At 38.2% G+C, this 72089-nt stretch overlaps 1 protein-coding gene and 1 pseudogene across 4 annotated transcripts; one reads left to right on the top strand and one right to left on the bottom strand.

The window, feature by feature from the left end:
* Window positions 1–19009: 19009 nt before the first annotated feature.
* On the bottom strand, window positions 19010–56061 carry ZNF326 (zinc finger protein 326). 4 transcript variants are annotated; one of them, XM_034653855.1, is made up of 12 exons: window positions 55892–56061; window positions 53512–53556; window positions 45811–45846; window positions 45604–45715; window positions 43060–43465; window positions 40496–40694; window positions 36988–37099; window positions 31707–31854; window positions 29956–30055; window positions 27745–27875; window positions 25137–25232; window positions 19010–19868 (listed from the first exon to the last, which is right to left on the bottom strand). In XM_034653855.1, the coding sequence occupies exons 1-12, from the start codon at window positions 55905–55907 to the stop codon at window positions 19533–19535; spliced, it is 1737 nt and encodes a 578-aa protein (XP_034509746.1). In that variant the 5' UTR covers window positions 55908–56061; the 3' UTR covers window positions 19010–19532. The 4 variants fall into 4 exon arrangements, with proteins under 4 accessions (XP_034509746.1, XP_034509747.1, XP_034509748.1 ...); XM_034653856.1 differs by having other exon boundaries at window positions 43060–43201; XM_034653857.1 differs by lacking the exons at window positions 43060–43465; window positions 45604–45715 and having other exon boundaries at window positions 45757–45846; window positions 55892–56055.
* Window positions 56062–56244: 183 nt separating this feature from the next.
* On the top strand, window positions 56245–68318 carry LOC100475896 (annotated as a pseudogene).
* The last annotated feature ends 3771 nt before the right edge of the window (window positions 68319–72089 follow it).

The following is a 72089-nucleotide window of genomic DNA, read 5'->3' as shown; positions in this document are numbered from 1 at the left end:
ATGGCATCAAGGTGAAAAGGCTTTGGTGCCTATTCAGCAACAACAACAAATGGTCAAGCACCTGTTCCATCGCGGGCACGGGCTGGTGCTGCAGCCGCGGCGGCAGACGGTAGACCCGGTGCTTGCCCGTGTCACAACGCAGAGCACAGAGAAGCAGCCCTGCAGCTCAGCACGGTGCCGGCGGGACTGGCACACGGGAGGTCCGCGGTAGGACCCACTGTTCCGGGATCAGCGGTCCACCTGCTGGAAGACAGCAGAGCCCAGCACTAGAAACAGAAAGGAGAAGCTTCTGTGCCCCTGCTTCACGGTTGAGACAGAAGGTGGAGGCTGAGAGGTACATGACAGAGATTGGAAAGCGCTCAGGGGTACAGCAGTCGTGCAATAGGCCAAAAACCAAAGAAGCATGAGTTATGTTTGTGAATGGGGCTCCACTTCCCACCCTTATCCCAAGGCAACCTGGCTTGAGAAAACTAGCCAACAGCAGCAACCAGGGCTGGGGACTATATTTACCATGACTCTAATAGTAAATGGATCTTAAAGAATGCTGCTGGGACAGGCCTAATTTCTTTTCTTTAAAGACAAACCGTAGTCTCCAGGGTCGAGTTAGATGACAGGCTAAAAATTCCCCGTTACAAGTCCAACACCAAGCCTTCCACTGAAATAGCATCAGGCCATCACTAGCAAAGAAGTTCTTAACTCCTTTATTTAAAAGGAGTTGATAAAATCAGCTTGGAGGCACACTCCCCCGAAGTCGGGCTTCAGATCCATATGCTGTACACAAAGACAGCAATTTTGGAATCAAATTATGTTCTCCAACTTCTAAAAAGGGGATATGGTTTCATTAACAAAAAAGATACAAGTTGCGGGGGGGGGGAGGGAGGAGGGACAACCTTTCTTCTGAAGTTGTGGCCAGACTCTCTTTTGAAAAGTGGGACTCTGCTGCCCCCTGCCTTCCACTATAAGAATTGCTTAGGATAAGATTGGAAGTCACTCAATCATGGAAGGACGTATCTGTGTGTGTGTGTGTGTGTCTCTCTCTCTCTCTCTCTCTCACACACACACACACACCAAAACTTAAGGGTTCCAAAAACATCTTCTGTCATTTCGCCCCCACTATTATCTAAACACTGATCACCTAGACACAGTGACAAACACAGTGAGGCCCTGTGTGAACTTGCCCGTCTGTGCTCTTCTGGAATAATCCTGACTCCAGCCATCACGTCCATGCTAAAGGGGAATCACCAACTCTTCCCATCCAAGCTTTATTCACACCTGGATATCCCACAATGCCTCCCAACTCAAAATGACTGAAGTCAAACGGCATTTTTCCCTCAAAAACCAGCTGATATGAGGATTTCCTCCAGCAACCTTGATTTCTTTTAACGGCACCACTATTCTCCAGTCACCCAGGTCAAAAAATTTTATCCCGTCCTTGATTCCCCCCTCCCAGGACCCGCACACCAAATGAACTGCAGGTACTGTCCTCCCCTAGTAACACCTTTCAAACCCACTGCCTCTTGCCCATTGTCACCCTGGGTTAGGCGCTCGTTGGGCCCCGGCTATTTCTATCTGGAATGTTACACTAACCTAACTGCAGGCTTTTCCGCATGCTAATACAACTTTAAATTGCTGGCAGATTTGTCTTCCCGAAGTCCAGCTCTGCTCATGTCACTCTACCACCTCCCGCTTGCCTCGAAATAACACCCAACCCCCTCACTCCGGCATGGTCTGTCCATCTGCCACCAATGGCTTCTGCTACCATGTTCCAGTGCCTGACACTGCAGCCACACGGACACACGAGCTGCTCCCTGGAGACGGCTGCGGGTTTCCTCTGCCTTGCTCCCGATACGTCTTCCCTCAGCTTTTCCTCCACCACTTCCACTATCCTAGTTCTTCCCATCCACACCATTTGCATCTCTCAAGTCCTAGGTCAAATGCCACTTTTCCCACAGAGCTTTCCCTAATTCCTTTAACTGGAGCACATCTCTGTCTGAAGTCCAATCATATTCCATCTGTTCCTTTCTTCAGTTCATATGAGCAAATATTTATAGTGTTCCTCTTGTGTACAGGAACATACTAGGTCTTGGCACATTGAGGCAAACAAAAACAGACATGACACGCCCCTGGGTATCTTACAGTCTAATATTTTCCACTTTCCAACTTGTGTTCTCTTTCTGTGCATCTTATTTTCCCTCCTAGACTGAAAATTTTATAAGTACAGCGTCAATGTTTCCATATTCCATTCACTTTTTTTTTTTTAAGATTTTATATATTCATTTGAGTGAGAGAGAAAGCACAAGAAAGGGGAGGGTCAGAGGGAGACGCAGACTCCCCGCTGAGCAGACAGCCTGATGTGGGACACAATCCAGGGACTCCAGGATCATGATCTGAGCTGAAGGCAGACGCTCAACTGACTGAGCCACCCAGGTGCCTGTTCCATCACTCTTTCTGCCTCTCTCACACATAGTATATAACAGAGTGTATTGTATGTGTTTTATTAGTCAATAAGTATTTGGATAAGTTAATAAAAGTATTAAATGTTCCTAGATGGCTGAATTTCAGGGTCATCACTCACTCCCCAAGTTCAAGAAATGGATTAACTCAAACTCTAAGAGTCTAACAACTTCTATGGATTCCCTGATTTAAAAAATATTCATTTACACTGTACTCAGAACAGATTTAAGTTATAAGCTTTGGAATCCAAGAGAACTAGACATGAATTACAGCTCTGCTCTTTACCTGTTTAGCTGTGTGAACTGGGGTGAGACGGGTCCAGGGGCTTTACTTAACTGCTCTGAGTCTCAGAACCCTTCTCTGGGGATCGGTGAGGATGAAGTAATAAAATAAAGGCAAGGCAACTAGCACAATCTCTGACATGTCAATATGTCATTGTCAGTATGTTGACAAATTGAGATTATCATTATTTATCACACCTACTTTCTTCTAAATCATAGTATATCAAAACTATTCCCCAGAGTTTGTTGGAGAACTGACTCAGCAGTCTTTGCCAACACTCTTCTTCCTTGCTATCTTCCACTACAGACAATTAGGGATGGCCAAGTGACCCAGTTCTGACCAAAGAGAGATAAGCAGAAGACTGTTGGAGAATTTCCAGGAAAATACTCGCTTTCCCAATAACAGAGACAGATATGCCTGGGGACTGCCTGCCCCTCCATCCCCCTTGCAGCTTAAAATGTAGATACATTGGAGCTGCAACAACATCTTGAGATAATGAGGGAAAGGCCAAAAGGACCAAGACACTAACTCGGATGACACTGAGCAGCTGAACCAATATCAGCAGTTATCAAACTCCAGAATCCTTGTTATATGAGAAAAGTAAACCTATTTGTTTAAGCCAGCATAAATTGGTTTTTGTTACTTGTAGCCAAATGTCTAACACCTAGTCAATCTCCTAAAGCAGTTTAGGGTATACGTAAGAGAACATTATAAAAGGTAAATTAATAATAGTTACGTTCTTCAAAGAATCTTCAATGCATAAAAGGCTAATAATTTACCAAAACTTTGTATAGGAGGGGGTCTACCTTAAAGTCTACAAGGGATTCAAACTAAACTAAGCATCATCCTGAAACAAACTCATCCTGAGGGAAGAAGCTATGAGGACCCAGTAAGAAAATCGTAATTGTCAAGGAAGATTTCTGAATGTTTATCACTCAGCTATGTCTCCTGCTCTAGTCTCTATTGGTTCTATCTAAATAGAGAACTGTGAGTGAAAATGGAAAGATCTGTATAATCATTTGGATTACCATTCAGCAAATATTCAATCCCCTTCACCTCCACCGTAGGTGGTATATTTCCTTGCCCTTTGACTTTGGTCTTGACCACGTATCGTGCCTCAGTCAATATGTCTGAAAACACAACAGAGCAGAAGTTTGAAATATGGTGGCATGATTGGGCTGGCCTATTTTGCACATCTGCTTTTCACGGTGAACATGATGCAGGCAGCCACTGATCCAAAGAGAATGAGAATTTGAAGCAAGCCTGATCATATCTGCAGCTTGACATCAAACCTAACTGAGCCCAGCCAAGATAGGCTCAATCCCAGCCAAACTGCAGGCACAGGAGAAGAAACAATGAATATATGTATATAGCTATATGCCACTGAGTTTCAGAGTACGCAGCATTAAGATGAAAATGACCAAAAATGTATCTCTAATAAAGCTCCGTAAAAAACAGGTGCACAAGTTTCCCTGCTTTGGATCCCAAAAAGTCGTTTTCAACTGGAAGCGATGTTGCCCTTCAGAAAACATTTGGCAACATCTAGAGACATTTTGGTTGTCTTAAATTGGGGAGGGGTGTTACTGGCACCTGGTGGGCAGAGGCCAGGGCTGCTGCTAACAGCCTACAATTCGCAGGACAGCCCCCACAACGAGTTATCCCACCCAAAATGCCAATGGTGTCAAAGTTAAGTGTGCCCTAATACAATATGATACAAATAAGGATGAGACATCTTTTCCCATTTTGCCACATACCTCTGCTCAGCCATTTGTGGCATCACTGATTGATTAACTAGGTTAATAAGTATTTACTGAGTGCCCACCACTATTCTATTTGCCAAGGATCCAGGGCTGAATTAAAAGAAAATATTCCTGTTCTCACGAGGCTTACATTCTAATAAAGGAGACAAGTAAGTGATAAATAGACAAATACAATGATTTTTGATAGGGGTGGGTAGTCGAAGGGTAATGAAATAAAGAATGACTGCATGGGAAGTCATGTCTGAGAAAGCTGCAGTTTAACATACCTGAAGGATGGAAGAGACTCAGTCATGCAGTGGTTTGCGAAAAGAACATTCTGGGCAGAGAAAGCAACAAACACAATGGCCATGAGACAGAAGCAAGTGTGCTGTACCAGAGGAGCAGAAAAAAGGCCAGTGTACCTGCGGCGTAAGGAGTAATGCAGAAGATGAGGTCGAAAGACATTTGCAGGATCACCTACAGTATTGCTGGCATGGTACCAACTGTGGGTTCAAATGAAGTTTTTAGTGATGTCATGCAGAGGGGGACCTCGCTGTCTGGCAGGGACTGTATGCAATGTGAGCAAATATTCATGAACATATGTGGGGCACTCTTTGGTGCATGTGGAAAGCTGGAGTGGGGAGGGTGGGAACTTTACAGGGAAACAAAAAAGAGTAAGTTAGCGAGCAGATAGGGGTCAGAGCAGAAGAATCCAAACTATTTTTGTTACTATATCCCATCAGCATCCATAGAGAGCTGATGGACCCTAATCAAACTCAGGGATACATTTGTAACTAGGGGAGAAAGAAAGCTATTCAACACTTTTTTCCCATGCAAAATCTTGTGCTTTCTTGGAATGCTGCCTCTCTAGGTTCCTGCAGGCCCTTTGTTATTAAGAGACCTTTAAAAGCAGCACTGCCTCCTCATTACTTCCTAATGATAATGCCATACTATTGACCCCAAATTTCCTCCTCTGGTGTTTTAGAGCATGGCAAAAGCTGTAAGAAAGAATTCAGGTTCTCTGAAGCAGAAGGCAAAGCCTGAGAATCTACAGGCCATGATTCTACTGTGCCATGTATCTATAGGAGGTTTCTAGACCCTACATCATTTTGATTTACTTGGAAACCATTGATGTCAGACATGAGTGCACAGGCCATTCCTGGATCATAATGGTCTCTTAATCATCTGTAAAAATTCCTAAGGACAAGGATTATGCCTGTTTTGTTCATAACTGTGTCCTCAGCTCCCACCAATAAATATTGGGTGAATAATGATTCATGAATAAAGTCACAGGCTTATAACAATTAGACAGATAACACAAAGCAAAATAAAATAGCTGCACACATCTATTTTTTAAAAGGCCTGTCATTTTATAGATATATACTGCCAAGAGAAAAATAACTGTAACATCCATTCATACATCCAGTTCAAAAGTGCATCTACCATGTGCCATCCATCCACTGTTCCAGATGCTGAAGGTAGAAAAAAAGAGGAGGATACAGAACTTTCTGGGAAGCAGAGGCCTCTGGCATAGAATGGAGAAAGAAACATCTACAGCATGGTTACTGATGAAGAGAGGGAGAAAAGGTCAAGAAAGCCCAGGAATAATTCCTAGAAGAATGAAGCTGAATCTAAGGTGGCTTTTTTTTTTTTAATCCTAGTATTATCAAGCAGATCCTTTAGAGTTCAATTTCACACCCAACTGCCTTTAACTGTAATATATCTCGATCAGTGGTTCTCAACTGGGTGAGATTTTGCCTCCAAGGGACATTTGCTAATGTCTAGAAACATTCTGAGAGAATTAGTAAGTGCCATGCAAATAAAAACATGAGTACAGTTGACCTTTGAACAACACAGGGGTTAGGACTGCCAATCCCCCATGCAGTCAAAAATCTATGTGTAAATTTGCTTCCCTCAAAAGTTAACTACGATAGCCTATGGCTGACCAGAAGTCTTACTGGTAACACAATTAACACATATTTTGTATGCTATATTATATATTCTTACAATAAAGTAAGCTGGAGAAAAGAAAATGTTAACAAAGTCATAGGGAAAATACATTTACAATATTGTACTGTATTTATTTTTAAAATCTGCATGTAAGTGGACCTGCACAATTCAAACATATTGCTAAAGAGTCAATCGTGTATCATTTATTCAAGGTTTTTCTAATGCAATTAATATGATAATAGGAATCATTTAATAGCTAACTCAACTGTAAGTCAATACAGTACAAATAGTAAAATAGTCAATTAAGGGCGCCTGGGTGGCTCAGTCAGTTGAGTGTCCAACTCTTTTTTTTTTTTTTTTTTTAAAGATTTTATTTATTTATTCAACAGAGATAGAGACAGCCAGCGAGAGAGGGAACACAAGCAGGGGGAGTGGGAGAGGAAGAAGCAGGCTCATAGCAGAAGAGCCTGATGTGGGGCTCGATCCCGTAACGCCGGGATCACGCCCTGAGCCGAAGGCAGACGCTTAACCGCTGTGCCACCCAGGCGCCCCTGAGTGTCCAACTCTTGATTTTGGCTCAGATCATGATCTCAGGGTCCTGGGATCCAGTCAGCTCCTCGGTCAGCGTGGAGTTCCTTGAGGATTCTCCCCTCCCCCTCTCCCTCTGTCACTCCCCGTTTGCGTGCTCTCTCAAATAAAAATCTTTAATGAAAAAAATCAATTAAATTTTTGTGATGACTATCAATAAAACACTTAAGTCTCATGTACAATTCAAATATTTATATTAATCAGTCATATTCTTAGCATTACACATCAAATGCAGGGTCTCAGGAACACACTGCCTCATTAGAATTCCAAATTGAAGAATGTCATACTTACATAGAAATTTGGATTCTTTTACAGTTTTTAGCTCTAGGATAGAAAAGGCTTAGCCCATTCCTTTTGAGTTTAAAATTACAGGCGTATGTTCAGCCTCCTTTAGCTGGATTCATCTGTTCCCTGTAGGAAGTTTATAACTAGTAAAAGGAGTTTTATGCAGAATACAAATTGGGAGTATTACATGACGACCTCTTGAGGGCACTGAGTTGTGCAAACAACATCACTTTATCTGACGTAGTAGCTTTAGATTGGTCTATGTGTTCACCCTAGGGTTGTCTAGAATTATAGATCAGGGACATCACTGTCATACCCCAGCTGCTGCAGAAAGCTACTGGAAGAAAAGGAGATTTATGAGTATTTTGGATGTACTGAACCAAGGATACAGGAGCTATACAACTGGGAGCCTGGTGGCTCTAAATTGTAGGCATTATGCAAAAAGAAAATGCAGAGTTGGGTGTCAAGGGAGTCTTCCAGGAGCAACAGGACATCTTTGTAAAATCTTTAAAGAATGAATTTAACAGTTATTAAAGCCCACCACCCTGTTGTTGCAGGCACTGAACTTTATATTACAAGAAGAGATGCACGGGATTTTCAGAAAACATATGTCATTTAACAGTGATAGTGACCTCAGCACCAACAAGCAATCCAAATCCCGGTTGAGGAGAGTTATTTACCTCTTTGTGGTGGCTGAGTGTGCAGCTCTAACATTAGCAGGTTATTTAATATCCTGGTCAGGTGAGCAGCTCTGACGCTGAAGGAAAGAGTTGTTTGGAATAACTGATTAATTAGTTCTGTTATATGAGACGCTCATGAATTATCTCCCTTTCATTGTTTTAAATTACCAGGTTGTGATTTTGTTAATTTTGACCAAAGGCCTGTGCAAACCTTACGGAGAAGAGTAAATGTAATCTTTAAAACACATCGTGAAAGATCAAGACTTATGTTGAAATGAATGTGAAAAAAAAAACACCTATATTTCTGTATTAATTTTACCAAAGACATACCAGGTCAGTACTCCCATTTCTCTTTTATTTCTACTTAAAAATAAACAAATAAATGTGCAGTGATATATTTAGGTAACAGTAAAAAAACTAAAATTTAAATGTTGAGAGCTAATTAAGCACTCCAGGGCAGTGCTACGTATTTAATTTTTGCAACAATCGTGCAAGGAAGGTAACATTACTTTCATTTTGTAGATAAGAAAACTGAGGCTTTTCTTCATTTAAATGTTTTCCCCAAGATAGACAGATGGAAGAACTAGAAAATGATACAGCAAGGGTAGGGGGTGGGCAACAGCAGGGAAGGAAGAGCTGTTGAATTCCAGGGCTAATAAGTCATGTTACACTATGCTGCCACAAGAAATGACATTTTTATTTGTCAGACACATGAATATTAAAATCCATCACTTGAAAGGGAAAGCATTAATACTGTAAGTTGATCATGAGCTCCTCCTATGCTCCATGCCCATATATCCAATTGCTTACTTGATAGCACCATTTCAGTACCCCACAGGCAATGCCAATTTAACACACCCCAAACTGATTTATCCTCTTCCTCACCTACACCTGCTATTCCTGTTTAACCTACCTCAAAGAACAGTGTCACCATCTACCCAGTTGCAAAGAAAAATGGATTAGAAAGAAATACACAAAAACTGTTAATGGTGCTATTATCTGGGCAACTGTACTCTAGGTGTTTTTATTTTATTCTTTATATTTCTGTGTATTTTCCAGATTCTTTTAAAACATTTACATTATAAACATGACACATGATTATATCCTTAGTATTTAAAAAACAAAAGAGAAAAACAGAAATAAGCAGTTAAAAAAACACTTTCACAATGAAACTTCCCTCCTCACATATAAACACTATGTATCGTTTCCTACTTTTCTATCATGTAAATACATTACTTTCATTTTTATGCATTTCTATACAAATATATAGTTTGGAGTTTATCCATATATGTTTCTTCCAAGTAAAATTCTAATACATACATTATAACTCCTTTTTTCCTCTGAACAGTATGTCTTGGAGATTTTCCCACGTCAAAACATACAGATCTCTCTTATTGTCTCCAATGGCTATACAGTATTGGGAGTATTGTAATGACTTCACATTTTAATCATTCCTTTGTTGCTGAATATTTAGGTTCCCAGTTTCTCATTATTACAAATGCTCAAAGACTGTTCTTCTATAGTCTTGTTTAAGCATTTCTTAGGCACACTTTTCCCCCACCCCGTTTTATCATCTGTCAGGCCGGACTGCTTCTAACAATTGATGGTATCTTACTGTTGCTATCAGCCAGGTGGTATTTGTTGTGTTAAAAACCTTTGACACATTCTGGTAAAAGTAAAGAAGTACTAGCCTCAATACATTTTAGATAAGGTGAAGTAAGTTATCTTTGTACTCATGCACATTTCAGGCATTTGTGACCTCAAGCAAATGAATGGCTATTTATAGGTGGAATGGCTGGATCAAACAGTCTGTGCATTTTAAATTTTGCTAGTTACTTCCAAATTGCCCTCCAAATAAGGTGAAACAATTTATTCAGCCATCAACCATGCGGAAGAGGGACTTTTTCACCAGCAGTGGCTATTACAAGTCTTTGAATGTTTATTAACATAATGGCTGATAAATGGAAGCTCTTTATTGACTTAATCTTTGGTCTCTTGTACATATTGCAAATATTCTTCCCTTTTACTACTCTTCTTTCAACTTTGCTTAAGAGAGTCTTTCACCCTGCAGCCATTTCTTTTATGTTCCATATTTGTCAATATTTTTCCCTATGTCTGCTGGAGCTTATATCTTACTGAGAAAAAACCAAAACTGTAAGTTTCTTACATTTTAATACTTGTGTAAGAGTTTTTAATACATGTTAATACTTGTGTAGGGTTTTTACCTTTATCACTTTAATCTACTTGAAATTTATTTTTGTGCATAGTATGACATAGGTAGGTCTTTTCCCAGTGTGACTATTCTGTCTCTAAACAATTTTTAGGCTACTTTATATTTTATCCATGAATCAAAATTACACCTTCATTATGTACTATATATTTATATAATATTGACTTTTTTTATGTTTCACTTATCTGTTTATCTACTTACTTTTGATATATTGGTGTTTTACATTTCTAGTAAGAAGCAAACTGAATTTTCATTGTTTTTAATTTGTTTTTATTTGCATATGAACTTCTGAACCAACTTAAATGGCATACACTGCTATGTATACCCATTTTCCCCTTTCCTAAAATAGAACCCCTGCTTTTTAGCTGGAAAGATGTCCTACCGAATAAACACAACTCCCCGCCTTCTTGGCAGGTGCATTCATGTGGCTGTTGTAAGCAATGGAAATAATGTACAAACACAGGTGCAATTTCTGGGACCTGTTCCTACTGTGAAGGTGTGTGACTTTCTTCTTTTCTTCCTCTCCACTGATGAAAATAGAGACAGGATTACTGGAGATTAGGGGTTTTGAAGATGGCAGAACAATATAGAGGGAGCCTCAGTTTACAACACCTGGAAAGGCACCACCACCCTGCACTGCCTACTTGAACTTTCATATGAAGGACTTCAATCTTAAGCCACTGTTATTTTTAACCTCCTCTTACAGACAACACTAATTCTAAGTAACAAAATCATATTGGAAATGTAACTAATTTATAAATTCATTTGAGGATAATTAACATCTGGACAATATTAAGTTTTTACACAAACAGGAACATAGAATGTTTACTATTCATTCAGGCGTTTTATACCCTTTATTAAAATGTGTAGTTTTCAGGGAGCCTGCGTGGCTCAATTAAGTATCTGCCTTCAGCTCAGGTCAGGATCTCCGGGTCCTGGGATCGAGCCTGTATAGGGCTTTCTGCTCAGCAGGGAGTCTGCTTCTCTCTCTCTCTCTCTCTCCCTCTGCCCCTCCCCACTGCTCATTCACTCTCTCAAATAAATAAAATCTTTTTTAAAAAAATGTGTAGTTTTCCTCATATGGATCTTGCGCTTTTCCCATAAAGTTTGTACCTAAATAATATACAGTTTACATTTTTATTGCAAATAAGTTTTAAAGTTACATTTCTAATTGGCCATACTAGTCTATAGAAAGCTACAGATTTTCTTATGTTGAATTATTAAACAAAAGTACTTTTTATTATTTCTAATCGTTTTTCTTTTTCTTTTTTTGAGAAAGAGTGCACACAAGTGCATGCACGCCCCGTGGGGGCAGGGGGGAGTGGCAGGCAGAGGCAGAGGGAGAGAATCTTAAGCAGGCTCCATATCCAGTACAGAACCCCCCCGAACCAGGGCTCCATCTCACGATCCTGAGATCATGACCTGAGTGGAAATCAAGAGTCAGATGCTTAACCCACTGAGCCACCCAGGTGCCCCTATCTCTCACAGTTTTTCAATTAATTCTCTTGGATGCACTATCTCCACATCACACTGCCTGAAATAAAGACTCTTCTCTCCCCTAATATACCTATTTCTTGTCATTAAGTGATTGTAGAGACAACAGGCCTGTTCCTGTCTCAAATGTGGATGTTTGCTAAAGGTTTCTGGTAGACATTCTCAGCCAAGTTAAACAGCTTTCTTTCTATTCCGAGCCTGGATTTAAATCTGGATTGTGTTAAATTTTAGGAAATGTTTTTCCAGCATCTGTTGAGATTATGTGATTTTTTTTTCATTTCATCTGCCTTTTTTTTAAATTACAGTAATAGATTTCCTAATGTATTGAGTTACATTAATAGATTATGCTCTATGCTCTGGATAAACCCTACCTTGTCATGACACATACACTCCTGGATTTAATTTGCTAATGTTTTTTCAGTGATTACATCTGCTCCTGAGTGAGATGGGTCTATAGTTATCTTTCATTATGGAATAAGGGTTCTGCTACCCTCAGAGACCAAACTGAAGAGGTATTTCAGATTTCTGTATAATCTGGAGGAGCTTAAATAAAATAGGAATTCTTCCTTAAATTTTCCTAAATTGCTGTTTCATTTTAAATGTAAGCATTACAAGGACCATGTTTACTTTTATATCTGATTAGATTTTATTAATTGATTGCTATCTACTTGTTAATTTCAAACTTATTGCACTGTGATAACAGGACACAACCTATATGTAATTTCTTTGTGGCTTGCTTCATGGTCATTTTTCATGGTATTTGAAAAGAAATACTCTAATTATTAAGTTTTTTAATTACTTGGTTCAAAAACCAATGTCCTCCTATTTGAACTCTTCAGCCAATAATTTCTGAAAGAGCTGTGTTCAAATACTAAGCTCTGATTGCAAATTTGCCAGTTTCTCCTCGTCTTTCATTATAATTTGATACCATGTTGTTGTGCATAGCTTTGTGACAGTTAATTTCTGAATCCTTCCATGTTCTTGATTTTCTAAAATGTTTTTATTGTGCCCTCTTTCTTAAAACGACAGTTTGACTCAAGATAGAATTCTAAATTCAAAATAATTTTCCCACACAACTTTAAAAATAACAGTATCTTCTAGCATCCCAATGTACAGATGACGTATCTGAGACCAATGTGATTCTTTTCCCTTACAGGTAAATTGTTTCTCTTTAAGGAATTTTGAGATTGTTTTCATTATCCTGGGATTACAGAAATTTTATCAGGATATATTTTAAGTGCTTGTCTCTCTCTTCATTTTCCTCAGTACTTCAGACTTTTAGTATGTGGTCAGTCTTTCATCAGAAAAAATTTTTCTCCTATTATTTACTTCTTTTCTTCACTTTTTCTTAACTTCTGGACCTCCTATGCATAGACACATATATTCATTGATTCAAAAATATTTACTGAGCATTTACAAAGCACCCAGCATTGTGACAGATAAAGGACTTTCAATGCTAAATTCTCTATAGGTATGGCTCCTAACCTCATGAAGTTTCATTTTAAATGGATGGTGTTTACCTGGATCTTCAGTCTCAACTTTTCTCATGATTTCCATCTTCTGACCTTTTCTTATAAGATTCTGGAAGTACCCATGAGCTTAAAATTCTAGCTCAATAATAACTGTTTATTTCCAAGATATTTCTTTCTCACTACAGCTTGCATTTTTTAAAATTAGTGCAATAACCTTTAAAATTCTTTGGAGATTACAATGATATATAATGATATATCTAAGCATTACATATATAAAATACTTAGTATAATTACTGCTAATTACATAAAATATGAAATTTAGTATTTACTAAAATATTTTAAAGTTTAAAGGTTTTTTTTTTTTAACCTGCATTATATCCCCAGGATTATTTCTGCTTGTTAAGTATACTGTTTACCTTTCATGTTGCTCTCTTCCTTAAATGTCTGTTGCTTCTGCGTTGATTATTATGGGTAAATGAGAACTGAACCTAGGGGTCAGCAAACGTTTTCTGTAAAGGGCCAGTTAGTAAGTATTTTAGGTTTTGGAAGCCACATTAGGTATCTGTCACGTATTCTTTATTTTTTTTTGTTTTCTACAACCCTTTAAAAATGTAAAATCCATACGAAAACAGGCAGTGGGAGGCTTGCAGATGGTGGTCTGCAAAACTACTAGATCTTTTGGTGTTGCTACCTGGAGTTTATTTTCTCAATTTGATGAAATTCCCTGGCAGATTTTGATTACAAGAAACCTGGCATTTTAATTGTGTGAGGGAGGAGGAGGGTGGAATCAGTTGGAAAAATGGAAAATGGACAGCTACCAGGTTTTTCTCATGGCCCGTTTTCTAATTATGAGGAATCAAAGCCCCTTGTGATATCCACAAAACACCTAAGGCATTACCACACTTTGACGGCTGCTATATATATGCTCTGGGAGTCTACCACGTCAGAAGTTTCACTCTAATTGGCAAACAGCAAGCTGTGTTATGGCTTTAGATTGGAGGAGTATCATGGACCATGATTCCTAAGCCAGGGACTAGCATAACTAGTCAGTCCTTCAATAACATGGCTTACCACACTACAGCCACCCACTCTGACAGCTGCCTCTAAAAATGGAGGTATGGGCACCTGGGTGGCTCAGTCACAGTCAGTTAAACGTCTAAGTCTTGATTTCAGCTCAGGTCATGATCTCACGGTTGTTGGGTCCAGCCCCGCATCAAGCTCCATGACCAAGTTCCCTCTCTCCCTCTCCCTATGCCCCTCCCTTCTCTGCTCTAAAAGAAAAAGAAAAAGAAAAAGAAAAAGAAAAAAAAGGAAAGGAAAGGAAAGGAAAGGAAAGGAAAGGAAAGGAAAGGAAAGGAAAGGAAAGGAAAGGAAAGGAAAGGAAAGGAAAGGAAAGGAAAGGAAAGGAAAGGAAAGGAAAGGAAAGGAAAGGAAAGGAAAGGAAAGGAAAGGAAAGGAAAGGAAGAAGGAAGGAAGGAAGGAAGGAAGGAAGGAAGGAAGGAAGGAAGGAAGGAAAAGAAAGAAAGAAAGAAAGAAAAGAAAGAAAGAAAGAAAGAAGGAAAGAAAGAAAGAAAGAAAGAAAGAAAGAAAGAAAGAAAGAAAGAAAGAAAGAAAGAAAGAAAAAGAAAGAAAGAAAGAATGGGGGCGCTTCCTTAACTTTCATCTCTATGTGGACTGTGGCTCTCTGTTTCACCAAGATCTGGTTCCTTATTTTGTATCTTCTGGAAATGCTTCACAGCAACCTTGGTATCTTTCCTGTGGTTATTAATTTATTTTTATTACTGTAATTTTTTATCATTGTATAGTTTCTGTAATTTTAATAGGACTTTAGAAGATAATGACTGGAATCCAGTATGTCATTTGGATCTGGACCTCTCCCAAAATTCATAATTTCTATTTATCTAATAACTCTAATAACTAAGCTGCTTACAGTTGTTCCCTTCTACATTCTCGGTCACCAAGAAGGCCATCTCTTTTTTTTTTTTTTTAAAGATTTTATTTACTTATTTGACAGAGACAGCCAGCGAGAGAGGGAACACAAGCAAGGGGAGTGGGAGAGGAAGAAGCAGGCTCCTAGTGGAGGAGCCTGATGTGGGGCTCGATCCCAGAACGCCGGGATCACACCCTGAGCCGAAGGCAGACGCTTAATGACTGTGCCACCCAGGTGCCCCAAGAAGGCCATCTCTTATCACCAGCAATCCTGCCTCACCCCTACCTCAAACACAGTCTTTTAAAAAAATTTTAAACAAAAACTAGGAAAATCAGGAGAAGGAGAAGGGGGAAGGCAGGAAGAGATTAGCATGAACGCTTCTGAGGAGGCCCAATCTGGTGGCAGCATGGACTGAATTTACCACACCCAAGGGTCCACCCCCAGGCTTGCATGCTCCCTGATTTTGTCTTGACTAAAGGGCATACCAAATAGAGAACCAGCCATCTGGGTAGGAACTATGAAATAAAGTCACACTGCTAATTTAAAATACAAACCGTAATAGTCACATGGACTAAAACACTTCTGCCTACATGACTACTCCATTTTCTGTCCATCAGAACTACTGTATTCAAAAGTCTGTCATTAACGTCTCTGAAATGTATGCTCAAAAATGGTGAAAGTGGTAAATTTTATGATATGTGTATTTTACATATACATGAAGTTTGTATTCACAGCAAGGACAACTTGGTAGGCAAAGTAAATGTCAAATAATATAAGTCTGATAATAAGATAATCTAATACCAACTACTTCTAAATAACAACAATCTTGCCAATAAAAAGGGAATTCTCAAACACATGCTAACATGCATTACCAACATTTGCCTTTGTAGTTCTTTTTTTCTATATGTCCATGACTTTTGGGATACAAATTGCTGCAGAAATTTTGTCATTTTCACCTCATTCTTAGAAAGGATTAACAGTTTTTTAGATATGTTACATAATACTATACCATTATAAAATATAGTATATTATAAAATACAAGTATATTTTATAATATGCTATAGTATAGCAATATAAAATATAATATCTAGATTTTGTAACACAGATTATAGTTAAATCTTGGCAACTCTAGGAACCATTCTGCCTCCTGAAGCATATCATAAATTCAAATGTTTACGGGCACAGGCAGTTAATATAAATATATTAAAGACTGAGATACAAGGCTGGAGAAGCAGGCAAGGAACAGAGAACTTACAGAACCACAGAGGCCACATGTAAAGAATCTGGAAGTTACACTGACATGTATAAAAAGCCGATAAAGGATTTCACTTCAAGTAGGGGAATGATATAAGAGACCTTGTTATATGGGAAAACTGTTAGTTCTATTATTAGAACTTCAACTTGTAAGAATTACATAACTTAATGGGAGAAAAACAACAAAAACAAGAATAAGGTCCAGTTTTCTGACTCCCAGAAATTTGTAACAGGTCATCCCCATGCTTTCGTAAAACACCACGAGAATTCCCCAAACCTGTGCCTGTAGAAGCCCCTGCTTTGATACAGAAGTTGCAGACACCAGAAATTTGAGGCCACTCTAAGTGTTCTTGAAATGCAATCACTGACCACTACCATCAGAATCACTTGGGTATCTATTAAAATACATCATCTGCAAAGAATATGGTCTAGTAAATCGGGGGTACATGGGCCCCAAATCCTTACTTTTACAAAAATCTAAGAACTACTGCCCTTATGTCTCCTTAGAAGAGCCTCATCTTAACATTTAAGGTGACCTAAAGGATAAAGAGTCCAAAAAAAGCTAACAGGTACAGATTACAGAAAGTGCAAAGGTCTGGACATAGGGAAGAGCTTCATTTAAAAACTAACAGAAGGCCACCATGGTCAGTGAGAAGAACAGCATGATATAAAGCAGGAATGCTAGTCCAGGCCTGATTACCATGAGTAAGCGCACAGATACAAAAGAAGCAGAAGGCTAGTATTATCTTAATTATATTTTTAGAAGATTATACTTCTGTGTGGAAAACTGAATCTAGCAGGGTAAAACTAGAAACAAGATTAGTCAATAATAGTCTAGGAAAGAGATGATGGGGACTTGAACTAGGATTGGTAGCAGGAGACACGGAAGAGGGGGCAGATAAATTTTGGAAGTAGAAAACACAGACTTTCTGATAGACTGGAGGTGGGAGGTAATTAAAAGGAAAGAATATAGGATGGTCCCTAGGTATCTGGCTTAAACAACTGTGTAAGTTTTAAATAAATTTCTTTGGTTATTATTAATTACATGTTTAGATTTTTAATAAACAATAGTTGGATAACAAGTTGAAAGGTTATTAAAGACATCATATAAATTCTTATCACAAAAGTACTGAAAATATAAACTCTAAGGATCACAAAAATTAATCTGCCTGCAAATTAAACTGCCTATCTACAAATTATCTAAACAGGATATACATAAATTTGAACTTCTGAAGTAAGTACAATAACAAAATACACTTTATTAATAATACCTTACAAATAAGCTAGTCTGAATAAAGGTTTTTATATGTTTCCCACAAAAACTTACTACTTAGATGTTCTTTATCTCTTATTCTAAAACATTTATGGGGCACCTGGCTGGCTCAGTAAAGCATCAAATTCTTGATCTTGGGGTTTTGAGTTTGAGCCCCATGCTGGGTATAGAGATTACTTAAAATCTTTTTTAAATTAAATAAATAAATAGTTTACTTATGTTATACAGACTCTTGTTACAGGATTCTTTCCAGAAGTTTCAAATCTCAAATTACTAGGGACATTCTTTAAAAAAAAAAAAACAACACTCTAATTATAGTACCAAAAGAACTCACTAATTATAATCCAAAGGGATCTGTTCTCCTTTTACCTTACCCTTACACAAATATTTTTAAATAAAGGAGAAATTAAATAAATGAGAAACAAGACCATTGATCAAGTCCTATTATTCTTAAAATTTTAAGTCCTGAGCACAAAGGCTTTCTGAAGCCTATTTAAGTAAATACAGACTCAGCTAGGATCCAAATTTCTCCAGTTCTCAACTAACCTTCTCTTATTTGTCCCTGAACCCTGTAAGTGGATACAAAGGATTTAAAGCTTAAAGATAAGCAAATCTAGCCCACAACAATGAACCCACACTGCACCCACCCCCCGAAATGTATTTATAAAAGCTTTGTTGTATGCAAGAAGAAATTACCTGTGAAATTCTACAAATGCCTATACATTCAGGCATTTAATACTTTAAAATTACTTAATATTCCCATATACGCATCCATTCAATGTGTCAAAATTTTGGGAAGCTAATTTATTTGACTGAAAGTCCCCCTCTCAAAAGAGGCCAGAGTAAAGATTCAAAGAAATAAGAGCACTACTTTTCAGTAACATAGATGGTCATTTGAAAATAGACTGTCAATCTCATCTTCTCTTTTTCAGTATGTGAGCCTACAAACTACAAAAAGCTTAAAAAAAAAAAAAAAAGAAATATTCAAGAGAAAAATCCTTCTTTTTTAGAAAAGTGATAGTTTGCTTCTTGGTTCTTCAGCTAAAAACAGACATGACAAAAGAACTAACACAACTATAAAAAATTATTTGTATCCAAATGTATTTTCAAGAAGGTTTCAAGATCTGACAGAGACACAAAGAAAAGGAAGGAACTGAAACAAGTATAAACAAGTCAGTTATAGACTGACCTCAACTTGAAATATGTTAAAAAATATTTTAGTACTTTTAAAAATGACTGAATTTTTTCTTTAATTCAACTCTTGTCAATCATCTTGATATACTGTGAGCTAAACTACATTAAGACAAAAGCCTTAAATACTCATTTAATTGATGAATTGTTTCATTTAAAATTGCTAATCCAGGGAAAGAGTTTTTGTAAAAATTGTTTTATTGCTACAAAGGGAAACATGGTCACAAAAAGCCTTTAAGCGTATCTTAACGCAAATTACTATTCAATGTCCAATGCCGTAAAAAAATACACAGTCAGAGCACAAAATACTTGCCCAATTTATCTCTTCTAGGGTAAGTATTCAAAACATTAATGCACACTTGAATATATACTCCCAACAGCAGCATTTAAGTTCAAATGATTAGATATACTAACAATACACATCTGTTATCCTTAACACCAATAAAGTAATAAAAATTAAGCTTAAAAATTATACAAACAATTTATCTAATCTAAGTTTGGTAGCTATAAAAACTGAACTAAAATAGTCTTACCTTCATTTTATTAAACAAATGCCAAACATTTAGAAATTATATAAAACAAATTTGAACGTGTGGAATGCATGCAACATGGGTGTTAATTCTCATATTTTAAACTATTAAAATTCTTACCCTTTTCCATATTAGGAGAGAAATTTAAAGCTTCTTTTCAATCTGACTAATACCTTATATTTAATTTTCTTCAGGTTGGTCAACAGGGAAGTCGACAGGCTCTTCCTTTGCTGCTTCTTCCTCTACTGCCTCTCCTTCCCCCACTGCCTCTCCGTCCCCCACTGCCTCTCCGTCCCCTGCTTCCGCTGTGTCTCCCACTCCCTCTACTCCTCCTCCTCCTCCCGCTTCCTCTGCTTCCTCCACTTCTTCTACTTCCTCTATCTCCCCCACTTCCTCCTCTTCTTCCTCCTCCTCCTCCTCTTCTTCAATAGGTTCATCAATCTTTTCTTCCTCTTCCTCATCTCCTTCTATCTGTTGATCTTGAGAATGATCTTGAATTTCAAAAGGATTCTCACCCTAAAAAGCCATGAGGAAAAATAGCTTTTAAAATCAGTACATTCATTTTTGTTATCAGTGAAATTTGTATTTGCTGTAACATTAAAAATAAATACAATTTGAAGCTTTTTATTTTAACTCACGAAAAATCCACTACATATTTGCTCAGCACCTATTTCATACCAAGGTGATAAATTACTTAAGTACTACTTTACATTCCATAAACTGCAACACTTAAAGGCCAAGTTTTCCTAACTGAATTTCTAAAATCATATACATATGACAAAAGCAAATATGTGAGTTTTGGTAGAAACAAAGTAGATAAAACAAAGATTTATGTTCTCCTAAATTACACCAAGATTCAATGTACTACTGTGGTAGGATCCCTTTAAAAAACACTCAAATGGGGTGCCTGGGTGGCTCAGTCATTAAGTGTCTGCCTTTGGCTCAGGGCGTGATCCCGGCATTCTGGGATCGAGCCCCACATCAGGCTCCTCTGCTGGGAGCCTGCTTCTTCCTCTCCCATCCCCCCTGCTTGTGTTCCCTCTCTTGCTGGCTGTCTCTTTGTCAAATAAATAAATAAAAATCTTAAAAAATAAATACATAAATAAATTAAAAACACTCAAATGAAAATCAAGTCTTTTTAAAAATGCAAATGAATGAAAATCAGGTACCTATTAGCTATGCCTTACTTTTACTTTTAAAAAGTAGCTAAGTCTTTAATTCACTATGGGCACCGGGGTGGCTCAGTCAGTTAAGCATCTGCCTTGGGCTCAGGTCATGATCTCAGGGTCCTGGGATCAATTCCCTGCTCAGCGGGGAGTCTGCTTCTCCCTCTCCCACTGCCTCTACCCCTGCTCGTGCTCTCTTTCTCTCTCAAATAAATAAAATCTTTAAAAAAAAAACCGTAATTCACTAACATTCACAGATACAACTTTTTTATATTAATTTATATAGATACTTGAATTATGTGTTTGGATTAAGTCTCATACACTAGACCATACCAGAAGGCTATATTAATATAGTAAGAAATGAAGAGGCAATGAAGGTTATTAACCAACAAAGTATAACCCTGGTGCTATATTTCAGGACCCATCAGGTAGGAATCCACATGATAAACTGAAGTCCTAAGAGAAGAAATACTAGTGACGGGGTTACTCTACTAATCCAGGAAAGGAAAGTGTAAAAGATGTAGCAGCACCATTAACAGAATATGTAAATTAGGATAGGGAAAGTGGAAGAAGCAGATGTATGTTGTATATAATTAGAATTTAAGATGTCTAAATGTCTAAGAGGCAGCTTGAAATTCACAACTCAAAAGAGAAGAGAGTTCAGAGTAAGACACTGAGATTTGTGAACTAAACACAGTGAATAGTGAGGCCAGGGAAATAAGTAGAATAAAAGGGCTGATGATCAAAACCCACTGAAAACGCCTATACATAGGGACAGAAGTTAGGGGGGAAAATACTCAGTGCAGGAGGAAACCCAGGATAGTAAAATATTATCTGGCAAAACAAAGTTTCAAGAATATAAGTGACAGATTAACAGTGTCAAATGATGCCAACAGGTAATACTAGAAAAGAACTGAAAAAGGTCACTAGAGTTGATAATTATCAAAGTTGAGTGCGGGTACTTGAGGGATTTATTACACTATCCACTTCCATATGTTTAAAATAGTAAATAATAAAATGTTTAAAAAAATGTATTTGAAAATTAAGTCACCAGTTATTTTAGGGCAGTTCCCAAAGTACGATGTAAGTGGAAGCTAGACAGCAAGGACTGGCCAAGAACAAGTCTTCATAATGTCCTCTAAGCTCTCAAAACCCACAGGCCTAAGTCCCACAATCTGAGACTTTAATTTAGTCAAGTGCTAGAGCTCTTGCTAAAAACACAAGTTCCTGAATCAATTTCAGACCTCTTGAATGAAAATTTTCCAGGGGAGAGATCTGGTAACCTGCACATTTAAGAAGCATTTCACTAGATACTAATCAGAGAAGTTTGGGAAACTCTAATTCAGAAGGCCTAAAAGAGGGCCTAGGCAGCTTTCTGTTTGACTTAAGCTTCACAAGGAATTCTAATTACATAATTCCAATTGAGAACTACCAGGTTAAAGAGTGGAAATGAAGAGCACAACTCAAGGTAAACTACCTTTCTAAGCACGGTGCTAAGAGAAAAGATAAGATGGGAAGGGGCAGAGTAGGGAAAGTCATTTTTAGCTTAGGGAACTTATAAGCATGTCTGTTTGTAGAAAAATAAAATAAAAAACAGAGAACAAGTAAGATACAGGCAAGGAGAGAGAAAACTAATGAAGCAAGAATACAGGTGAAAGGCAAAAAGGGGCTATCTTTCTTCACAGATAACAATAAAGGTGAGAGTAAGGCACATAAATCTAATGCAGGAAGGAGAAAACACAGTTCACATCTAATGTTCTCAATCTTCCTAAAGCAAAAGAAGTGGTAACAACATGGTAAGTAAAGAGAGTAGGGATGAAATCTAGATATGTTAAGAGCGGAAAAGCTTTGAAACAGCCACTGTAGGAAGCAGATTAAACTGATTGGTAATAGACAAAATTACTGCGAACTGCAGTGAAAATCTAGAACAGACAGTACTGGTATAATTCCATGACATTTGTAGCAAGACAGTTAATAAAGCTAACCATAGGGGCAACTGGGTGGCTCAGTGGGTTAAGTGTCTGCCTTCGGCTCAGGTCATGATCTCCAGGTCCTGGGATGGAGCCCTGCGTCGGGCTTCCTGCTCAGTGGGGAGTCTGCTTCTCCCTCTGCCTCCCCCCGCCCACCTTGTGCACACTCTCTCTCTCTCAAATAAATAAAATCTTTAACAACAAAAAGCTAACCATAGATGGCATAGTGCTGTGAACTGCTAAGTGGTAGGTAAGTGAGGAATTTTAGAAGGGCAGCACTGCATTGTTATAAGGCCTGACGATGAGTATCCACACCAGGGCGTGAAGGTAGAACAAGGTGATACAGTTGGAAAAACAGGGGAAATTGATGAACTGATTATTTTCATGGGACAATGATTAAAAAAGATATTTTGTCAGACTGGGAACACTTAAAGATGAAAGAGTTTTAAGTGATGACCAGAGCTGACCACGGGCAGAGAATGTTCTGGGGGAATAACAGCAGGGAACAGAGCAGATAGGAAAGCCGAACAAAGGGTATCACTGAGTTACGTGACACCAGTGCTTCTTGAATTTTAACATATTTATGAATCAACTGGGATCTTATTCAAATGAAACTGCATTTCTAATGAACTCCCAGGAGATGCTAATATTGTTGGTCTGTGGATCCCATTCACAGTAAAAAAAAATTCTAGAAGAGTTCCCAGTTCAGGTACTCTCTTCACAATATGCACATGAGCAAGACATTCCCACCAGTGATGTCTTTCACTCCATGAAGTGACTGTCAAGTGTAGCTTGGAAAGTCTACATAGATACTCACAATTGTATTCATCTCTCATTAAATATTACTTTCATACATCAATAGAAACTATTGGGGCGCCTGGGTGGCTCAGTCGTTAAGTGTCTGCCTTCAGCTGAGGGCGTGATCCCAGAGTCCTGGGATCGAGCCCCACATTGGGCTCCTCCGCTGGGAGCCTGCTTCATCCTCTCCCACTCCCCCCGCCTGTGTTCCCTCTCTCACTGGCTATCTCTCTCTCTCTGTCAAATAAATAAAATCTTTAAAAAAAAAAAAAAAGGAACTATTATTAACTTTTCAAAAGTTTGTGATATAGCAAGGATAAAAATCTAATTTTTCCTAATTTAGCAATGATGCTCTTACCTTTTTGATGCCATATCTCCCAAAAAATTGAATTTCAATTAGGGCTGCAGTCACTATTTTTTTTTGTTGTTGTTGTTGGACTGCATTACTCTGTTACAATTTCTGCATTCACCTTTTAAAAATGGTGCCAAGAAATGTAGTAAAAGTGACAAATATGACAAACCAGAAAATAGGACCCTCAGAAACAAGCTGAAAGAACTGAGATTTATTCAGCTTGTAAGTCACTTGGTTGAGATATAATAAGTTAATGGTCGTTAAATATATATATCAGGCTTCTTCACTGAGTACCTGTTAATCGCTACAATAGCCAAAATAAACAAAAATTCTCTAATCCATTTATAAAATCAAGATTAAGTTATAAATATAAATAATAGACTTACAAATTTTCAACATAACAGCTCTCTTCAGTGTAGAATGATTTCAAATGAGGTTTTACAAAGACTCATTAAGCTAACCTCTAAAATGTATTTCTGTTAATTTCCTAAATAATACTAAATTCTTATTTGTACAGTAAGTATATATATTATGCAAATAATTTTATGTAAAGAAGGATTACCTATAATAGCATATGGCTAAAAATTCTTAGAAGCAGCGTGCCAGGTGTACCTAATTGTTCACATCTGCGTTTACTAACATTCAGGGTAAACCTCTTCTGGCCTCTTGATTCCATGAGGGAGCTTTTTCTGAAGCAGCCTATCTGACCTCCTGCTTCCCCTCCAACTTTTATCCAAGGAAGAACAACTTATCCAATTAGTATGCTTGGAAGAAGAAACTGGGCATGTACAACTCAGTCCTTTCTGGGTCCCCTCTTTTGGGTCTTCCTAACAACAGAAAAGGTGCATTCTAGCCTGTTGGAGGCCATGTGGTAAATTAGGGGGAGCCTACTGCTATCTAGCTGAACCAGTAACAGAGGCTGGGGAAAGTTAAATCTATCTAACTCAGAAGTGAAATACAAAAGATCCACAGTAACTACACATGTAAGACAAATCCCCCAAGTTGTCCTTTCTTAAAAATCAAGAATAGGGGCACATGGGTGGCTCAGTCAGTTAAGCATCTGCCTTCCGCTCAGCTCATGACCCTGGGGTCCTGAGATTGGGGCCTGTGTTGGGCTCCCTGCTCGGCGGGGAGTAAGCTTCTCCCTCTCCATCTGCCCCCCAACTCGTACTCTCTCTAACTCAAATAAATAAATAAAATCTTTAAGAATAAAAAATAAAATAAAAATCGAGAATAAAGCTGACATTTTGATCTATCAGACTCCTGCATACCTCTCAAATGATCCAGAGTGAGAAAGGGACAAGAGAGGAATGGCTCATTGTTCCCTCACCCAATAAATCCCAACAATTAGGAAAAAAGATGTTTCACTTATATGCAAGATATTAAGTAAAATTCTTCCAAATGTTGCACTATATTTAGACATCATAGTTACTATGTCACCATTTAATTATAAAGATACTACAATATAACCTAAAAAGGCTTTGCCCTAAAATCTTACCTTAACAAAACGTTCATATCGCGCCTTCACTATCGGATTATTTAAAATGCTTGTAGCAGTCAAGACACTTTCTCTTTTTATTTGCTCCTTATAAGCCTATGAAAAATAGAACATACTGAGGTAACTGAAAACCATACTATGAAAATATTTCTATAATTAAAACAACACTGTATGCTCAAATTCTTAGATTTAAATTATTTACTTTTTGGCAAATTAAGCTATAAAGCAACAACAGCTACTGTGACCACAATCTAAATTATCCATGGATTAAAACAATGGAGATTTAACCAGCCAATCAGACTCATGAAAAAACACCCAGTCACCAAATACAATTCATCTAGATCTACTAGATAATTGCTTTCTCTCCTTCCCACTCCACATGCACTTCCCCCTGCCCCAACTCTTCCAACTACTAATTTTCATGCTATCAAAATTTCATACTGCTAGAGTAATTAGTCTTCCTCTGGACGGTAGTTAGCATAAGACTATATTATACAAAGGAAGAAAGGCAATAATATAGAACGTCTAGTTGCCAAAAAGGTGTCAGGGGAATTTCAAAAGAGAAGAGAAAGCACAAAGATTTTTAAAAGATTATATACGCTTAAAGTGGCTAACAAAGTCTGAATTAAATGAGGATCACATCAATACAAAATATGAATTTAAGACTCAGTCATGCTCTACTTAAAACTTAAGTCTTTAGGGGCGCCTAGGAGGCTCAGTCTATTAAGTGGCATCAAGAGTCATCTTGGGGGCATCTGGGTGGCACAGCGGTTAAGCGTCTGCCTTCGGCTCAGGGCGTGATCCCGGCGTTACGGGATCGAGCCCCACATCAGGCTCCTCCGCTATGAGCCTGCTTCTTCCTCTCCCACTCCCCCTGCTTGTGTTCCCTCTCTCGCTGGCTGTCTCTATCTCTGTCGAATAAATAAAAAAATAAAAAAAAAAAAAAGAGTCGTCTTGATTTCGGCTAAGGTCATGGGACTGAGCCCCAGGTCAGCTTCCATGCTCAGCGGAGAGTCTGCTTCAGGATTCTCTTTCCCGCTGCCCCTTCCCCCTGCTCACTTGTGCGCACACGCAGATGTGCACACGCAGATGCACACACGCACGCTCTCGCTCTCTAAATAAATCTAAAAAAATAAATAAAACTTAAGTCTTTAATACTTGAATTTTTACATTTGCTTCTCAAACAAGCTAGTTTCCCACAATATAAACTTATTTGAAATAAACTGGACTAAATGAAATCAACCAATGTAAGGGCAGAAATATGCCAATCAAAAAGAAAACGGTACATCTTTCCTAGCATGAGTAAATTCTACTCAGAAATGTAACAATAGATAGTAACTGATAATACTAGTCTATTTTTCCCAGCCATCAGAAAAACATACCCTATAATCAAATCTTTTCTTGCTCTTTTGACTTAACACACACATACACTCTCTCACTCTCTCTTTCCTCATAGAACTGTTTTGTACCAACTTAAAAAGTGTTCACAAAAGGAACAACTCAACAGCAATGATTTCCTGAAGGCTTACACTATGTAAGCTTATACTACATAATGCTTATACCAGTCAGGCACCATTTTAAGTGTTTTTTATACTTTAACTTAATCTTTAAACATTCACGTAAGAATAGAATGATTATGCATCCCCATTTTACAGATAAGGAAGCTTAGACAGAGAAAAGTTAATTTACTTCCTTACCACACTTACATACTGAACCAGAATTCAAACCCAGGAATTCTTGCTCCAGAGTCCAATCTTGACCACCATGCTTAACTACTAGGCTACACTGCCTCTCTAGGTATCTTTAGTTTCTTACACGAGATTAATAGGGCTGTATACAAGCAGAGAGGTGTGAAACAACANGAGTCCAATCTTGACCACCATGCTTAACTACTAGGCTACACTGCCTCTCTAGGTATCTTTAGTTTCTTACACATGAGATTAATAGGGCTGTATACAAGCAGAGAGGTGTGAAACAACGGCCTTTAAAGGACAATAAAGGACTGATGAATAATTCAATGACTTCATTAAGATAAATTAAAACTTACCTGTTTCCCTTTGATATGGTCAGGAGATTTTAAGTGCTGCTGCACTGAACTATGTAAAGCAGGGATATACACACTGCACGCACTGCAGTGAACAGTCTCTACTTTCATCATGTGATCATCTGCAGTAACACCTACAAAAGAAAGCCAGTTATTAATAAGAAAAGTAATGATTTACATATTCTTATTTCTGACAAAAGAAGTTTTTATTATTTTGTTTCCATGGTTATTTATAACCCCTTCTTCCCAAAAAAGGATCAAAGTATGTAGGTTATGTTGACTTTTCCTACCACATCTCATAAATCTGCACATATAGATCAAAAATATGGATAACAGATAAAATTAGAAAGTATAATTACATTGTATTTCCTAATCATGTTATACGTCATGTTCTGAGGCCTAGAAGTCCATCCCCTAAAAAGATAGTATAAAAGAAGACAAATGTTGATTTTNGAGATTAATAGGGCTGTATACAAGCAGAGAGGTGTGAAACAACAGCCTTTAAAGGACAATAAAGGACTGATGAATAATTCAATGACTTCATTAAGATAAATTAAAACTTACCTGTTTCCCTTTGATATGGTCAGGAGATTTTAAGTGCTGCTGCACTGAACTATGTAAAGCAGGGATATACACACTGCACGCACTGCAGTGAACAGTCTCTACTTTCATCATGTGATCATCTGCAGTAACACCTACAAAAGAAAGCCAGTTATTAATAAGAAAAGTAATGATTTACATATTCTTATTTCTGACAAAAGAAGTTTTTATTATTTTGTTTCCATGGTTATTTATAACCCCTTCTTCCCAAAAAAGGATCAAAGTATGTAGGTTATGTTGACTTTTCCTACCACATCTCATAAATCTGCACATATAGATCAAAAATATGGATAACAGACAAAATTAGAAAGTATAATTACATTGTATTTCCTAATCATGTTATACAATCATGTTCTGAGGCCTAGAAGTCCATCCCCTAAAAATATAGTATAAAAGAAGACAAATGTTGATATTGTAGTAAAAAAAAAAAAAAAAATTTCCATAATAAATGTGGATGGGAAGGGATAGGAAAAAAGATGCCAAGGCTGGATTCACAAGAAACAAAATACATGCTGGATCTTGAAAACTGTGATCAAGATTTATTACAGGTAAAGGTATAAATATATGCAAGGGAAAGGTGCAAGGAAATTGCACTTTATGGGAATTGCAAGTAATTCAGTATGGCTGGGGCACTGAGAATAAAGAAAGGACAAAAGAAAGAAAAAGAGCAGGGCCTATACCATGGAGATCTTTGCATGCCAGGCATAGGAATTTGAAATTTATCCTGTAGAGGATGGGGAACCAGCTAAAATTCTTGAAGTAATAACAATCATGTGGGAGAATTATAGATAAGAAAGATCAGGAGTAAGGAAACTGGTTAAGAAAATAAAAATTGCCAAAAGAACAGATAGAGATTTGAACAAAGGTAGTATTTAAAGAGGTAAAGAAGCAGACCTGGAAGACATTTAAAAGACAGAACTGATAAGATACAATGTTACAGATATAGTAAAGTAAAATTACTTAGGACTAACTTCATATTTCTGGCTTGGTGGTGGGGCCACCTTCCAAGGTAAATAAAAGACAAGTCAACAGGGTTTTTGTTTTGTTTTCTTTATGGGGTGGAGGATGCTCAAAGAGTATACAAATTTTTTCTGATACACACATTTTGTGAGACTGCTAAAGAGAGAAGTCAATAGGCAGTTGGATGTTCGAGACTAGGGTTCAGGAGAGGTCTGTGCTAGGGATATAATGTATAAGTAATCAACATAGAAGGTGTTAGTTCATGCTCTGCAAATAAATGAATCATGAGGAAGGAATACAAAAAAAAGAAGATAATGGAACTAAGGAAGAAGAGAGGGAAATACCAACTTCTAAAAGCCTCGAAGAGAAAGAAAACCACAAGTAAACAAGAGCAAGGGAATAAAGAACATCAGGACAGTGATATACCACAGAATCCAGGGGAGGAAGCAGATTCACAAAGAACAGTAAATAATGCTGTAGAAGTAAGATAATGATTCAGAAGACCCTATTGAAGCTGGTGTCAGAAATCTCTATCACAGCAGTTTCAGGAGACCAGTGATCTACTGTGGAGAATGAATAAACAGATCAGTGTGGACTATGCTTAAAGAAGCACGGCTGTTCAAGGAGAAAAGCAAGTTTTAGAGGAACTAGTGTCTTTTTCTTTTTCTTTGTTTCTTTGGAGTTGTTTTTTTTCTTTTGTAAAGATAAAAAGCGTAGGCTTCAGAAACAGAATCAAANGGACTATGCTTAAAGAAGCACGGCTGTTCAAGGAGAAAAGCAAGTTTTAGAGGAACTAGTGTCTTTTTCTTTGTTTCTTTGGAGTTGTTTTTTTTTCTTTTGTAAAGATAAAAAGCGTAGGCTTCAGAAACAGAATCAAAAAAGAAAGAAAGACTAAAAAACAGAAGAGTTCACTATTTAAGCAGAAGTCCTTAAAGAGATGAGAAGGAATAAGACAGAAAGAAGACAGATGGAAGAATTCACTTCCATCTAGAGGAAAAGCTGATTTTTCTTGTAACTGAAGTGACAGACATAACAGTAGTGATAAACTTGTAAGGGTAAGAAGAGGAAGTCAAAGAGTTCATCTCTAATAACCTCACGCCTACCACATTTGACTATGTACTCGATCACTCTAGTAGGCATCATTTACACTGAAATACAGTATGGTATGTAAAAAAACACATGTAAATTTCTAAAATAATTTGTTTAAATACTTACCTTCCATAACATCTTTTTCAATTATTTTAACTACTTCTGTTTGATTATTTGTCTGTTGCTTACGAATAGATGTTTTCTTGAATTTATTCACCATACATTCCTATAAAACAAAATAGGAATAAACCCAAAAAGTTTTTCAGTGAGCACTGAGAATATGCTTAGCACCAAACTCAGCCTACAGAAGATAATATCTGTTATGTAAGAACTAATACCTGTTCTCAAGGAGCTTACAATTCAGTAAAAGACTATCATAAAATACAAAGAAATTACGAAGACACTTATAAAAAGTTTTTGCTTTCACAATGTATTTTATATCAACAATAGCCACACTAATGGAAAGAGCCCAAATGTCCACTGACTGATGAATGGATAAAGATGTGGTATATACATACAGTGTAATATTACTCAGCCATCAAAAAGAATGAAATCGTGCCATTTGCCATGATGTGGACGGAGATTTATGCTAAGCAAAATAAGCCAGTCAGAAAAGACAAATACAACTGATTCCTTTCACTCACATGTGGAATTAAATTAAATTTGGAAACAAAACAGATGAACATAGAAAAAGGGAGGGAAAAGAAAGAGAGAGAGGGAAACAAATCAAGAGAGACTCAAAAATGGAGAACTGAGGGTTGACGGTTGGAGGTGGGTGGGGGATGGGCTAGATGGGTGATGGGTACTAAGGAGGGCACTTAGATGAGCACTGGGTGTTATATGTATCACTGAATCACTGAATTCTACTCCTGAAACCAATACTGCATTGTATTTTAACTAACTAGAATTTAAGTAAAAATTTATAAAGAAGAAAATGTATTTTAGGCATAAAGAACAAGAGAAATCAAAGAGAGCTAGAAGAGTTAAGAGATCTCAAGGCAGTTGAGTACTTAAGTCCTAAATGACAACTAGGAACCAGTTTAAGGAATGAAATTACAGAAAGAAATGTTTGTAAAGGGACACAATTCTGCAAGGATATGAAGGAATGATCATTGTATTTCTAACCCTGTAACAATTCCATGCTTTTGTCCAAATTAACTGTATGTACAATTAGCAATCCAGCTCTAGTCCCTTCTTTAAGCATCCCTGGCCCCAACTATCCTCCCCTTCTCCAAACCCCACTGCCTACACTCTCACTCCTGGCCCTTCAACTTAACTGTGCCATCTGTGGATATATGAGCATGATCTCTTTCCAATTACTGTCAGTTCACAGAGGGTGGTATCTGTGTCTTCGGTCCCTGCACGGCACCCTTTGTTAAGGATTCAATAAAATCTGTTGAACTGGTCAACACACACTGATTATATAAAGGACACCAAACAGACCCCCACTCTCTGGCTCTGAATTCAGACTGCCACTACACTGCTCTGAGCATGATCTTTCATGATAAAAAGGAGTTGTGATGAGGCTCAAATGAAACAATGAATGAAAGTACCCAGCACAGCACAAGGTCCAGAGTAGACTCTCAGTGAATGACAGCCGATTCTGCATCAATAAACAGTTGTTAAAGGAATTCTTTTCCTGACATCTCTGCTAGAAACTAACATGAAAAACATAAAATGTTCTCTCAAATTACAAATCTAAAATATATTACAGAGAAATTCACATCTAATGCTGGGCTAATTTCTTTTTAGAACTCTTTAAGTAAACAGTAAACTAAATTTTTAGAAATTTAAAATGGGGAAGAGATGGGAAACTGAAAAAGTAAAAAATTAAAATATTGGATAAAGTGCTTCTCACTTTAAAAACAACTACTTACATGCAAAAACTCCATAACTACTTTATCAAATTTGGTTTGTTTCTGAATATGATCTAGTGTTTCCTGGTGTGAAGAACTTTCCAGATGTAGTTCAATATCTTTTTCTTCAAACGTCCGGAATTTACAAAACGAACATGTGAATGCCATTCTATAAAGAAAATAAAGAAGTTTTTCTTTAAATATTACCTTATTTACTCAGAGTTCATAAGACCATTCCAATAAAACTAATTTTACCAGCATAAATGATTTCCTTTATTCCATTTTATGGTTGAGGTAAATGTAGCTGAAGTCAGAAAAACCAGTATTTCTTTAAATACCTATTTGGACAACACTGTTACTATACCACTTTGCATTTCTGACCCACCCTGGAGCTTCTGGGTACAAACAATGGAATCAGTGGATCTACTTAATCTAGTCCTAAGCTATCCATTTTAAGCCTAGACTAGTTAGAAAGCCAAAGCAAACTTCAAAAAATACAAAGTTCCAAACTTCCACTACTTATTTTATGTTCTGTTCCACTCTTGGGCTTGCAATCCACCAAGGCAGTATCAACAAAACCAGGTGGATCACCAGATAACCACAATTTACTCCCCTGGAGCTCTTGGGTGAGCAAAAGCCTGGCCTCTAAGGACCACTTCGGGATGACTGATAAGCCTGGACGAGACAAATTTAGAAGCTCAGGAGCCACTCCAATATGAATTTCCCCTTTTCCTCCCATAAAGTGTTCCTGTCTTACGTACTTTTGTTATTTCCTTTTCCAAATTATGACAACAGTTTCTTAACTGGTTTCTTTGTCTCCAGTCTTCATTTTCCAATTAATTCTTTATACCACTATTATATTTATTTTCCTGGTTAAGATTATGGGATCTGGAGCCTGCTGCTGGGTTTATATCCCAGTCCTCTTGTGTGATGTTGGACAAATTACTTAACTTCTCTGGACCTTAGTTTCCTGATCTTAATGAGATGAGAACCCTTACAGAAGTATTGTAAGGATTAAAAAAAATTAATATATAGAAAGCCCTTAGGACAGTTCCTGGCACATAGTAATAATTCAATCAATAACTGTCACTTCCTAAAGGAGGTAACAGCACTTCATTGCTCAAAAGACTTACCGGCTTCATGGACTTAAGCCTCAAAAACCAAGTCAAAATATTTTCAGTTGCCATTTAAGAAAGTTTTTAATCTCTCCTGTATCTTTTTGGCTTTACCCACTAAATACCTTTAACAGTATCTGGCACACAGTATGTCTTCACTGTTTAAATTAGATTACACTTTTCAACCCCCACAGGACTTATTTACAATCTACACAGCTTTCCATTTCCTGAATATCAATGAAACATCCTGCTTCTTTGCTTTGACCTCGAGCCATGCCCTCTACCTGGGCTGCCTAACAGCTCCCACTGCAATCTTACCACCCCAAGTCAGTTCAAATACCACCTCCATCCATTTCCCTGATTTTCCTGCACTCCTACTGAGAAGTCATCTCCTGCACGACACTTTGTACTTCTCTTTTGGCACTCTTCCCCATATACTGTTGTCTATACCTCTCACACCCCTGTCCTGATCCCCCCGGGTTCCCTTCTTCTTTATTATATTGAAAGCATTCAAAGAGTCAAAAAGAACGTATCATAAGAACAGTTATTTACTGTCAATCTCTTATCCTCCTAGCTCAAAATAAAACTGCTCTGATAAATTAAAATAATTTTAGACTATTTTAAATGATTCTTATACTAAAATGACAATTTAATTGAACTGACATTCTTTGGCTTATATCCTCAGATTTATATTTAGTTATGGAGAAAACAGCTAAATCAAAGTTCAGTTCTTTCATTTTCTCCAAGTCACACTATTATATTAACATGGATATAGCCTATCCAAAGCTACAATTTTTAAAGGGGGAAGTATTCATAGGGTAAATAGAAAAATCAATCTTATAATGTAAAACATCTCCAGAGTCCTACACGCCTGAAACAGAGTTCATTTCAGTTTGTTTCTACCCGTCAAAAGAAGGAATTCTATCCAAAGTGGCAGAGATACTCGTAAGGACCAAAACCAGCTGCCTCTTAAAACTAGAACTTCTTTTCATGAGTTAATTCTTAATAAGCTTAATCTTGTTTACAAATTATGAGTAACAAATCAGAAAGAACATAAGAAAAGGTTTTTGAAGCTGGGCACAAACATTATACAAGTACAGTTGACCCTTGAACAACAGCAGTTTGAAATGCACAGATTCCTTTTATGCAGATTTTTTACAGCACAGTTCTGTAAATGTATTTTCTCTTTCTTAGGATTTTCTTAATATTTTCTTTTCTCTAGCTTACTTTATTGTAATAGACTATATAATACCTGTAACACACAAAATATGTGTTAAATCAACTGTTTATGTTATCACTAAGGCTTCTAGTCAACAGATGGCTATTAGCAGTTTTGTGGGAATCCAAAGTTACACCTGGGTTTGTGACTGTGTGGAGGGTTGGGGCCCCTAACCCCCATGTTGTTTATGGGCCAACTGTAATACCAAGCTCGCTAAAATCAAAGACAGTCTAAGCAAACAAAAAAATCTGGGAATTCAGATGCCAGAGTTTTCTTTTACTACATTTTACATAAATAAAATCAACATATATACTAAAACCAAGCAGTAACAAGAAATATCCTGTTTTAATATGGAAGAANAACATATATACTAAAACCAAGCAGTAACAAGAAATATCCTGTTTTATATGGAAGAAAACAAGACAATTTAAAAAATATCTCCATGGAAAGGTTTGCAGATGCTGCTTTTTTAATTAATTGATTAATTAATTTATTTATTTTTAAAGATTTTATTTATTTATTTGACAGAGAGAGAGACAGCCAGCGAGAGAGGGAACACAGGCAAGGGGAGTGGGAGAGGAAGAACCAGGCTCCCAGCACAGGAGCCTGATGTGGGGCTTGATCCCAGAAACCCCGGTATCACGCCCTGAGCCGAAGGCAGACGCTTAACGACTGAGCCACCCAGGCGCCCCGCAGATGCTGCTTTTAAAATGTTATCTTCTGAACTAACATAAAGATACCTAGAAAATTCACTGATGTGTAATATTCATTCCCCTCATGCTACACAAGACAAATTAACTTTTAAAGAGCAAAATGGGGTGACTGGGTGGCTGTTGGTGAAGCATCTGCCTTCAGCTCAGGTCATGATCCCGGGGTCCTGGGATCGAGCCCTGTGTCAGGCTCCCAGCTCAATGGAGAGCCCCCCTTCCTGCACTCTCTAACTCGTTCTCTATCTCAAATAAATAAAAATTGTTAAAAAAACAAGAGCAAAACTATATTCTGAATAGAAAATACATTGAATTTATTTTTAAATTCTATAATCTTTATTTTCCTAGCATAAGCAGTAATTTCAGAGAAAGATGATGGAAAAAATATCAATTACTGTCCTTCAAAAAATTTTTCTTTTAGACTTTTCCATGCATATTTTATATATTGTATATATCACTTTTTCTACTTTGCCTGCATATTCTCCATGTTACTACAGGCTTTATAACCTTCATTTTCAACAATGGCCTAAGAGCCCATAATAGGAAGTGTCAAAACTTACATATACTTGACCACTTGCTATTGCTGGTATTTGTTTCACGTTTGGAGCTATTATAAACAATTCTGTAATGGGCATCTTTTTAGATTAAACTTTTATGCTTTTATATTATTTTCTTGGAGAGATCAGTGACTATAAAAAAAATTCTAGACATTTTTAAACACTGCTAAATTGGGGACACCTGGGTGGCTCAGTCAGTTAAGCTTCTGACTCTCGATTTTGGCTCATGTCAGGCTCTCAGGGCTGTGAGATGGAGCCCCACACTGGGCTCGGTGCTGGGCGTGGAGCCTACTTAAGATTCTCTCTCCTTCTCCCTCTGCCCCTCCCTTCCCCCCTCCTTCTCTCTCTCTCAAAATAAACAAACAAATAAATAACCTGCTAAATCGCTTCCCAGTAATTATAACCTATTATTTGGTTACCAGCAAATTATAATAGTGTGCTTTGACTATATCCTTGTTAGTAAGTCAATGTTTCTTTTCTCCTCACTAACAAAATGCCATGCTATTATTTAAATTTCCAGTTTATCTTACAGTGAGTTTCAACATTTTCCCAAAAATTAACTAGCTGTTGTTCCTTCAACCAATCAGGTACTGGGCATCTTGTTTTTCTCCTTTTTAAAAATTATTGGTCAGGGGTACCTGGGTGGTTCAGTCACTTAAGCATCAGTCTCTTTGATTTCAGCTCAGGTAATGATCTCAGGGTCCTGAGATCAAGCCCCGGATCAGGCTCGTTGGTGAGCATGGAATCTGCTTAAGATTCTCTCTCTCCCTCTGCCTTTCCCCCATACTCTCTTTCTCTCTCAAAAAAAAAAAAAAAAATACTCGTTAGGCGATATTTATCTTAGACATTAATCATTTCTTGTGTTTATAATATTTTCTAAGTCTGTTTGCTTTCAAGTTTTAAATTTTTATTTAAACTAATGTGGTCATTATTTCCTTTGTAATTTATTCTATAACTTTTAAGCCTGGGGAAGGGGAACTTCTACAGTGATTATTTATAAATATTCTATTTTAATTTCCTGTTATTTTCCATTTTGTAGGTTCTTTAATCCACCTGGATTCATCTTCAATGGTATACGAGGATCTAAACTATTTCTCTTCTTATTGTTCAGCTGTTTAAGCAATCCCTCCCCCCCTTTTTTAAGCAATTCCCCTTTTGTTTGCAACCTCTTCTTTACTATATAGTATATTCTTACATATAACACATGTATCTACAAGTTAATAATTCTATTATACCAATACCTTTTTCTAGTGCCACATATTTTTAACTATGACAGCTTTCTAATGTTTCAATTATCTAGAAAAGCTAGTACCTACACATTTACTCTTCTTTTACAGAATCTTCTTTGGAATCAAGATTGACAACACCTGTTACATTTCCAAATATTTAGTTTTCCTATCCAAGAATATCACTATGTCTCCACGTACTCAAATCTCAAGACTTTGTGGCTTTCTTCATGTTAATGACATGTATTTCTTTTTAAGAATACTGTATTTCCAGGTATTTTTTATTTTTGGATTACCATTATGAATGGAATCTTTTTTCTTATATTTTCTAAGTAGTGAATGCATATAATACCAAAAATCTTTGATCAAACATTTTCATTTGACCCTTATGAATTTTTTCACATGCCAACTGATGTACTTGCATTTTCTAGGAAACTGTTTTAATGAGACCAATTTTCAGACTCTACTAAACACAAACCTGTATCCATCTCCGTACTTCTCACTGTTTTTTTCTCTTCTGCGCCTTTGTTTCTCTCGCCGAGCCTCAATTCGTCGCTTTTCTTCTTCCTCATTTTTAGGATCAGTTTTTGCTAGGATAGCAGCAAAAGTCAAAACTAAAAATCATTTTTCCATTCTCCCTTTTCAGTTTCCACTTCATAAAGTATACACATGCAAGGTTTATTTGCTGATCACAATCTAAATTGAACTCACCAGAAAAATCAGAGTTTGAGACTAACCAGTATTTCTCAAACTTCATTCATTTGAATACCATCATCATGAATTCAGTACTTTTAGATAATTTTTTTCTGGTTCATATGACAAACTACATGGCAATTACAATGTAGAAGTTAAACCTGTGAATCACCTGGTATAGTACTAATCAGTCATGAACATCAAAATTACCCAAAGATACATTTTAAAAATGCACATGCCCTGGGGCGTCTAGATGGCTCATCAGTTAAGCCTCCAACTCCTGGTTTCAGCTCAGGTCAGGATCTCAGGGTTTGGACACGGAGCCCATCTGTGCTCAGCAAGGAGTCTGCTTGAGATTCTTTCCCCCTCCCTCTCCCTGCCCCTCTGTTCCTCCCCCCAACTTGCACACTCTCTCTCAAATATAGAAACAAACAAAATAAACATACAAATAGATCTTTAAAAATGCACATGCCCTGGTCTACCTCTCTTCCCTAAATCCTTACTTAGGATGGAATCAGAACATCTATATGTTTTAAAAGGCTTCTCANAAGTGGCTCGTAGATCTGAAGACTTACATTGTTAAGATGGTTATACTCCCCAAACTGATCTATAGATTTAGCACAATCCCTGTCAGAATTCCACCTGACTTCTTCGCAAAAACTGACAAGCTGATTCTAAAGTTCACAGGAAATTGTAAGGGATCTAAAACAGTGGAAACAATCCTAAAAAGAAAAACAAAATAGAAACACTCACACTCATGATTTCAAAACTCACTACAAAGCCACAGTAACAAGACCTTGTGGTACTGGCACAAAGACAGACATATAGATCAGAACAGAACTGAGAGTCCAGAAATAAATTCATAAAACTATGGTCATCTGGTTTTTAGCAGGGATGCCAAAATTATTCATTTGGGAGAGAACAGTCTTTTCAATAAATGGCGCTGGGCAACACAATAGCCACATGCAAATGCGAAAGTGCAAGACCTAAAGGTAAGAGCTGTAATTATAAAAGTATACCTTCATGACTTTGGAATTTGGCAAGGAATTCTTAGATAGAAAACCAAAAGAACTGAGCCACAAAAGAAAAAATAGATAAACTGGACTTTATCAAAATTAAAAACTTTTGTGCTTCAAAGGATACCATCAGAAGAGTGAAAAGGCAACACAGAATGACAGATGATATTTATAAATCACACAGCTGAAAAGGGAACTGTGTCTAGAATATATAAAGAATTTTTGCAACTCAATAAAAAGACAAATAGCCCAACTGAAAAGTGAGCAAAGCCTCTAAACAGGCATTTTTCCAAGAAAAATATAGAAGTAAACCAGTAAACACAAGAAAAAAATGTCATGCCATTAGTCATTAGGGAACTGTAAATCAAGACCATAATGAGATATCACACTTCATACTACCTGCACGGCTAGAATCATAAAGACAGATAAGTCTTTAGTGAGGATACAGAGAAATCAGAACTCTCATACACTGCTAGTGGGAATGTTAAATGGTGCAGCTGCTCTGGAAAACATGTTGTTCCTCAAATGATTACACAATTACCATATGATTCAGCAATTCTTCTCTTGAATATATATCTAGGATATATAAAATGAAAACACGAGTTCACATAGAAACATATACAGATGTTTATAGCAGCGTTATTCATTGTAGCCAAAAGGTAGAAGCAACCCAAATACATATCAATGAATGAATGGATAAAGAAAGTGTGGTATGTTCATATAATGGAATATTTCCAGCCATAAAATGGAATGAAGTACTGATACATGCTATAACTTGGATGAACCTCGAAGATTATGCTAAGTGAAAGAAGCCTGTCACAAAAGTTCACATTCTACATGACTTTTTTTCATATGAAAGTCTAGAATACAGAAATAGATAAAGATAGAAAGTAAGTTAGTGGTTGCTCTGGGCTGTGGTGTGTGTAGGGAATAATGCTTAAAGGGTACCAAGTCCCTGTGAGGTGATGAAAATGTTCTCAAATTGATTATGGTGATATTTGCGTGTATCTGTGAATACACTAAAAACCAATGGGTTGTTGCACACTGTATATGGGTGAATTGTAGAGTATGTGAATCAGTAAAGTTTTTTTATAAAAAAAGTTCAGAGGCAGATTACTCTGTTACTTATCTATGCTGCTGTATTTTATTTTTTAACTGTGTAATGTATCTCTACACGAAATCAAGTACATTTGACCAAATTAGATGAAGTCAAGGATATACCTAAATAAAAGCTAAGGAAGTCTTTTCGGCATTCTCTGGTGAAAACATATAGCAGTAAAATAATATACACCAAATATACTGCCTATTTTTATTTGTACACTGAATTACTTTTTGTTTTTTTATATTTATTTTTGCCTTGATGACTGAGAAATGTTGAGTCTTTCCAAGTAAGGTGAAGTGTGAGTGTTTCTATTTTGTTTTTCTTTTTAGGATTGTTTCCACTGTTTTAGATCCCTTACAATTTCCTGTGAACTTTAGAATCAGCTTGTCAGTTTTTGCGAAGAAGTCAGGTGGAATTCTGACAGGGATTGTGCTAAATCTATAGATCAGTTTGGGGAGTATAACCATCTTAACAATGTAAGTCTTCAGATCTACGAGCCACTTACGTAGTTTTTCCATTTACTTAGATCTTAACTTCTTTCAACAATGTTTTATAGTTTTTGAGGTATAAGTTCTACACTTCTTTTGTTAAATTTATTCCTGAGTATCTAGTATTGTTGATGTTAACGTGAATGAAGTGGTTTTCTGAATTTCGTTTTCAGGTTGGCTCTTGATTTTTTCTCAACAATGTAAAGGTGGAAATGTGACTATCTCTAAGAGTTGTCATGTCCTCAAGATTAAAAGCAAATTAATTTTCCAGAAGAAACACACCACTTCCTGGTACCAGGAACCATGAAAAATCTCTTCCCTTTGTCCTCTAAAGGGGATTCTGGGTAATGGGACAATACTTTATCCTCAACAATAGCTCCCAACAACAAATTTAACACCCCAGACAAAACTCTGAATCAAAATCATGTGAGAAGCCTCGGATTCCATCCTAAGTAAGGATTTAGGGAAGAGAGGTAGACCAGGGCATGTGCATTTTTAAAAACTATCTCTGGGTAATTTCAATGTTTGTGACCAACTAATAACTACACTAGGATTCACAAATCTAATTTCTACAGTCGTAAATACCATGCAATTTGTCATATGAACATGAAAAAATTATCTAAAAGCACTAAATTTTTAAAAAATTGGAAGTACCTTAAGCCATAGCAATTATGTTTTCTTACTTACTGGGTGATTTGCTGAGGCTCATCTTCTCCACAGGTTTTGCTAGCTTGGGTTTCTTGATAAAGGTTCCACCAGGCTTATTAAATGGTTGCATCATTTTTCTCTTTATTCCTCTTGCAGCAGCAACTGTCACATTGGTGGGTTTGTTTTGATAGTCAACAACAATTCCAGGTCTATGAATGCTTCCAAAATCACTCATATGCTGCAAATTTGTGAAATCAAGAAATATTAGCATAACATCCAAAGATAAAGTAGGAATTCACACAAATTTTACGTGTTATCTATCTAGTAATTTTCACCTGAAAACTCCCCAGAATGTAACTAAATTTTACATGTCCACTCTGAATAACCACATGGAAAAGCTTTGTCAATTATTACATGAACTCAAATCCAGTGAATTAGTATTTTTATTTCCAGTAGAACAAATATGGGTATTTCCTATTTTTTTATTTGTACCATTCAAAATTACTTGAGAGCATAAACAACATATGTGCCTGTCATAATATTACCACTTGTACAACTCTCTGACAACTCCTCTTCAGAGTTCCTAATTGATGTTTTCCCATGAAAAGACCTTAAAAGACATCTTTATTTCACTAAAACCTGGCTTAAAAACTAAGATGCATAAAGAAGACCATATCTGAAGTCTGAAGTAAAAAAGATCCAGAAATCATTTAGGATTTCTCCCTGTTGAAAAAGGGAATGAGAAGGCGAGATGGAACATTAGTATGAAATAGGAGAGTTAAAGCATAACCATGCATCAACTTCCAGGACACACTTCAGATAAGGAATTACATCTGACGTTCCATTCACATTCCTACCTAGAGAAACATATTCTGACCCAGAAGCCCAAGAAGCGAAAGTTTACAGACGAAGAGTCATGCAACCAAACGACTCTTGTGTCCCTTCCTCTTCTCTTGCCATTAACAAAATCCACTACACCAAGAGGCCACATGTCCACAGAAATTTACTCTGCTAATCTTACTTTTAGAAGATAAAGATTGAGGAGTAATCTGAAGAGAAGGATCCAATGGGAATTGTACAAGTGAAGATTAAAAAAGAAAGTCCTGTTGGTTCATCTACTTCATTAACAGGAGGAAAGAAAGAAAAGTCCATTCAGACTAGAATGGTGAACACAAGGTACAGGAATGCCTGTTTTTCTATTGTGAAAACAAAATTCATATTTGAAGTCTCATTAAGAAAAAAATCACTCGCCTAAAGTAGTATACAGCATGGAAAAAAGCATTTTTCAAATTTTCAAACTGGAATTGATTTTCAAATTCAAAACCCAAATCTTATTACCCCAACAATTTTCAATTAACCTACAGTCACTAATTACGGTGGAATAGCAACGCATCAGTTGCTTACATTTATGTATTATGCTTAGGAACCCCTAGCTAACCTAGCAGACTTGAATAGATTAGTGTTACCAGGTAATTTATAGAGTCACATTAGAAATATCTTCATTAATTATCCATTAAAGGTGCAATGCATTTTACATAAGTAAAGGGTAACTGTTATAAATGCAAAATTTCTACACAAAAATGACAAACTACACTCATGTACCAAAGGCTAATGAACAGTTAAAAACGTGTGCCCTTTTTATCAGAAGTACTTTCCTCTGCAAAGAGAATATTAAGAGTAACTGACTTTAAAAAAGAAAAAAAAGACATTTCTTACATTAAAGCAAAAATACAATACCCTTCATATGACCAAACTACAAAACTCCACAATCTACGTACACTTACTAGGTAAAATTTCATGTCAGTCAAGTTACCTAAGAACGTAAGTCATTATCTTTATACTATGTCCTGAAATAAAACACCTGAAGACTAGTATATTTACTCATGTAAGCAATGATTTACAAAATATTACTTCCTAGGAAGCCAGACATGTTTGTACAGGTAGGAACTTATTTCTCAATAGTAAAAACTAGTGACACAAGGGAAAAACAGAACACCCAGCAATAGGACATATTGCAAGAGAGTGAGTTAGTAATTACACTGACCACAAATCATTCTACAATCTATTAAACATATCAACTTCTTCACCATGTAAACATGACTAAGCTATCCTCATCTATCACCAACTTTTAGTCCCTTGGTGTTTAATGTGAAACATGGAGCTCTAAAGAAATTCTATGTGCTAGGGTTAGCAGCAAAGTAAAACATTTTATCATACATTGCACCTTTAACCTACTCAAAAACTCCAAAGGGTTCAGTTACCTTTTACAATAATCCAAGAACTGTCCCACCAGCAAAACTGCTAGTGTTTACAAGGAAAAATGCAACTCCTTTTAACCCCTTTTAGACCAAAACCTAATATCCTCACCTTTTTAATAAAGGGAGATTTGACAAAACTTATGAACAATCATCTCACACTGCCACTTATTTTCTGAAGTGCTGGAAAAACTTTTACAGGCAACCTAAAAATTATGCTTATGATCGAGCTTTTGCTTCAAAATACACTGGGATGAACAGTGTTTATTCTACATGAAAACCATGGTCTTGAAAGGGTTTAAAAGAGTGACTAGTGAAAAGAATCTGAAAAGATTCTGTTGTACTTACTCCTCGGCCTCGGCCTCTGCCTGTTGATGGTCCTCCAAAAGCATCATAGTTTCTGCTTCCAAACGTACTTTCAGGATAAGCAGGCGTTCCTCTCCCCCGAGAGCCTACAGGTGCAGGCTTCATATGGGGTGAAGAAAAACTGCTGTAGGAAGAGTAATTCTCTCTTCCTCTGTCCTCCATAAACCCAGGCCTCAATTTTGAACGGGAGTAAGGTGCTTCCCAGCTAGACCCGCCCTGGTTTCTACCTCCGAAAGAGTCAAGGCTATTCCGGTAGGAGCTCTCAAATCGACCACCATAACTACCTCCGAAGCGGCTTTGTTCGGGTTCATTAAAACCATAGCCAGATCTGTACAGATCTCGCCCACCCAGAGAAGACCTGGAGTCGTAAGACTCATAAGGTCCAAACCTGGAAAAGTTGCACAGTGAGGGAAAAAACAAAAGTAAGCTTACTAATGTTAGACAATTCAAAAGACAAATTATCAGATGACATTTATCAACTAAAATTCATTTATACCATACTGGTTTGCACAGTTCTACTTTTATTCACACCTGATTAGGGCTGGGCAGTTCAACATGAGACCAGATAGAAAGCTATCTGAGTCAGTTTTTAAATATGAATTGAGTCAAGTAAACCTTAGCTTAAAAATCTGCTTTGTAGCAGCTTTTCTATTTTATTAAAAAGATTTGTCTGTTGGTATTTAAGCCCAGCCCTAGTCTTGGAAAAAGTCATTTACTAAAGTTCACAAACTACTCAAACTTTCTTTGAATCCATCCCTAGTATTGGAAAATACCAAATATTTACAATATTTTGGCTTTTAATAGGGACGAAAATTGAAGACTACACCGATATAAGCTATTTGTGACACAAAAGAGATCCTTTTGCACCCCCGATAATCTATATCACAAAACTGCTTCATTGTGTCTATAGCAGTCAAAATTTGGAGAATTATTTCTGGTTACGAAATTTAATATCCTGCCCAACTTTGGGTAAGGTCAATAATCAATCCTCAGTCACTTTCCACTTGTAGACTAGCAAATCTAACAAATCTAGAGGATAAGCACATAAAATAGAACATAAAAGTAAAAGACCACCAACATATACCCTCTGCATATAAATTATCAAGGCAGATGAGAAAGAATACATTTTATGTCTTCAATTATTTAAAAAATTCTTTCCTGGCAGGAAATTATCACATAAAACTACTCTAAAAAAGGGGAGCACACAGTCTCCTCAAGGTTTTAATAGAGTCAACAGAAGAAACATATCATCTTACTTCTCACAAATCCAAAGCATGGATTACAAAAGTTGCTTGGTATCTTACAACATAGTTTTATAAAGCCCCACAATTACACATGAGATAAACGATAACATCTACAGAGTTTATGCACAACACATTTACAATGCAATAGGGCAATAACGGATATATTAAAACATTTAAATGTGTTACATTACTTCAATTATTTACAGATCACTAAATAGAATGTACTATTTACTTCTGAATCCTGGTAACCATATAAAAATTATTCCTCTTTCCAACTCTTTTTAAAACATCTATCACATAAGCAAAATTGTATCTGTTCATTTTTGTGATTTTCCTCTACTATAAACCATAGTGGCACACTTGAAGCAGAAAGAAGGAAAGTAAAGCATCATTCAGTCCATCCTTAAGGAATCCAGATCCTTCAACTTATGAAGAAGGAGGATAGTTTCAAATGTTACCTAACTAGTTATATTTAGTACAAATATCTGTGCCTCAAAAGGTATACCCCCTTAGCCTGAAATGTAGTCAACCCTCAAGCCTATACTAGTTCAACTAGTGTTAAGCTTTACACAGTATCAGCAGTGAAATATAAAAACAGTCTAAACTCTAGTGCATTAAAATAAGCGAAGGTATAGTATTCAAGGCTTTGATACAATGCTCCTAGCTTAAGAGCACAGTGTTTTTGGTGTAAGTAGTATCTGCCAATAAATAACCTAGACATGAACTTAAAGAACATTTTATTATTACAATATGCTCACAACTTACTCTAAAATTAAAATTAAAAGAATAACTATCTTAAATGTTTCTCAGAAACTGAATGTTGCTAGACTGGTTCAGTTAAACCCATTCCAGTCAAAGACTGCTTTGCTGCTTTACAGAACACCCCACATTAGAAAAGATACTTTTAAAACTCATAAAGACAAAAACTTCACAAATAGTATTTCCAATAACATTTTTATATCATTTGTTGAGAACATTCTGAATGATAAGGAGTTAAAAGTAAAAGAAGTAAAAAAAAAAAAATTCACTACTGAAGACAGAAAATCTTACTCTATTATATTGAAATGAAAATAGCTACTTGAAGTTTTCCTAAAATAATGTCTGTCAGTGACCCTGAGATAATTTTTAGAACCATTAATTGACACCATTAAACACTTAATGTGACTATTCAATACCAAATAGTGAAGTTCAAGTATCATAACATGCCTAAGGAATACTTAAATTAAAATATCCAGAATCTTATAGTCATCTAATTATTTGGCCAAGTGATTAAGCAATTTACCTGCTACCCCCACCACCACCACTGTGATTGTCCATGCCATATGACTGGTTTAGGTAGGAGTCCATGGATCTTTGACCCCCATAGGATCCATGGCCATAGTCACGATCCATCCCTATAAAGAGTTTAAAAAGAAAAAAATTAAATGATGCTCACCTTTACTGGCACCCAAAAGAAGAATTTTTAGATAAATATCCTTGAATGTCAGACCTCCATAAGATCCGGGGCCATAATCACGATCCATTCCTAAAACAGAGTCAATAACAAAAGGTCAGAAAAATATACCATTCTCTTTGGGAATCTTTGCATAAAACACGAGATACTCATATCAGTTATCTGAGATAATAATTCATCACTAACATTTAAGCTAAATTCACACTAGACATGGAAGGAAAAAACTCACAGAGGATAATCTACTGAAAAATTAGATTTGTTAAGAAAACTAAATTAAAAAAAAGATTATCAACTAAAAAGTTCTATGTGAGAATTATTTTCAATTTAGCCAATATTTATTTGACTAGAGTACTCCTTTAAGGTACTGTATAAGGAATGACATAGTATGTAATCAATAATAAATAATTCTTACTCTCAAGAAAAGTCAGCATTCAATAACGTCAAGAAGAAAAATTTTTGTTTTAAGTATAGTTTTTGCATCTAACTATCCTCAAAATGTCTAAAAACCCAGAAGCAGCCACTTTTTCAACTACCCTAATTTCAATCTGTTCATATATTAACTGAAATAGCCATTTTTAAAAAGTAAAATCATGGAGTAGGGGGCCAATCTGTGGTACTATGCCTGTAAATAATAATAACTCAATAAGCATTTAAATCCTCAAATACTCTGAGTAAATAGAATGAATGTGAACTCTGGCAATGCAAAACACTAAAAAAAATTCTAATCATTAAGGGTACTGAGTATATTTTATCACACTGCAATTCTACCTATATCCCAACCTCTGACATGAAAAATACAACAAAAGAAGTAATAAAATGAATTTACTACGATTACAAAAATGAAAAATTTTTAAAACCATTTAGAATGTATCCTATAAAGTCCTTTAAAAACCTTCATTACCACCCTCCCCAAATTTTATGCACTAATAAACACAAGAGTATACACACAGCAAATACCTTAATTTATATTTTTTTAACACTAAGTTTTAATTACAGTCACTTAAATATTTCTGGTCCTAACAACAACAATAATAATAATGACAACAGCAACAACTTCACAAAAAGACCACTCAGAATCTTGCAACTTTAAAGCTGGAAGCAACCTGAAGGATAAAATTCAATCTTCTTATTTTATAGATTAGGGAGCTAAAATCCAAACAGATGAAATGACTTTCCCAAAGGTCAGTAAGTATCCACCCCTCTAGCTTTATGCTGTTGCTTTTACATGAAATCCTCTCCTCTAAACCCCCAAATATCTGTTCTTGAAATCTCATCTTTTAAAGTCCATTTCAAATACTGACCCTTTCAAGAACACTTTCAATGATACTGTCTCAGTTGATGATTATCTCTTTCTTCTAAACATCTACAAGTCTGTATCTCTTCTGTGATGCTTATGATACTTTGCCTTACATTCTGCAACTTGTGACCTCATCTTAAATGTACACTAGTCTTGTGGTCAGGGTCTGATTTTTATTAATTTTGTATATACCCCAGAGCTACAGTTCTCAAGGAATAGTCTGTTCACCACTGGGAGTTGCCAGGACCCTTTCGGGGATCCACAAAACCAAACTATTTTCATAAATAATACTACAACATTATTTGCCTTTTTCACAGGTTGACATTTGCACCGAAAAAGCACTGGTGGGTAAAACTGCTTATGCCACAGAACAAATCAAGGCAGTGGCACCAAACTGTACCAGCAGCCATTGCAGTCAACACTGCACACTTGCAGTAAAAAATAATAAAATAGAGTGCCATCTCCACTTAAAAATGTCCTTGATGAAGCAGTAAGAATTACCAGTTTTATTAAATCGTCACCTTTGAGTACATTTTCTTTCTGATATTCTCTGTAGTGAAATAGGAAGTACACATAAAGAAAGTAATTTTGCTGCATACCAAAGTACCACAGTTTTCTCCAGGAAAAGCCATTGTGCAAGTACTTGATTAACTGAATTAGCCACTTTTACAAGGAAGACTATTTTTACTAGAAAGACAGACCAAATTCAAAAACTAAGGTTGTAAGACTTGAGCATTTGGCAGATATTTTCTCAAAAATGAACACAGTAAAACTGTCAGTTCAAGGAAAACAAGTAACAGTACGTACTGCCAATAATAAAATTTGAGCTTTCAAGTGAAATTTAGAATTTTATAGAACTTGTATGCACCAATATGTATAACAGAGAACAAAAGTTTATCAATATACAAAAAGTACTAATGAGCTCTTACGCTGTTTTCATACTAAGACTTCCTCTGAGGTATGTAATTACATTTACAGCCTATCTCAATTCCAACTATCCACATTGCAAATACTCAACAGTTACATGCGGCTAGTGGATGATATTAGACAACACAGTTCTAAACTAATAAAATAGTCAATTATTTGTCTTCAGAGTTGGTAACTTATGCTGATGCTATATCAGGATAGAGGGCAATTTTGAAATTAATATAAAAATTTGAAAATTAAAAGCCTTCTTCTAAGCCTCATATTAAAAATAATCTTAAGGGGTGGCTCAGGTGGTTCAGCCAGTTAAGCATCCAACTCCTGGTTTCACCTCAGGTCATGATTTCAGTATCATGAGATTGACACCTACCCTGGACTCTGCGCTTAGCATGGAGTCAGCTTGGGATTCTCTCTCCCTCTCCCTTACCCTTCCCCCTGCTTGTGCACACTCTCTCTAAACAAATAAACGAATAAAATCTTTTTTAAAAATAATTAATAATAATAATAATCTTAAGAGTTAGACTCAGGTACACAAAGTAAAAAAGTCTTATATTTTGTTATTTCTGCTAGTTTCAATTCTGAGCTCACAGAGGCTGCATTTGGATACTAAATCCTTTTGTTTTTTATTCTGTGTTTTTATTTAACTATGGAGTCATAAATCACTAATATTTATTGAACACCCACCTTTTTTATGCTATGTAATCAGTTTGATTATAGGAATATAGATTCTATGACTGCTTATATATAAACAATATTCTTCCAGGTTACCAAATGAACTTAAAAATCACTTTAAAAATAAAACTCTGAGAATATAACATTATATCTTTACAATTAATATTAAATGAAACTAATTCATTCAAAAATAAAACTGACCTAATATTTTAAATCAAATCTATTGTTTTGATCACCCTATCATACAAATAAGCTCAATTAATGTTAAAACTCAGTTACAATTAAATCACAGGGAAGGAGCTGAGGAGTATAATGGGGAAAAACAAGTGACTAAGGATCAAAATAATACGTTGTCTGACACTAAGTCCTGAATGGACCACTTTTCACCATATCCACACTACCAGCATCCTGCTACAGGCCACCAGCATCTCTCACTTACATTACTACAACAGCCTCCTAACTGGTTTTCCAGCTTTCACTTTCCTCCCTGTTTATTCTGAAGAAAATAGCCAAAATAATTCTGTTAAAGTTTAAGTTTAAATCATGTTCAATGCTCAGTAACTTCCAATGGCTTCTTCTCATCTTACTCAAAGTAAAAGCCAAAGCCTTAAATAATCTGTAAGGCCCTACACAGTCTCTCTGAACCAAGCACAATTTTGCCCTCCAGGGGACATTTTACAATGTCTGAAAGCACTTTNCATCTTACTCAAAGTAAAAGCCAAAGCCTTAAATAATCTGTAAGGCCTACACAGTCTCTCTGAACCAAGCACAATTTTGCCCTCCAGGGGACATTTTACAATGTCTGAAAGCACTTTTGGTTGTCAAAACCAAAGGGCAGATGCTCCTCACATCTAGCACAAAGGCCAAGGATGCAGCTAAACACTCTAAAATGCACAAGACGTCCCCCACAACAGAGAATTATCTATTCCAAAATGCCAATACTGCTTAAGTTGAGAAATACTGCCCTATATAATCCACACCATCACTTCTTAACTTCATCATCTACTATTCCCCCTTATCACTCCCCTCCAGGTATACTAGGCCCCTTGCTATCCCTAGAATACAATAAGTATATACCATTTTGGCACCTGCTGCTCCCTCCGCCTGGAATGCTCTTCTTCTGTATCTGTACTTTTCAATCCCTCCACTCTTTCAGGTCTTTATTTCCTACTGTCTCTTAGATATAAACAAATTATCTTTGATTTTCAATGCCTCTGGCTACAACTCTCACCACTCTAACCTTAAGGCTGTTCAGCAAAAATCATCTGGTCTAGAAAAATATTCTTCTTAAGTCTAGGGGCACCTGGGTGGCTCAGTTAGTTAAGCGTCCAGGTCTTGATCTCAGGGTCATGAGTTCAAGCCCCGTGTTGGGCTCCACACTGGGCATAAAAAAAAAAAAAAAACCCAAAACAAAAAACAACAACAAGAAATTCCTCTTAAGTCTCTCTGAACCACAATGCACTCAACCCTACCTTTATTCCTGCTTTCCCTCTATTTGGAATGCTCTCCCTTTTTGGTCTGCTATTTATATAAGAAGTTATTATGAAGCAGGAAGGAAACATGGAAACACTGGAAATACAACTTCCTTCCAAGAAATGGTATGGAGGAAATTTGGAACTTGACATGTTTTCCAGTACCTTTTACATCATCTCAGTCACTGGAAAATACAACGTTAACAATGAATTGTATTGTTGCTTTCATCTGGTATCTATAAATCTTTTATTTTCTAGATAGCCCCATGGCTTGCATCCTCACGTCCTCAAATCTGAGCTCAAATTTTACCTCCTTAATAAGTCCCTCCCCAACACATACACACACTACCACCACCACCACCACCACCACCACCACCACCGCCCCGCCCCTCTGCTGTTTTTCTCCTAACCAATTATTACCATCTAACATACAATATATGTTACTTCTTTATCTTGTTTACTTTCCATTTCATCCCACTAGATTGTATGTTCCCCTGAAGGGCAAGAATATTTGTTCACTGCTATATTGCCAGCTCCTAGAGTAGTATCTGATATACAGCGTTCACTCAAGAAATATTTGTTAAATGAAGTCAAATTATATCTCTGAAATTAATTCTTATTTATAAAATGTAGATAACCTAGACCTCAAAATAATGTAAAATAATGATCTTTAACCAGCACTGCATTCCAAAATCATTCAGAGTACTTTTTCATAACATGCACAACCAGGGACCACTTGTCTAAAATTAAGATTCAAGAGGACTAGAGTATGACCTGAACAGATATACTCTGAAAAAGCTCTCCAGGGCAATCTAACAATCATAATGTTGGAACTTAACATTAAGGGGAAAAAATGAAAGTCATAACATTAGTAAAACATTAATCTAAAAAGATATATGCACCCGCATGTTCACTACAGCTTTATTTACAATAGCTAGACAGGGATACAACCTAAGTGCCCACTGAAGAATGAAAAGATAAAGAAGATGGGGTATAGATATACAATGGAATAGGACTCAGCCATAAAAAGGAATGGAATCTTACCATTTGCAACAACAATGATGGACCCTGAGGGCATTATGCTAGGTGAAATAAGTTACAAAGAAAAACAAATACTGAATGATTTCACATGTATGTGGAATCTAAATAAAACAAAACAAAAAAAAAACCAAGTTTATTGATACAGAGAACAAATTGGTGGTCACTAGAGGGGAGGGTAGAGGCGGGCAAAGGGAATCAAGAGGTACAAACATTCAGTTATAAAAAAAATAAGTCATGGGGATATAATGTATAGCATGATGACTATACATTAAGAAAACAAACTTCTGGCCTGGTATGATCCTGCATTTCAAAGTCCTACATTTAGACATTAAGTCCAACTCTCTGATAAACACTACTAGAAACTGAGGCCTTCTATCATTCCAAATCTCTCTCTTTGATGAAAGTATTAGTCCTACTCATTCCAGTTTAAAATCTTGGACTCATTTTTTTCGTCCTTCTCAATTTTCTACTCACTACTAGTCAGCTTGCAAATTCTGCTAATTTTCTCTAGAAACATCTTAATATTTTAAAAATTACTATCAGATGCCTGGGTGGCTCAGTCAGTTAATCATCTGCCTTTGGCTCAGGTCACTGTCCTGGGGTCCTGGGATCTAGCCCTGAGTCAGGCTCCCTGCTCAGTGGGGAGTCTGCTCCTCCCTCTCCCTCTACCCCTCTCCCCAACTTGTACTCTCTTTCTTGCTTGCTCTCTCTCAAGTAGATAAATAAAATCTTTTAAAAAATTTAATTTTGTCATCTCCCAAGTTTAAGGTCTTTAAATCCTAACACCTAAATTTATGAAATTGTTTTTTAGCTAATTTTCCAGTTTTCTTTTTTTTCTTAAAGATTTTATTTTTAAGTAATCTCTACGCCAAATGTGGGGCTTGAACCTACAACCCCAAGATCAAGAGTCGCATGCTCTACCAACTGATCGAGCCAGCCAGGCACTCCTAACTTTCTAGTTTTCAATCTACCTAAGTGTGGATGCAAATCAAACTTCTTTTGCTAATTTTATTATGTCACTCTCCAATTCAAATTTGGCAGCTGAGTGGCTCAGTTGGTTAAGCATCTGCCTTGGGCTTGGGTCCTCATCTCCGGGTCCTGGGATGGAGCCCCACATCCACTGGGCTCCCAGCTCAGTGGGGAATCTGCTTCTCCCTCTTCTTTTACCTCCCTCCCCATTTGTGCTCTCTCAATCTCAAATGAATAAATAAAATCTTTAAAAAAAACCAAAAAACAAAGACAAAAAAACCCTGTATTCTCCAGAGGGCCTGGCTGGCTCAGTTGGTAGAGCGTGAGACTCTTGATCTCGGGGTTGTAGGTCCCAGCCCCAGGTTGGGTGTAGAGATCACTTAAAAATAAAAGCTTAAAAAAACAACTATATTCTTTAACATTCAATATATACTGACTACTTCCTATACCTTGAGTCTTTTATCCCACATCCAATACAAAGTTTCTCTAAACTCTTAAAACATGATACAAAGAAATTAACTGGATAGCAATTATTCTCATAAAATGGCACAGCTTTATTTAGTAGTACATTTGCTTCAGTTTTATTTTATGAATACATTATATTCTGTACAACAGTTGAATTTTCCATTTCTCTGGCAATCAGGATATTTACTTCCACTCTGGGGTCCTTTTTTAACCTCACTGAATTGTTCCACATTCTTTTTTATGTTATCATCCTATCTGGCAGAGTCTTAACTTTAATAACTATCAAAACAATATCCAACTGTATTCTGCATACCTCTTATGATTTTATCTAGCTCTGTAGTCACAACTCTAATATCATGCTTAAGTCAATAAACAATCAGGCTCCTTCATGTGCTCCTCTAGACAGCTCTTTATATACAAACACATTTCAACACATTAAAGCAAATGACCTCAAAAACAAGGTCAAAATGCATTACATTAGAAGGACTATAAAACCAAGCCAATAATCCACTTAATCTACATTATTCAATACCAAAGCCTCTCATTCAGCAAAAATAACTCAGCTAGTTTCTTATAACTCATCACGCAGAATGTAGTCAAGGCCTTCCGGAATAAATTAAAGGCCTTTTGGAATAAATTAAAGGAATCATAATTCAAATAAAACAAAGAGTCAAACTAATCTGAATAGCCCTAACTTTTTCTGATCCTAAATTCCCTAATTCCAATACTACACATAGTATGACAACATTAACACAGAGCAATGATACATCAAGAGACAACACAATGACTGAAACAAGGTAGAACTGGCTTTTTACACTGTTACTTTATGTGCACATAGAGAAAAACTGAAATGCATTCCTTTAACATAGTTAAGAACAAACGAAAGAGGATACTCACCATTAAAGCCCTGATAAGTATTTCTGCAAGCAGAGTGTGTGTAATCTATGAAGACACATTTAACAGAAAGAAATTAGTGCAATATTTGCAAAAATCTGAAGTTACTCATCTATTCAAATCAAACACAATTTTTAAAAATGCCATTAACTCATTTATCTGCAAAAATGGGGTATAAATAATTACAAATATTTCATATAGGGAAACACAGATCTCTTCCTCTTCACTAACTCCCCAAGAGGCAGGTTTATCATCCAAATTACAATAATGTAAAAATTAGCTTATAACACCTGATATATAATAACTGCCAAAAGAGGAATCCAGTACTGATTTATACAGGGTAACAAAGGGAAGGCAGATAGATTAAATTATGTATCAAATATTGCAAAAACGGCCATCTGAGAATTGATTCAATGTAACATATAATTTTTTCAAAGTTAATATAGTTCTTGTACCTATTTGCTCTCTAAGGTTTCAAGATCTTATTGGAGAATGCATATGCACATATGTATGTGTGTGCCTGTGCTATATCTATCCAGGATATGCCATCACCAAAAACCATATTGGTGATTTCCGTCAAAACTGACTTGGCAATCGTTAAATTCTTTTATTAATTTTACTAATAAATACAAAAAGAAAGGAAGTTAATATAGTGGTCACTCCGATACAACAGTATCCAGCTACACTACATAAGATTAGATTCAGATACATTGTTAGTCAAATTCCACTCCCAAATATAGCAGTATAGAGGAAGCAAGAGGGGGAGTATTTTCTCGCTGACACTGTTTATAATTTTATTACTGACACTGTTGGAATTGTAGGCACATGGTGACAATAAAAAGCAAACATACTAAGTTTTATTATTGTTGTTTCAATTCTCTACAGAAAACGGATCCTCCTGGGGGGGAGGGGTTTACACCACTCCCATTGTTCCCTCCCCCCACCTAGGAAGCTTTTGCTGTACCCTGGGTGTTGGTACTGTCATCAAACTTTACCATGAAAACACCATAATATATATATTTTTAAGTTTCATTCCCAGCTTTGACACTTCAAATATTCATAGTTTAAAGGAATCTGTATCAAAACAAGTCGAAGTCCAACCAAAACAAACAAAAACATCAGAGTGTGCTACTCTTAAGAGCTGAACTTCCTATTTCAAAGTAATTTAAAACGATCCACAAAAGGGTTATTCTAGTACCCTTTCATATACTTAGATTTGGCAGCTGTAATTCTTTGTGGCATGAAATCAAATCCAAGATCAAAAGATCATCTAGTCAGACTCACACGCTGAGATCACACTACAAACAATGTTAAAGAAAACTGGGTTTTGGTTGGGTTTGGGACTTCAACTAGTTAGTGAGTCTGTTTTATTAGAAACGTCTAGCTACTCAGGATTAAGTCCAGTTTAATCATTCAAACCCTTCTTCACCTCTCCCTAATGCTGTCATTAGGGACGCATTTTTCTTGACACCAATTCCTATGAAAGTTAGGCAAGATTTGAAGACAAGGTGAAGACCAAATTAATTTTACTTTGTGAGCCCGTGAAAATGGTTTAAAGAACTAGCGTCAGAGACAACTGAAAGGTATTGCTGAAATACAGTTTATTTAAACGGTAAGTCCAACCCAGGCGGCTGGCACAGAACTGAATTTGAAGGGCATGTGATGCTGTGCCAGAATTCTAACTTAAGTCCCATCCATACAAAATACAGAGGAAAAATGCTTTGCTTCACAGAAGTATTTCAAATTAGGCATTAGTGACCAGGTAGTTTTGGTGGATAAACATCTAGTTTGCTAATCAGTAATAATTTAGTTTTCACTCTGTACAGATATCTACCTATACTTGTCACTTACAGACGCCCTTTAAACTCAGCTTAAACTAAGACAAGAAACATCACTGCGAACAAGCCTCTGAAAATTGTCTGGTAAGAAGCAACCTGGTAGAAAGGATTTACTAAACGGATGCGCTGGGTCGCCGCCCTGTGGGGCGAATGCGAGACGAGGCAGGCGAGGCCCCACTCGCCCCTCTGCCCGACACCGGGGAGTTGGAGGCGTCGGGGCAATTTCCACGCACCGCGGCCGGGGCGAGTCCGGAGCGCGAGTCCGGGGCCCGAGTCCGGAGGCCTTGGCGCTCTGGGCGCGCCCTTCCCCGCACCGAGGCCGGCAAGAACTCCCAAGTCCCCGGCGGCAGCGGGCGCCGGGCGGGCGCGACAGGGCGCGCGGGTCCCCACACAGGCCGATTCCGGGCACTGGGCCCGCGGCGGGCGGGCGGCCTCCGGGCCCGCAGAACAAAGCCCACACGGCCATCTTGAGACCGTAAACAGACCCCCGGGGCGGCCACCCCGCCTCCCGCCCGCCGCGGCGACCAGCCAGAGGCTCTGCTTACCGTCCTCGAAGTCCATGGCGGAGGCTCGGAGCTCACAGGCTCGGCGGCGCTGGGTTGAGCTGTGGCCGGCGGCGAACACCCGCGACCCGCGGTTCCACACCACCCGTCCGCGCGACCGAACGCGGCGCTACCGGCCCGGGAGCCGCAGGCCACAGAGAGGCTGAGGGGCGGGGCCGGCCGGCGCTGCCAGCCGCCGCAGCGCGGCCTGCGATTGGTTGGCGTGGGGTGGCGGGCGGGCCCTCGGGTGGGGGCGGGAAGCAGGTCGGCTGTCACGCTCCAGGGTGCTGACCCTTTTTGGAGCCGCGGAGGATGAAGGAAGCTGGAAAAACGAGCGCTAAAGACTGACTAGGGTCATGGGAAAGCGAACTGGGTGTTCGGGAAATTCTGGCTGCGGCCCGCCATGTTTGATCCTGGCAAAAGCGAAAGGATCGGGTTGGAATACCTTCCTCTTGCCCAAACTAATAAACCACGTGCCGACCTTTTGCTTTTTATTGGCTGGTGACGACAGTACAGAAAATGTTAAAGTACTTATGGACTTTTTTGCTGCGGAGACGCAGAAGTCCCGGACGATTTTTACAACTATGTGAGCTGAGGAGAACAGATTGCTGAATAGGAAATAATTATGGGAATGATCCAAGACAAGCTATTACCAATTTCTGAATTTTAAGGTGCAAAATAAAAGGGCTGTAAAAGTTCAAAGACAGGGAAAATTTGTGGCAGAAGTCATCCAGAATTTGAAGAATGACTATGCACAAACACCCACACATACTGGTATTGTATTATTGCCTCTTTGGAAGTAGTGTTGGGGAAGTGGGCAAAATTATTCACCCCACAAGGCAATATGGAAAAAGATAATTGTTTGTTCTGACCCTGCAGCAGCTTAACTCCAGGTTATTTTTATTTATTTATTTATTTATTTATTTATTTATTTATTTATTTATCTATTTATTTTTAGTAGACCAAATAGTGCCAACAATGAGTTGATCACAGGATAGGAAACTGTGAATCAAAACCATTTTCTCTTCTTTGGGGTCCGATTAGTTGCTGGAAGCAAGTTCCAAGGCAGCAGCCTGTGGAAATAGGACTGGAGGAAAAATTCATGGATACGCTCTGTGTATTACTGGAGCCCCAAATCTTGACAGGGCATTGTTTCTCCATCATCACTTTCCTTCTCCACCCCCATTGATTCACCCAGTTCTCCACCCTTGTTTTCTTCTTCTTCCCCCCACTTCTATACATGTTTTCTATTGACCTGAGCTGAACATGTTGAAAACTGAACTCATTATTTCCCTCCTCAAACCTGCTCATCCTCCTTTATTCTTTCATCTCTGTTAGTGGTGTCATGAGCAACCACCCACTAATCCTAGCTGGAATCCTACACGATTCATCTAGACAAGACACAGGCCTCTCCCATCCTCCCTCTCCGGTCTACACTGAAGTCTTTCATCTGCATATTACCTCTTAAAATTTCTTAAACTTGTTTCCTTCTCTCCATTCCCACTGCACTACCTGCAGTACCTCTCCCAAACTATCACTGTAGCTTCCTAAATAATTTCTCGGCCCATTGGCCTTGACCTTCTCAGGCTTCTCAGGGCTGCAGTGTTCTAAACAGTAATCTGAACATGTCATCATGCATCTCTATTACGGATTGGGTCAGGGCAAAGCTCCGTAACCTAGAGCATGTGCAGCAGGATCTGGCCGCTGCCTAAGCTGCCATCTTCCTGCATTTCTCCCTCCTCCTCTCCCAGCCTTCTCCCTTCTGGTGAGCAATTTTAAGTCCCAAAACATCCCTACGTTTTTTCATGCTGCTAAACTTTTATTTATGCTTTTCTCTCTGCTTGTTATACCGCCCAGTGAATCCTACTCATTCTCAAAACATAGCTTAGGATTTACTTCCACTGAGAAACGCTCCCACATCCCACCCCCACACCCTAGGCCAGCACTTCTCAAATATGAATGTGCACATGATTCACCTAGCAATCTCCTTAAAACTCAGATTCACATTCAGTCAGTCTGGGTTAGAGCCTGAGAGTATGTGTTTCTCACAGGTTTTCCGGGAGATGCTGCTGCTGGTGGTCAGGCCATCCTTGAATAGCAAGGCCCCGAGCTCACCTCTGTTAGAGCACTATCTCCCTTGCATTAAACACTCTGTTTGGCTTTACGTCTACCCACATGAAAAGCCCTTTGAGATTAGAACCAAGCCTTCTTTGTATCCTAAGTGCTGAGCACATATGTTTACCAAGTCAAACTGAGCTCTCTTGACAGTTTTTAGCTTTTTTTCCCCTTGGCATCATGGCAAAGAAATGGTTTGTAACCTGTGGTATTCAGGTCTTGTCATGAGTATAGTGACGTAAGTAATTGGGTCACTATTTGCGTTTGTGTATTATGTGCATATGTGTGCTCATGCATGTGTGTATGTACACACACACACACACACACACTTCTTTCTCTCCTGAAAGAGAAAACTACCAGCCATGAAACTCCTAACTCTAGAAGAAATCTGGCCTCAGCACAAATGCAATGGAGAGCCAGAATACACAGATATCTTCTCTCCTTCCTTCCTCTTTCCCAAAGAGGAAGTTTTTGACTGAGGCGGCAATACCTGAGTTACCCCACAAGACCTGAGACACCTTGCAATACCTGACAGTCCATCGAGTCATCCCTTAATTCCTGTATTGAACAAATATTGATTAAGCACCAACCATGTGCCAAACGTCATTTTCTTCCTTCATTGTTTTCTCTCCTATTCCCCAGAAACCAGCCAGGCTACTGGGCCTGTTCCCACTTGCTTAGGCTTAGATTCTTATCCTGAGGGGCCAGTGTTTTGTACAAAGTCTTAGGCCATTCCATTCTCCATTCATTTCGCAATAGGCAGTAAGTTAGTCAATGCCAGACCAGCAAAGCCTATTGGAAACGAGAAGAGAATATGGTTTTTTTAAGTGCAGAGATTAAAAGGATATATGGGCTGAGGCCAAGAGAAGCCTGCAGGGAGAAGGAGAAAATGGGGGGCTATACAAGACCTCACCCTGAGGGAGTTGTCAGAGAAGCCCCACCATCCCCTTCCCCAGAACCTGAGAAGAGCTGGGTGAGTGGACCCCCTGAAGAACCAGGGGCCTCTGTTCCTCGTCTCCAAAGCCCCCCCCCACATACCTTCTGCTCCAGCAACACGGGACCATCTGCTGCTCCCCAGACAAGTCATGCATTTTCACAAACCCTTGCTCACCTTCTTCTCTCTGCTTCTATTGTGTTCCCTCTCCTCCTGTGCCATTCTTCAAGGTTCAATAATCATGTGGCCTCTTTTTAAACCTCTCCCTAAGCTCTTAGTTAGAAGCCCCTTCCCTCTATGTCACCTTAATAGCGGTTAGCACCATTGGATTCTTGTTGTAGTGAGTGAGTGAGTGAGTGAGTTACAGCCGTGTCTAGCTCTTTGTTCAGACTCTTTGCAGACCCTTCTTTGTACCCTTTTTATGTGGCCCGTAGGTAGCACATTGGCACTGGATATTGAGGAGGAGGGACAAAATCACCACTGAAGAAAAGACCTAATGAGACTGAACTGAAATGCCCAGAGCTTCATCTGCAAAAAACCACAGCATCCCACGATTATTTTGGAGAGTGACGGTAGGGTTACAAAGGGAAGTCCTAATTGCACAATGCTTTCCTAATTTGCTCCAAATCACTCTTTCTTACTCCCCATGTTCTTTAGGGAATTCATAAATACTTAGGGAGGTCAAGAACTAAAAATGACTATCTTAAAGCAAAGCAGCCAAACTTAACATAAACAAAGTGATTTCTGCTAAGGGCTCTGAGGACTTATCAAAGGAGAGCTGGTTACAGCACCATAGCAATTGAAAGCTGATGAAAACAGCTGGTGATGACAGCGCCGAATGGATGTGTTTTATACATATGAGAAAATGTCTGTCTCTGACTTTAATACGGAACTTCAAAAAGATTCAGGTGTCTCTAAAAGCTAAAAGGAATAGCAATTAAAATAATAAACTTTCATGAAGCCCTATATATTAATAAATGTTCCAAAGCACTTCACATATATTAACTCATTTTGTCTGCCTGAGAGTCCTATGATGTCGGTAGTACTGTCACCCCCACTTTACTGATAAGGAAACTGAGACCCAGAAAGGTAAAGTTACTTGCCCAAGGTCACACCACTGAAAAAGAGAGAAGAGCCAAGATTCAAACGCAAGCAGCCTGGCTCCAGAGCCCATACGTGCATCTTGATCATGCTCCGCTGAGCAGCTATTGTGCACCAAGTATTTTGATGGGTATTTTCACATGCCTTAGTTCCCATCCGTACAATAAGCTAGGTTATATCCTTTCCAAATGAGGGAAGTTAAAGAGAAAATTAAGTTACTTGTTCAAGACTGCGCAACGAGTGATTGCTGGTTCCACATTCATGACAAATATTATGTAGTCATGCTTAGGTCTAGTGCCATATGGAGCCAGCCTGTAGACCCAATATCATCATCAAGGTGCTCAGGTTTAAAAAAGAGACATTTTGGGGCACCTGGGTGGCATGGTCATTAAGCGTCTGCCTTCGGCTCAGGGCGTGATCCCAGCATTCTGGGATCGAGCCCCACATCGGGCTCCTCCGCTAGGAGCCTGCTTCTTCCTCTCCCACTCCCCCTGCTTGTGTTCCCTCTCTCGCTGGCTGTCTCTGTCAAATAAATAAATAAAATCTTTTTAAAAAATTAAAAAATAAAAATAAAAAAATAAAAAAAAATTTTGACAATCTACAGGTCATCAGGTCATGAGCTCAGGGTTGTGAGATTGAGCCGACACTGGGCTCCATGCTGGGCATGGAGCCTGCTTAAGATTCTCTCTCTCCCTCTCCCTCTCCCTCTGCCCCTTCTCCCACCTCTCTCTTTCCCTCCCTCTATTAAAAAAAAACCCCTGCAAAATGTAAGAGTTACCTTCCTTCCATAGGTATGTATTATATAAAGTATACATTTCTAGAAAATGAAGTTTATTCCCTTCCAGGGGCTCAATTAAACCTCTCAATTATTGCCACTCATTTTATCTTCTTAATGTGTTTAGTCCACCATAAATTTTAATTTTCTAAGTAAATTGAGAGCAAGCTGTCTGTGGCATCTGTCAACCCCAGTGACTGCCAGAATTGGTTTGGTAAATCTGCCCTGCTGGGAAGGTGTCCCCTTTCTTCCTGGCTCTGCTACATGTGTCTCTCCCAAAGCTGTATATGCTTTGTTGAAGAGGGTGATTTTCCTAGAGAGAGGAGGACAAGGATGTACGCAAGTCAAGTTCTCCTATTGGACTGTCCAGGGCTCAGTAAGTAGGCTATCCCACCTGGCTGTGACACTCCCACTATATAATGAGCCACCTGAAGGTGAAGATATCATCTTTGTGTCCGCAGCCTGCTTGCACCGTAGCTGGCATATGGTAGACTCTGAGATGTTGTTGGATGAATAAGAAGGAAACATACCCACAGTGAGCTCCTGTATTTAAGTAGCTTCAATTCTACATTAGGGAAACAGATGTAAATAAAAATACAAACAAACAAAATTCAAACGTACAGATACAATTTAACCCCCCTTCTTTAGGGTCCTTAGCCAGCACCTAGAAACAGGAAAAGGGCACTGTCCTAGGAGACCCAGTAGAGGGCACCACACACCAAATATAGTCAAGGTTTGACTACAGAAATGGAGCATGTATCTTTCTATCTAGTTCCTGCTGGTCTAAAGTGTTCTAAAGGACGTGGGGTAGACAACATTCCTGGGGGCCTCTTCTCTGAAAGTACCTGAATTTCTATTCTGAGTCATTTGTGGATATGATTTCCCTGTTTGCCTCATTTCAGTAGATTTTGTTTTTAGAGATGATCTTTTAAATCATAGAACAGTGGAAAATGCTTATTATAATGGTAAACTTGAAAAACAAGACACAAAATTGTATATGGAATCTGATAACAGCAATGCCAATAATTTTTTAAAAGACAAAGCATAGAGATAAAATGGAAAGAAAAATTGTAAAACATGAACAGTGAGTCTTTTTGTGATACCTTTTTACGTACTCACAGGCATGCATGCTTACTCTTCTATATTCTCCAAATTTCTTTAGCACTTTTTAAAAAAAGATTTATTTAGGGACACCTGGGTGTCTCAGTCATTAAGCGTCTGCCTTCAGCTCAGGGCGTGATCCCAGGTTCCTGGGATCAAGCCCTACATCGGGATCCCTGCTCCGCTGGGAGCCTGCTTCTTCCTCTCCCACTCCCCCTGCTTGTGTTCCCTCTCTCGCTGGCTGTCTCTATCTCTGTCAAATAAATAAATAAAATCTTTTTAAAAAAAAGGGAAAAAAAAGATTATTTATTTGGGGGGAAGGAGCAGAGGGAGAGGGAGAGAGAGAATTCTAAGCAGACTCTGCACTGAGCACGGAGCCCAGTGCAGGGCTTGATCTCAACACTGTAAGATCACAACCTGAGCAAAAACCAAGATTTGGACACTTACCGACTGAGTCACTGGGCGCCCCCTTAGCACTTTTATAATGTAAAATATGTATTTGATACAAAACAGGATGTAACATCTATTAACAATTAGTTCTCCTTAGCTAAATACTGTATTTCATTTTCTTTGTAGATATAATTATTGTTGAGAATAAGGGAAGCTGCTTCGGTCGGCCATTTAAGTCAGTGGTTCTCCACCTTGGCTCTACTCTAGAATCATCCAGGGCGATTTTAATAAGTGCCAGTATTTAGGCTTCACTTTGGAGACTCTTATTTAATGATAAACCTAAAACCATTACCACTGTTGATTTTCAAGACACTTACAAGAGATGCTATTGGAATAAACTCTCTTCTGTTTCAGTAACTTGTACTTATTGAGAAGATGTCAAGTTTCAAAAAGGAACTTTAGAGATTGAATAACCACACATTAACCAATCGATCCATGTGTGGGAAATGGTGTAGCAACTACATCTGAATTGGGGCTGGTACAGACATTTGTACATCTTTCGGCTCTAAAAGCTGGCTTGGTTCCAGTATTCCCTGTAAATACCCTGCAGCCCTTGGGAGGTAATTAACTAATGACAGTAAAGGGCTTTTAAACTGAAACATGTTGTATAAATGCTAAACACAGGAAACACACAGAGGATTTCCACTGACTGCCAATACTTTTCAACCAGAGACAGTTGATGCATCTTTCAGCCAATTTCCCTTTTGCAACTGAAATCTTCCTAATCCTTATTTCAAGGGAAACAAAAGGAGTCTTTTTTTTGTAATGCCTTTCCTACAACTCAAGGACCTAAGAAGATTACCTCTTTACTTTCTCAGAAGTAAGGTTCCTGCCTCAACAAAACACCACGTGGTAGCGTGGTTTGTGTGAATGGCTGGTAGGTTTGGATCACCAAAGGTGGGTTAGCAAAAGGGATCATATGAGGTGGTCTAGTACGAGTCCTGGCACCACCCTATACATCACCTTTGGTTTTAAAGCAAACAATTTGTGCACATGGTAACAAACGCAATAGTGTAAAAGAACTTCCAATGAAAAGTGACAGCCTTTCTTCTTCTCCTTGCTTAGCTTGGAAAGGTGAAACTCTGGTTTCATCCAGGGTTGAGATCATTTGGCATTTCCTTCCATTGTACTCTATTAACTCTCTTCTTTGATTACCAACTTTAGTGAATATCAATTGATTCCACAGTTTGAAAATAAGCATGTATCTCATACTATCCTTATCTTCCTAAAGTTCAATAGCAATGATAGCTTTTTATTTCCTCTATTAGAACTACACTTTCATGTTTTCAAATAAGGACTCAAATTTCTATTTCTTTTAATAGAGTATCTGTGCATTTCCTCTTCTATAAAATGAAGGTATTGGCCACCCCCCTTCCCATTTGCTCCACTTTTTCTCTGCCTTTCATTGTTGTCAGCACCACTTTACCACCAACAAAATTGTTAGTATTTACATTCTGTACTGCAATCGCAAAATGTCTACAGGTTGACTTTAGAAGTTAAAAGCCTGCATACTTTCTTCCAAAGAGTGACAGTGTGAATGGGGGAGCGGGTAACTTTACATTGGAGATACCCAGCAAACACTACCTCAGCCAGCTTATCAAGGTCAATAAGAGTGATAAGTTGATAAGTCATGTTGATAGTATGTACCTTCGGTTTGATGTGACAAAAATGGCACTTGACCTTCGTGGTGTTTCCTGCAAAACCCATAACCCCAATTTAATCATAAGGAAAACATTAGACAAACCCCAAATGAGAGACATTCTACAAAATACCTGACCAGTACTCCTCAAGCCTATCAAGATCATCAGAAACAAGGAGAGCCGGAAAAAGTATTATAGCCAAATGGGGCCTAAGGAGACAGGTTGACTAAATGTAATTGGAATAGAAGACATTAAGGAAAAACTAAAGAAATCTGATAAACCATGAACTTTAGTTTCTGATAATGTATCAATATTCATTCATTAATTATAACAAATGGATAATACTTACATAAAATGCTAATAATAGAGGAACTCTCTACTATCTTTACATTTTTCTATAAACCTAAAACTATTTTAAAAAATAAAGTTTATTAAAATATAAAATAATGGTAGCAAGTCAATATGCTGCATATATTTTATGATCGATATGAACATTGTTCAATATTAATATGCTAGGATGACATTTTCCATGAACCCAGTGTTATAACCCCTGGGTCTCTCAAATTAGGCTATTTCTAGCATCAAGGTCAAATGGATTGCCTTTTCTTACACTCTGTTAACTGCTTGTATTCATGCTTGGATGTAGTTTGCTTCATGTGTGGCCTGTGACTTCATTGTTCAGAATTTGCTTTTTCTCAAGTTTCTAACTGCCATTTTATCTTGTATATTCTAGCCTGTGGTACTTTCTGCCTAATCCAACCATAATCCTCCCCTTTCACTTTTTATCTTTCAGACTTTTTTTAAAAAATCTCCATTGGCGGGGCGCCTGGGTGGCACAGCGGTTAAGCGTCTGCCTTCAGCTCAGGGCATGATCCCGGCGTTATGGGATCGAGCCCCACATCAGGCTCCTCTGCTAGGAGCCTGCTTCTTCCTCTCCCACTCCCCCTGCTTGTGTTCCCTCTCTCGCTGGCTGTCTCTATCTCTGTCAAATAAATAAATAAAATCTTTAAAAAAAAAAACAAAAAAACAAAAAAAAACNTATCTTTACATTTTTCTATAAACCTAAAACTATTTTAAAAAATAAAGTTTATTAAAATATAAAATAATGGTAGCAAGTCAATATGCTGCATATATTTTATGATCGATATGAACATTGTTCAATATTAATATGCTAGGATGACATTTTCCATGAACCCAGTGTTATAACCCCTGGGTCTCTCAAATTAGGCTATTTCTAGCATCAAGGTCAAATGGATTGCCTTTTCTTACACTCTGTTAACTGCTTATATTCATGCTTGGATGTAGTTTGCTTCATGTGTGGCCTGTGACTTCATTGTTCAGAATTTGCTTTTTCTCAAGTTTCTAACTGCCATTTTATCTTGTATATTCTAGCCTGTGGTACTTTCTGCCTAATCCAACCATAATCCTCCCCTTTCACTTTTTATCTTTCAGACTTTTTTTAAAAAATCTCCATTGGCGGGGCGCCTGGGTGNATTTTTTTAAAAATCTCCATTGGCGGGGCGCCTGGGTGGCACAGCGGTTAAGCGTCTGCCTTCGGCTCAGGGCATGATCCCGGCGTTATGGNTTTTTTTAAAAAATCTCCATTGGCGGGGCGCCTGGGTGGCACAGCGGTTAAGCGTCTGCCTTCAGCTCAGGGCATGATCCCGGCGTTATGGGATCGAGCCCCACATCAGGCTCCTCTGCTAGGAGCCTGCTTCTTCCTCTCCCACTCCCCCTGCTTGTGTTCCCTCTCTCGCTGGCTGTCTCTATCTCTGTCAAATAAATAAAATTTTTAAAAAAAAAAAAATCTCCATTGGCTTCTGTTTTTGTACTTGTTTATTTTTATTCCAGGGGAGTCTTAGCAGGGAGGGAAGGGCACATAGGCTCACTCTCCCGTCTTGAAAGAGAAGCTTACTTCGCTTTTTGCACAGTTTCATCCCCAGTCCTGACAAAGAATGGACTAGCCGAGATCAATGGGCAGTAGCAGCATCCTGGCTGGGGTTTCCATCATGGAGGGTCCCTCAGTGGGGCCGAGGCCAGGGCTGCAGAGCTGGCAGAGGCAACGCTGAGGATGAGGAGTGGATCCCTGCCACCAAGGTGGGCCACCTGGTCAAGTCCCTGGAGGAGATCTGTCTCTTCTTCCTCCCCATCAAGGAATCTGAGATCACTACTTTTTTCCTGGGGGCATCCCTCTAGGATGAGGTTTTGAAGATGATGCCGGTGTGAAAGCAGCCCTGTGCTGGCCAGCGGACCAGGTTCAAGGCGTTCGTGGCCATTGGAGATCACAATGGATACCTCTAGGTGTTAAGTGCTCCAAGGAAGTAGCCACTGCCATCCATGGGGCCATCCTCCTGGCCAAGCTTTCCATCATCCCTGTGCAGCAAGGCTACTGGGGGAACAAGATGGGCAAGCCCCACACTGTCCCATACAAGGTGACCAGCTGCTGTGGCTCTGTGCTAGTGTGCCTCATCCCTGCCCCCAGAGGGATTGCCTCAGCCCTGTGATGGAGAAGCTTCTGATGATGGCCAGTAGTGACGACTGCTACACCTCGGCCAGGGGCTGCACTGACACTCTGGGTAACTTTGCCAAGGCCACTTTTGATGACATTTCCAAGACCTATAGCTATCTCACCCCTGACCTCTGGAAAGAGACTGTGTTCACCAAGTCTCCCTAGCAGGAATTCATTGACCATCTTATAGAGACCCACACCAGAGTCTCCATGCAGAGGACCCTCGGTCCCACTGTGGCCTCCAAAGTTTTATACAAGAAAAATAAAGTGGGGCACCTGGGTGGCTCAGCTGGTTAAGCATCTGCCTTCGGCTCAGGTCATGATCCCAGGGTCCTGGGATGGAGTCCATATCAGGCTCCCAGCTCCGTGGGGAGTCTGCTTCTCCCTCTACCCCTCCTCCCAGTCTGTGCTCTCTCACTCTCTCAAACAAATAAAATCTTAAAAAAAAGAAAAAGGAAAAGAAGGTGAATTAAAGCCTGTTAAAAAGAAAGGAAGGAGGGAAGGAAGGAAGGAAAGCATATGGAGTCATACTCTGGCCAATATGTAGTCCTTAAGGAGAAATAAGTAGTGCATTCAATCAATCAGTGGACTTCCTGCCACCAGATCTTTCTAGAAGCATATTATTCTGAACAATCAGTCCTCATACTTGTTTTTAAAGAAACCTCTGAGTGTAGAAAAGTGAGTTCTTGTAAAAAGAAGGTGCCTGGCTCTTTTTAAATAGACCCCTAAGAAAAGTACATGCTGCTTTGCATTATCTTGGATGAAGGAAGTGCAAAGCTGTGCCAAAGAATTACGAGAGATCCCCAGTGTTGGGTCTTAAAAGGCATTTGAAGATCATCTAGCTCCAATCCAAACCTTGACTCTTCAGATGAGGACAAGAGGGTACTTCTCCAAGGTCACTTCACTAACAAGTGGGAGCAATAAGACTAGAAAAAGGCTAAGGTTAACCCGAGGAGCTTTCTGACCCACACTGCATGCTGAGTGTTGAATAGCTGTGTTCCACTCACTTCTGTACAATTTCCTCCCCTCCAACCACATCCTTTCAGGAACTCTAAAAAGAGGTATGGAGACAAGGGCAGGATGGAGTAGGAGGATAAGAGGGCTGTAGCTGGGAAGGGGTTTGTGCCATTTTTTTCCCAGGGATCTGCTTGCCTTGGCTGGGATCAGTGGACAAAATTACTAACTCTGGGAACTCACCCTTCTTCCCCCACTCCCTCTCTTACTCCAAACCTGCCTGGGAGAGGGAGAATACAGATGGCATGGTTTGACTCTAGCTGTTTTGACAAAATATGTGCCCTGGCCCTAGAAACGAATGATGCTCTCACAGAAGGCAGTAGATGTCCTATTTACATAGTGCACCCTTCTCCCCAAAGTTGTTTTATGACCTAAATATTCCCACTGATACAAATTATTAAGGGAAGAAAGGTCAAAATTTTGTGATGTTTATACAGCGATTAATGTAAGACAAAGGAATTTTTTTTCCAAACCACTTAATTTCTTTGGTGTGGTGGGGTTTTGTTTTTTTTTTTGCTTTTTTTTTTTTTTTCACTTCAGGAAACTGAAGAGGAGAAAGAAAAATGTTCATGGTACACTTGACTTTATTTAATTTTTAAAGCACAAAGTAACGAGGAAGAGGTCTTCCTGCATGTCCTATAATTGTCTTCTGCAACTCTGCTCAGACATTTTCCCCCTGGACCACCACTATACCTGCGGAGGAGGAAACTGCCGAGCCTAATGCAAAGCCATATTCATCACCAACACTCATGGTGCTACGTGCCACACCACCCCTCCGAGCCCCGAGCTGAAACTGCACCACCCTCCCTAGAAGTCAGCTCTGCGATGCACGGAGACCTCACGTCTGCATGGCTCCACTAATTCTCATTATTTTTTCTGAAAATGCAGAAGGACAGCTGTGACTCAGCAAAATGTCTTATTTCTGAGGGACAGCCTTCGTCTCCCCTAGCAACTTCTCTCTAACCTTCCAGATTCTTGTCCTTTGAGCTATACCTTGCCAGAGAGTTAGAAGGTTCAATACCAGAATCGTCTAATTTTTACTTAAGAATATTGGCAAGTGTGAGTTTAAACATGAAGTCTCTACACGGAAAAAATTCATTTTGAGGTTGAAATGAAACATTCAAAAATCTCAAAAAGGTTCACCCTCAAAACCAACAAATGCCTAAATAAGGATGATGAGACAGCCCTATAAAAGCTATTTAAAAAATAAAAATATATGGTTGAGATGTAATAGCTGGTTATTATAGGCCTATTAATAGCATCAAACAAGCTATTAATAGGGGTTAAATGTTGGTGTTAAAATATATTGGGGGACATGTTGGGAAATCAGAATATAGATCGGGTAGTAAATAATCTCAGAGTACAACAATTCTGTTACATTGCTAAGTTAATTGCATGATCGACACATAATACATCTCTTTTAATACACCAAAGAAAACTCACAGTATGAGTAAAGGGTGGGTGGTAGTTAAAGCATATAGGCGTGGGGGCACCTGGGTGGTGCAGTCAGTTAAGCCTCTGACTCTTGGTTTCAGCTCAGCTCCTGATCTCAGGGTTGTGGGATTGAGCCCCGAGTCAGGCTCCATGCTCAGCGCTGAGTCTGCTTAAGACTCTCTCTCCCACTGCCCTTCTTCTTTTTTTTTTTTTTAATTTTTATTTATTTATTTGACAGAGAGAGAGACAGCCAGCAAGAGAGGGAACACAAGCAGAGTGGGAAGGGAAGAAGCAGGCTCCCAGCGGAGGAGCCTGATGTGGGGCTGGATCCCAGAATGCTGGGATCATGCCCTGAGCTGAAGGCAGACGCTCAACCGCTGTGCCACCCAGGCGCCCCTCCCACTGCCCTTCTTGCCCCCTCTAAAATAAATAAGTCTCTAAAAAAAAAAAAATTAAGCATATAGGCACATATATAGCTGGAGTCTGGATCCTAGCTCTCCATTCAGTTCAGTGAACTTGAAAACTTATCTATAAAGTGGAAATAGCAATGGTGATCAATTCATAGGGCCATTGTTGTAAGAACTAAATGAAAGAATCATTTAGCACATAGTGCCTGATAGTAGTAAGCACTCGATATATGCTTTCATTATAACTCTTGACAAACTTTTATAGATTACTCATTTAGGGAAAATGTATTCTGGTATAAATGGTCAGCAGAGATCTAATGTATTCCTTTCTCTCTACATTTCCCAATTAAGTTTCTTTAAAAGGAAGAAGGAGCTTAAGATGACTTTCAGAGTCACTGCATGATGACACATAAATATGGCAAATTCTGTTATTCAAGGCAATAAGAAAAAGGGATGCTTTTTAAATCCAATACTCTAATTAATACACAGTTGAGAATTTCCTAGGAATTGAAATATTGTATGCACTCGGTACAAAAACTGCACTAATCACTACTTAATCTCTCATTCTTTTTTGTCAGGGTTTTTTTTTTTTTTACATTTCAAAAAATAATTCATGGACTTTATTAAAATTTAAATATTTTGCTCTTTGGAAAATACCATTAAGAAAAGAAAAAGGCAAGCCACAGATTGGGAGAAAATATTTGCAATGCACACCTCTGACAAAGGAGTTGTGTCTAGAATGTAAAGAACTCTCACACTGCAGTAATAAGACAACCTGATTTTTTAAAAATGGGCAACATATTTCAACAGGTGCCTCCTAAAATAATATATACAAATAGCCAAAAGGTTATGAAAAGATTCTCCACACCATTCATCACCAGGAAAATAGAAATTAAAGTGATAATGATGTACTATGGTGTATCCAATACAATGGCTCTACTTAGAAAGACTAACAAGTCAAATATTGAGAAAAATGTAGAGTAGCTGGAACTTTCCTATACTACTGACAGAAATGTAAAATGGTACAAACTGCTTTGGAAAACAGTTTAGTCAGTTTCTTAAAAAGCTCATACCCAACAGAAATAAAAATATATGTCTACACAAAGACTTGTCCACAAATGTTCATACCAACTCTATTCATAATAGCCCCAAATTGGAAAGAATCCACATTTTCATCAGCAGTTGAATAAACAAATGGTGGTATACCCATACAATGGACTAGTACTCAGCAATACACAGGAATGAACTACTGAGGCAGGCAAGTGTGTGGAAGAATTTCAAACACACGTGAACTGGAAGAAGCCAGACTCAAAGAAGTCCGTACTCTCTAATTCCACTCACATGAAGTGAGAGAAAATGTAAGTTACTCTAGAGTGACAGAAAGCAGAACAACTGTTGCCTGGGGCCAGGAGGGGGGTGACTGGAAAGGGGCACGAGGAATTGTTGAGGTAACGGAAACACTGTATACCTTAACTGTGGTTATCAGTTACATGGGTGGACACTTTTGTCAAAACTCAGAGAACTGTACACTCTCATGGTTTCAGTTCATTGTATTAAACTGTATTTCAATTAAGTTAATTTTTAGGGGCACCTGGGTGGCTCAGCGGTTAGGCGTCTGCCTTCGGCTCAGGGCGTGATCCCGCGGTCCTGGGATCAAGCCCCATATCGGGCTCCTCCGCTGGGAGCCTGCGTCTTTCTCTCCCACTCCCCCTGCTGTGTTCCCTCTCTCACTGGCTGTCTCTCTCTCTGTCAAATAAATAAATAAAATAAAATCTTAAAAAAAAAAAGTTAATTTTTAAAAGAAGCACTAATACAATGAATCTTTAAAAAATAATCAGAGGGGCACCTGGATGGTGCAGTTGGTTAAGCATCTGACTCTTGGTTTCGGCTCAGGTTGTGATCTCCACGTCATGAAATCAGGCCTGTGCCAGGCTCTATGCTCAGTGTGGAGTCGGCTTGAGATTCTCTCTCCCTCTCTCTCTGCCCCTCCTGCTTGCTCTCTCTCTCTCTCTCTCTCTAAAATAAATAAATAAATCTTAAAAAAAAATAATCAGAGCACTGCTAAAATGTCATTGCAGAACTAGTTATAATAGCAAAGAATAGGAAGCAACCTAAGAATTCACTAAGAGATACAGAGTAAAATCAGTTACAATCATGGGGTGCCTGGGTGGTTCAGTTGGTTAAGCATCTGCCTTCAGCTCAGTTCATGATCCCAGCGTCCTGGGATTGAGCCCAACATTGGGCTCCCTGCTCAGTGGGGGTCTGCTTCTCCCTCTTCCTCTGTGCATTTGCTCTCTCTCAAGTAAATAAATAAGAAAATCAATTATGATGATTCTGTACTACTACTTAATGCGGTGTAGCCATTAAAAAGATTGAAGGGGCGCCTGGGTGGCTCAGTCAGTTTAGCATCTGACTCTTGATTTCAGCTCAGGTCATGATCTCAGGGTCGTGAGATCGAGCCCTACCCCAGGCTCTGCACTGGGTGTGGAGATTGCTTGGGATTCCCCTCCCTCCCCCTCTAAAAAACACTGAAGTAGTTCTATGTTTAATATAGTTGTTTATGACATACAAAATAAGAAGGTAGGTTGCTCAACAGAATGCGCAATATGCTCTTATTTGCATAAATATATTCTATATACATGTGTATATTCATATGCATAAAATTTCCAAGGGACCTATACTAGTCTATTGAGCGTTTATCTGGGGGATTAACCATGGGGT

Source organism: Ailuropoda melanoleuca, chromosome 2, assembly GCF_002007445.2.
Source record: "Ailuropoda melanoleuca isolate Jingjing chromosome 2, ASM200744v2, whole genome shotgun sequence".
In the NCBI taxonomy this organism is placed as follows: Eukaryota; Metazoa; Chordata; class Mammalia; order Carnivora; family Ursidae; genus Ailuropoda; species Ailuropoda melanoleuca.
The sequence above is the reverse complement of the archived record's forward strand: the minus strand, read 5'-3'. Positions and strand labels throughout refer to the sequence as shown.

Coding starts and splice junctions, on each gene's coding strand:
- ZNF326 (XM_034653855.1), bottom strand. Junction 45,716..45,810: donor TGGCCCCGGATCTTATGGAG/GTCTGACATTCA, acceptor AACTCTTTATAG/GGATGGATCGTGACTATGGC. Junction 25,233..27,744: donor ACCATATCAAAGGGAAACAG/GTAAGTTTTAAT, acceptor TATTTTTCATAG/GCTTATAAGGAGCAAATAAA.